General features: G+C 40.0%; 4 protein-coding genes across 4 annotated transcripts; 3 read left to right on the top strand and 1 right to left on the bottom strand.

Annotated features, from left to right (window-relative positions):
• Window positions 1-1628: 1628 nt before the first annotated feature.
• gemin7 (gem (nuclear organelle) associated protein 7) lies at window positions 1629-4171 on the bottom strand. Its single transcript, XM_035155516.2, has 2 exons — window positions 4066-4171; window positions 1629-2805 (listed from the first exon to the last, which is right to left on the bottom strand). The coding sequence occupies exon 2, from the start codon at window positions 2782-2784 to the stop codon at window positions 2392-2394; it is 393 nt and encodes a 130-aa protein (XP_035011407.1). The 5' UTR covers window positions 2785-2805; window positions 4066-4171; the 3' UTR covers window positions 1629-2391.
• Window positions 4172-23487: 19316 nt separating this feature from the next.
• On the top strand, window positions 23488-37375 carry si:ch211-195m9.3. The gene is made up of 17 exons (XM_047339502.1): window positions 23488-23549; window positions 23645-23677; window positions 23890-23935; window positions 24778-24932; window positions 25908-26042; window positions 26536-26724; window positions 27387-27440; window positions 28141-28326; window positions 28481-28494; window positions 28751-28773; window positions 29755-29852; window positions 31949-32040; window positions 32584-32810; window positions 34277-34427; window positions 35536-35698; window positions 35819-35872; window positions 35970-37375. The coding sequence occupies exons 1-17, from the start codon at window positions 23522-23524 to the stop codon at window positions 36224-36226; spliced, it is 1905 nt and encodes a 634-aa protein (XP_047195458.1). The 5' UTR covers window positions 23488-23521; the 3' UTR covers window positions 36227-37375.
• Window positions 37376-38342: 967 nt separating this feature from the next.
• Window positions 38343-49324, top strand: si:ch211-261a10.5 (potassium channel subfamily K member 13). The gene is made up of 2 exons (XM_035154245.2): window positions 38343-38679; window positions 47251-49324. Exons 1-2 carry the CDS (start codon window positions 38343-38345, stop codon window positions 48102-48104), a joined length of 1191 nt encoding a protein of 396 aa, XP_035010136.1. The 3' UTR covers window positions 48105-49324.
• Window positions 49325-51748: 2424 nt separating this feature from the next.
• Window positions 51749-59358, top strand: calm3a (calmodulin 3a (phosphorylase kinase, delta)). The gene is made up of 6 exons (XM_035154246.2): window positions 51749-51974; window positions 55458-55488; window positions 55721-55864; window positions 56587-56693; window positions 56892-57027; window positions 57685-59358. The coding sequence occupies exons 1-6, from the start codon at window positions 51972-51974 to the stop codon at window positions 57711-57713; spliced, it is 450 nt and encodes a 149-aa protein (XP_035010137.1). The 5' UTR covers window positions 51749-51971; the 3' UTR covers window positions 57714-59358.
• Window positions 59359-68846: the final 9488 nt, after the last annotated feature.

Genomic DNA, 68846 nt, shown 5'->3' on the forward strand with positions numbered 1-68846 from the left:
GCAAAATACACCTTTTAGGAAGATTAAATAGTATTGATGCCCCCCCGCCCTCTCTTCCTCTCCTCCTCCATGAGGCCGGTGCTAAACAATGATGAATTCCTCTCTTCTGTATTTTATTTATGACCGAGGATTCAAATAACTAATATCTGTGCCGAGCTCAGTGTTGGCTAGAACATTACTGAACCATTCAGGGAAAATGATCAGACGTGCACCTGATCTATGTGAAACCTCAGTATATTTGAGGACCTATTACTTTAATCCAGGTTTATGTCACACTCTATAAAGGTTTAGGATCTGTGGCCTGATGTAATATTTATTTATTGTTCATCCAGGTGTAAGTGAAGTTCTGTATTCAGAGATAATTTACCAAATAAGCCTAATGGGCAGAGGTTCAGGGGCCAGAGGGGGTCCCAGGGGTCTGAATGTTTGAAGTGTGAACATTCCCTGTTGGAAAGTCAATCAAAAGACTACAAAGTGACGAAACTACTTTTTTCTTCTTCCTTTCTTTCTCTCCTTAATAACATATGGGAATTACTTGAAGCAATTTCTGTATCTATGTATTCATTTATTTTGTATGTTGATGTATTTTCCTTTCTCACCTTATTAAGTTCTTGGGCCTATTGATAGGGTTGTGACAATATAAGCATCGGCCTAATGTGGTGTCATTGTGTGATTTTGGTGCTGTGTTGTTTTTTCAGTTTCTCGTTTTTGTCTGTTCTTTGGTCAGTCCTGCTAATAAAATGTTGTTAAAAAAAGATGCAGCGAGATGCAAAACACAAAAAAACGACGAACACTCAATTTGAGTGTTTTGCCCACTGTGAGATTTTAACTTATAATACTTGAACGTGTACATTTTTTGGACAAAGGTACTTAGATTCATATTTTTGTTACTTTTTAACTACGCAAAAATGCCAATTGATAAAATTCTATCCATTTACAAATTGATTATTATGGTCTCGTAAACAACTGCAGTTCTAATGTGAACCTCTGATGATGTACAAGAACTACAGCGGTAATTTACTTTTGACTACTCAATAACAGTTACTATTTGGGGAGCACGCAAGAAAAGAAAACCGACTTTGCAGTGGTAATAAAATTGTCCTTTTTATATATTTTTTAAAAACATTATAGTTTTGATGGATATTATGATTAAACAGATCAGTTAAAATGGAGCGACATCAGTCTTAAATCAATCATTCATCTTTAATGTAAAGAACCACTCTAGTATATTAGTATACAAAAGTACTTAAAGGTTCAGTTTGTAGAATTTAGTGACATCTAGTGGTGAAGTTGCATGTTGCAGCTGAATAGCCCTCACCTCACCCTCACCTTCAAAACATGATAGAGAACCTGTGGTCACCTTCAGTTGTTACAAAAACTCAAAAGGTGTTTAGTTTGTCCAGTCTGGGCTACTGTAAAAAAACATGGCGGCCTCTGTAGAGAGGACCCACTCCGGATGTAAATATAAAGTATTTAGATATATAGGGCCCATTCTAGGGTAAAGAAAACAATTTTTCCCAAATAACCCTTTTTGTTTTTTACAATTTAGATGACATACTAGAGAAAACATTACTAGGATTATTTTATATTCAATTTCATTCCAATAAATCCCTTTCACCTAAACTGTACACACTGGACATTTAACTTTATTTTGAAAAAAAACCAAAATAAAAAATCTCAAGTGCAACATTTAATTTGTCTCAGTTAAACAATTCAATGTTACAAGATAAACTGGAACAGTAATAAATCATCTCACCTTAGGAAGACAGAGGTGATGATGATCTAGAGGTGTCAGGGGGTAGCGGTAGAAACAGGAGACACTCACTGTTGTGATGCAACCGTCGATATTGTGTGATGTTTGTGCTTTGATTGTTTAATTTCTTGTTTCTCAAGGCAGCATTACCAGTGAGTTCACCATCTTTCTGGCTTAATAGTAGATTGTTTTACAAATAAACAGGATGTCTGGAACTGCTCAAGCATCAGGTGCATTACAGGGATATTTAACTTTCTGAAAGCACATGTAAACCGTAGCAAAATATCATCTCTTTTTAAATCATCCAACATTAACTGTCAAAAACATCACCTAAAGCTAGAGCAAGCTTTCGCTCATGTCAGGTGTTGACATTTACATTGAAACAAAGGGATAGGACTCCCTCTTGTGGTGACAAAGGGGGACTGTTTGTTAGTGTAGGATCTTTGCTACACACACATCATCAGTATGATCTAATGAACAATACAGACAGGACTAAAATAGCAATATTCAACAACTCTGTGCAGCAAGAACAAATATGTGAAGTATCTCACTATGAAAATAGATCCTATTTACAACAACAAATGAGAACCTTTTCATACAAAACATGTTATATTTAAACAGAAAGAATCCTCAGGTGTTCATGCATCAAAACTAAATGAAATCACATCCTGACACCTGATCAGCGCCTCTTTCTGCACCCCGATGGGCGTGTGCAAGCCCGACACCTGGAAGTTCAGCACGTCGATGTCCGATGCTCCAAACGTGGCCTCCACCTTCACCTTCTCATGCATGTGAAACTGAACCTTCTTGTTGGTCATGGAGAGCAGACACCGGAGGAAGCTCTCCCGCAGCACAGACCGTGCGTGCTGCTCTCTCTGCAGCTGCTCGGGGTCTGTCTCTGAAGCAGCTGAGGTGGAGATTGAGGGGCGACACAGAGCAATGAAACGGGGGGAATTGGGGTAAAATCCGCGGCTGTTGGGGTCTGGTCCTTTGGGCAGACGGAGCACAGGCACTGGAATCGCAGTATCCATGTTGAATCTTTTTACCAGCACCTGTTACAAGAAAAGAAAATTCATTAAACACCAACCAGACAATAAACCCCACTGGAAAGAAAAAATACCTTCGGTTGAAAAGATCCTGAGTCAACTGAGTGTACACACTGATGTAGTGCATGGGCTAAACTTTGCATTCACAGGGATTAATAAAGTAAAGTCAGATCTTCTTAATCACATCTTAAATATTACCAGATTAAGTCAAAATGGTGAAATGTCTGTTTCCCAAGTCCCATGATGGTCTCCTCAGAAGTCTTGTTTGGTCCACAAACCAAATATAGTCACTTTAATGTCATTAAAAATACTCACATTTAAAAAGGTGAACTCATAGAGTTTTGACATTTTTATATAAAAAAACACTCAGATTAATCGATTATCATAATAGTTGAAAGAAATTTAGTGGTTGGTTACTAATCGATTAATTGCTGTGGCCCTATGTCACATTATTATTTCTTTTAAGTCTGATTTTTGCTCCTGAGCCAAGATTGTGGTTTTAAACTCTTCTTTATAAGCGGAGAATTATAAACACTTTACAAATCTGAGGTAATCAATTGTGTGTTATACCCCCTCACAGAGTTTACACAATGCACCGGAATTATATCTATATATATTGAAATTTGGTGATATTTATATAAATGAATTATATTGCCATAATTATTGATATTGTTTTATTGCCCAGCCTTATGACTAAGAGTTTAATTTAGATTACATAAGACAAGATGGAGAGAAATTCAATTCAAAATTCAAAATTGATCATTCCACTGATCTTTTCTTATCATTTCTAGATTTTGAACTTAAATTTGAATGTCCACAAATAGCCAAACCGGAGCAGGTGAACAACAACAATCAAAATTCACTCTGCAATGATGGATGAGGTGTTGCAGCAAAGAGCTGTTGCTTCTTGTAATTTGTGATTTATAGAGCTAGATTATGATAATATATAATATTAATGTAATATCCAGTGTTGAACTGTTGACAAAAGAATCTGAAGACATGTATATAAAACTGTAAGTGGCAGAGCTCGCAGATGTAAACACACTCATTAGATAATAAAAGTACAAAAATAAATAAGTTTCACGACAATATTTACGAGCATTACAGAGATGAACACTTTTGAACAGCGTCAGATTGAAAGTGTTCGTGTCACTGATAAAACGTGACACAACCCAACACGGTGCGACGACATTACACGACTTTGTTCACAATACTTTTCTCCTTATAAACAATTCACTGTTGTTTTACTGCGGTTTGATTTCTCACCTCTTCTCTCCTCCTGTTAGCAGCATTAGCATTAGCATGTAGCCTGGCTTCCTTTCCTACGTCTTCTTCTTCGGTCTGGCGGATGAGTAATCAGCGTATGTAAGCTTTATCGCCACCTACCGGAGAAAAGAGTGGGTAGATTCTGATCGTTCAGTTTATTTAGTTAAATTTAAGCTGTAAAAAAGACTCAGTTGCAGTTGTATTTGTTATGTTTATTACATGAAGACAAAGTTATTGTTCAATCATACAAACATACTGAACGAACACAAAACAGGTTTTCATATTACAAAAAAAAGGAAAAAAGAATCATACTGAAACACAACCTTGACAAGACGGAACTACATTTCCTTCCAGGGAACTGCTCTCCCACCCAGACTGCTGGGAACCTGACTCGACTGTCAACTCTCCCTGACTGCCAACATTACTGCAACATAGATTCATGTTGCACATCAGGAGAATACGTCCCCTTCTCACTCAGAAGGCGGCGCAGGTTCTGGTCCAGGCCCTGGTCATCTCACGCCTAGACTATTGTAACTCCCTCCTGGCAGGTCTACCTGCTAGTGCCATCCGACCTCTGCAGCTCATCCAGAATGCAACAGCTCGACTGGTCTTTAACCAACCTAAATTCACTCACACTACTCCCCTCCTCCGCTCCCTTCACTGGTTACCGGTGGCTGCCCGTATCCGTTTCAAAACATTAGTAAACTAAAAACACACCTCTTCAGACTATACCTTGAATACAAGTTTAAACTAACAATTTAGTAGCACTTAAATGGCACTTACTTATAGCACTTTGTAGTTTGGCGTTCTTGAAGAAATTGTACTTTCTTGATTATAGTTGTTCAGGGTTTGTACCCTCATGGTTGAATGCACTTATTGTTTTATTGTATTCTCCAAACATGAAGCAGAGGTGGATTGTGTCAGCTGCAGTTATCAGGCCATCATGTGAAACACCAGGAGTGAGAGAAAACATCTGCATCTGTGAGTCATTGGTAATCTGTGGGATCATGCGGTGGTACATGCTTCACTGGTTACCGGTGGCTGCCCGTATCCGTTACTGTTCTAATGTATAGTTTCTTCAGATGTACTGTGTTCTTTTGTGTACTTATTAAATTAACCACACACAACAAACAAGATTGTGCATGCTGTTAATCCCACCCAGGAGAAAAACCAGTCGCAACATGATACACAGTCTCCCTTTCTCAGCAAATTTACAGCCCATTTAGGTTTATTAATTATTTTGCTTCAGGGTAGGCTAACAGCAAAACAACAACAAAAACAACCTTAAGGCGAACAACCTAAACTTCCCTACTCAAATTAAAGAGACAAAAGGACATGCTACTAACCTAACTCCTCATCCAAAAACAGGAGAAAACATGGGTTAAACAAAATGCTATCCACCCCTCCCAAAACTTTACAAGTTGATTCAGGCTGAGGTCTGGCTGGCAGTGGCAAACACTCAGTCACTCATCCACTCAGTTAGACATCGAGCCAGATACACCTGAAACACACCACACACAAGCATCACAGCAGAGAGAGAGAGAGAGAGAGAGAGGGAGAGATATCCACACCACAGGCACAGTAGATAACAGCACATCACATCAGACATGTCCTTGCTCAAAAAGATGCAGAAAAACTCGTCCACGCCTTTGTTACATCCAGACTTGATTATTGTAATTCCTTATTATCAGGCTCCAGCAGTAAGTCGTTAAAGACTCTGCAGCTTGTCCAAAACGCTGCAGCACGTGTCCTGACAAGAACAAAGAAAAGAGACCACATTTCTCCAGTATTAGCTTCGATACACTGGCTTCCGGTTAAATCTAGAATAGAATTTAAAATTCTCCTCCTCACCTTCAAGGCCCTTAATAATATGGCACCATTATACCTCAAAGAGCTGATAGTACCTTATCAACCCACTAGAGCACTGCGCTCCCAGAATTCAGGCTTACTTGTCATCCCTAAAGTCTCTAAAAGTAGAGTAGGAGCCAGAGCTTTCAGCTATCAAACCCCTCTCCTGTGGAATCATCTCCCACTTTCAGTTCAGGAGGCAGACACCATCTGTACGTTTAAGAGTAGGCTTAAAACCTTCCTTTTTGATAAAGCTTATAGTTAGAGCTGGTACAGGCTTGTCTTAGACCTGCTCTTACTTATGCTGCTATAGGTCTAGAAGGTCGGGGGACACATGACACTCGGAGCTTCTCTTTCCAGCTTCTCCTTCTTCTTCTCAATCGTTATCATATCAAAGAAATTCATATCTCATCAATACATGTCACTGACTTGACTTCTTCCCCGGAGTCCCTTTGCCTTATCGTCCGCAGATCCAGGGCCCCAGCTGTGGCCACATCGTGGATTATGATCTGTGGATCGCGTATCAGAGATTGTAATGGTGGATCCAGTATAGCGGATTCTGTATCGTGCTGGCTGATCGTGATAATAATGGCAGATCCTTTATCGTGTTGGCATCTGATAATGGTGGTGGACCGCGATCGAGGTGGCAGCTGATGATGGATCCTAATGGCGGCAGTGGACAATGACTGTGGACTATAGTGGCATCCGATCTTGATGGTGGATCATGATCTTGCTGGCTGCTGACCATAGACTATGATTGCAGCAGGACTGCCTGATATATAGTATTTCTCCTCAGATACTCGACCATTACTGACAATAGTCCATCAATTCATTGACCTTCAGTTATGCTTAAATGTTTACCCTTATCAATGCTGCTAAAACCTTTATCTTTATGATGTTCTCCTTTACACTTGACATATATTGCACTTCTGTCTGTCCTGGGAGAGGGATCCTCACATGTGGCTCTCTCTGAGGTTTCTACGTTCTTTTTACCCTGTTAAAAGGGTTTTTTAGTAGTTTTTCCTTACTCTTGTTGAGGGTTAAGGGCAGAGGATGTCACACCCTGTTGAAGCCCTATGAGACAAACTGTGATTTGTGAATATGGGCTATACAAATAAAATTTGATTGATTGATTGACTGATCAGCGATATATAGAACATTTCACACGACCTCAGGGTCGTTTCAATGCTTAGTCAGAAACAACAGAGGGAGCTGACACCCAGCTCAGTTAAAGATGCATTCCACAGAATTGCTCAATTCTTGTCACGGTCCAATTAGCTAGGAGGGCAGAAGAGAGCTCCTACAGCTTGAAGAACTTCAGATCCTACCGGATGCATGTGCACATGCTCACTTTACAGTGTAGTTTTAGTTTTCAGCTGTAAAAACTGTTGTTGTAATATAGGAAAGGATTTTGTAGGTTTTATCCTTAGACTTTTATTGAACCATAACTCAGAACAAAACATACAGGAATATGTTAAGGATGTAAACAAACTATTCAGGAAACATATAGTAATCCTGTTTATGTAGAAAAATCTGATTAGGGTTAAATAGGGTTTTGTGTGTATAATATATGTATATAATAGATAAGAGAAGATAATTAAAAAATAAGATAAAAGAGCAAGGGCTTAAAGAGGCATACATTAAAACAGCAAGAAAAATGGTCTATAGATTCAGATTTGATTTTTTTTGTTGACAGTATTCTCAGGTCAATTAAAAAAGTATTTTGATTTACAGTATCCAAACTTTGTGAAACTTTCATTTCTCTCCCTCTGCAATGACATGAATATAATAAAATCCCAATGGTAACAAGACCTGGGGACACCTATTCCTATAACAATGGGAGACCATGAGTAGCACAAATTATTCCTCAAAATGTGTCAAATACAATTAAAGATTTTATGCTAAACATATACAGAAGCTGAACAAAATGAACCCTAACATGCAGCACTTATGTTGGCATGGCTGTGCTAGAAAAGGATCTCTGACACGTTTGTTTCGGGACTGCCCAGGAGTAGGGATATTCTGGGAAGTATAGGTTTAATAATGTTGGCGTTCTGATGAGTGTAAAAAAGAGAAAGAGAAAAAGTGAGAAAAACAAATGTTTATTTTGGAATAACTTGCCAAAGAAATTGATAGAAATGATTATCATAGGGCCCTGCGGGAGCATTACAGACACAATAATTTACTCTTATAAATGAATATATCAGGAAGAAACATTTAGATTCAGGGTCTGTTTAATTTTGTCTATATATTGTATAGGAGAGATACAAACCCTGTGGGCAGAACAAAGAAGCACTGTTATAAAGGGTTGATCATTTTGGCAAGTGACTCACATGAGGCTGTGTGTGTGTTTGTTTTCATTTCTCCAAACCAGAAGCAGAGGTGGATTGTGTCAGCTGCAGTTATCAGGCCATCATGTGAAACACCAGGAGTGAGAGAAAACATCTGCATCTGTGAGTCATTGGTAATCTGTGGGATCATGCGGTGGTACATGCTTCACTGGTTACCGGTGGCTGCCCGTATCCGTTACTGTTCTAATGTATAGTTTCTTCAGATGTACTGTGTTCTTTTGTGTACTTATTAAATTAACCACACACAACAAACAAGATTGTGCATGCTGTTACGACCCCACCCAGGAGAAAAACCAGTCGCAACATGATACATGAGTCTTCCCTTTTCTCAGCAAATTTACAGCCCATTTAGGTTTATTAATTATTTTTGCTTCAGGGTAGGCTAACAGCAAAACAACAACAAAAACAACCTTAAGGCGAACAACCTAAACTTCCCTACTCAAATTAAAGAGACAAAAGGACATGCTACTAACCTAACTCCTCATCCAAAAACAGGAGAAAACATGGGTTAAACAAAAATGCTATCCACCCCTCCCAAAACTTTACAAGGTGATTCAGGCTGGAGGTCTGGCTGGCAGTGGCAAAAGAAGAGACCGGAGGAGTTGGGGGAAGCTGTCCTCTTATCCTGCAAGCTTGGAGGCTGGAACCAATCAGCTCCCTGGAAACAAACCCAAACACTCAGTCACTCATCCACTCAGTTAGACATCGAGCCAGACACACCTGAAACACACCACACACAAGCATCACAGCAGAGAGAGAGAGAGAGAGAGAGAGAGGGAGAGATATCCACACCACAGGCACAGTAGATAACAGCACATCACATCAGACATGTCCTTGCTCAAAAAGATGCAGAAAAACTCGTCCACGCCTTTGTTACATCCAGACTTGATTATTGTAATTCCTTATTATCAGGCTCCAGCAGTAAGTCGTTAAAGACTCTGCAGCTTGTCCAAAACGCTGCAGCACGTGTCCTGACAAGAACAAAGAAAAGAGACCACATTTCTCCAGTATTAGCTTCGATACACTGGCTTCCGGTTAAATCTAGAATAGAATTTAAAATTCTCCTCCTCACCTTCAAGGCCCTTAATAATATGGCACCATTATACCTCAAAGAGCTGATAGTACCTTATCAACCCACTAGAGCACTGCGCTCCCAGAATTCAGGCTTACTTGTCATCCCTAAAGTCTCTAAAAGTAGAGTAGGAGCCAGAGCTTTCAGCTATCAAACCCCTCTCCTGTGGAATCATCTCCCACTTTCAGTTCAGGAGGCAGACACCATCTGTACGTTTAAGAGTAGGCTTAAAACCTTCCTTTTTGATAAAGCTTATAGTTAGAGCTGGTACAGGCTTGTCTTAGACCTGCTCTTACTTATGCTGCTATAGGTCTAGAAGGTCGGGGGACACATGACACTCGGAGCTTCTCTTTCCAGCTTCTCCTTCCTCTTCTCAATCGTTATCATATCAAAGAAATTCATATCTCATCAATACATGTTACTGACTTGACTTCTTCCCCGGAGTCCCTTTGCCTTATCGTCCGCAGATCCAGGGCCCCAGCTGTGGCCACATCGTGGATTATGATCTGTGGATCGCGTATCAGAGATTGTAATGGTGGATCCAGTATAGCGGATTCTGTATCGTGCTGGCTGATCGTGATAATAATGGCAGATCCTTTATCGTGTTGGCATCTGATAATGGTGGTGGACCGCGATCGAGGTGGCAGCTGATGATGGATCCTAATGGCGGCAGTGGACAATGACTGTGGACTATAGTGGCATCCGATCTTGATGGTGGATCATGATCTTGCTGGCTGCTGACCATAGACTATGATTGCAGCAGGACTGCCTGATATATAGTATTTCTCCTCAGATACTCGACCATTACTGACAATAGTCCATCAATTCATTGACCTTCAATTATGCTTCAAAATGTTTACCCTTATTAATGCTGCTAAAACCTTTATCTTGATGATGTTCTCCTTTACACTTGACATATATTGCACTTCTGTCCGTCCTGGGAGAGGGATCCTCACATGTGGCTCTCTCTGAGGTTTCTACCTTCTTTTTACCCTGTTAAAAGGGTTTTTTAGTAGTTTTTCCTTACTCTTGTTGAGGGTCGCAACATGATACATGAGTCTCCCCTTTTCTCAGCAAATTTACAGCCCGTTTAGGTTTATTAATTATTTTTGCTTCAGGGTGGGCTAACAGCAAAACAACAACAAAAACAACCTCAAGGCGAACAACCTAAACTTCCCTACTCAAATTAAAGAGACAAAAGGACATGCTACTAACCTAACTCCTCATCCAAAAACAGGAGAAAACATGGGTTAAACAAAAATGCTATCCACCCCTCCCAAACCGGGCTGGTACACTAACAACAGATTTTAAGACACTTTACAAGGCGATTCAGGCTGGAGGTCAGGCTGGCAGTGGCACAAACACACACACCCTGAGCATCAACAGGTCTCCATGTCTTCACAACTCATCTCCTTCATCCTCGCGCTCCCCCCTCATTTTTTTCCTCAAAATTCTACACACAATACCCCATAATGACAAAGTGAAAGAAGTTTGTTTAAAATGTTTGCAGGAGTGGCTTCCGTCTGGCCACTCTACCATACAGGCCTGATTGGTGGAGTACTGCAGAGATGGTTGTCCTTCTGGAAGGTTCTCCTCTCTTCACAGTGCAACGCTGGAGCTCTGTCAGAGTGACCATCGGGTTCTTGGTCACCTCCCTGGCTAAGGCCCTCGCTCAGTTTGGCCAGGTGGCCAGCTCTAGGAAGAGTCCTGGTGGTTCCAAACGTCTTGCATTGACGGATGATGGAGGCCACTGTGCTCATTGGGACCTTCAATGCTGCAGACATTTTTCTGTACCCTTCCCCAGATCTGTGCCTCGATACGATCCTGTCTCGGAGGTCTACAGACAATTCCTTGGACTTCATGGCTTGGTTTGTGCTCTGACATGCACTGTCAACTGTGGCACCTTATATAGACAGGTGTGTGCCTTTCCTAATCATGTCCATTCAACTGAATTTACCAGAGGTGGAGTCCAATCAAGTTGTAGACACATCTCAAGGATGATCAGTGGATACAGGATGCACCTGAGCTCAATTTTGAGTGTCATGGCAAAGGCTGTGAATACTTATGTACATGTGGTTTTTTCGTTTTTAATTTTTTATAAATTAGCAAAAACTTCCCAAAAACACTTTTCACGTTATCATTATGGGTTATTGTGTGTAGAATTTTGAGGAAAAAAATTAATTTAAACCATTTTGGAATAAGGCTGTAACATAACAAAATGTGGAAAAAGTGAAGCGCTGTGAATACTTTCCGGATGCACTGTATGCAGAGTCCATGGTTTATCCTTGACAGAGAAAAAGGAGGAGCTCAGGAGCTGAGCGAGAGAGAGAGAGAGAGAGAGAGAGAGAGAGAGAGAGAGAGATTTTTGATATTTAAAACCTTTATTTTCAAAATGTATACAAAACTACTGTCAATATTTCCCTGACAATAAGTGGATATGTACAGTACAGTTCAGAGCAATATTAACACCTACCTAGAAAATAATATTAAGTATTAAAACATTGTCAATCACACAACATATTACGTCATTAAAACACCACTGTTTGATGAAACCATCCATGTTCTTCATTTCTTTAAAAAATCTAAAATCTACCCAGACTCTAGCCTTCAGCAACGAGATAAAAACAGCAAGTTTGGCTTCTCCTACTATCCAGTTTAATAATTTCCACTTGCAAGCTTTGGATTTTTTATATCCAACTCCTAGGATGAAGGCACTCTTACTCCATGGCTCATCAAACTGTTTAAAAACATTCTGAAGTGTATTAAAAAGGTAACAGAGTCTTTTACAATCATAAAAAGCATGAAAAACTGACTCAATAATTTACTCTTATAAATGAATGTATCAGGAAGAAACATTTGTTTTCATTTCTCCACAACTGACACATAGGTGGATTGTGTCAGCTGCAGTCTGTCACACACACACACACACACACACACACACACACACACACACACACACACACACACACACACACACACACACACACACACACACACACACACACACACACACACACATTCAGATCTTGACCCCGACAAAGTCTGAGTCATTGGGAATCTGTGGGATCAGTGAATAGCTCGTTGATCACAGTTGAAGTTGATTCACTCTAGAGCTCATGAGACAGCATTTAAACATCATGATCACGATGACTCGTCAACATTTTGTGCTCAGTACAACACCAGACGTGACGCTAACAGTCAGGACTCAGTGTTAAAATGACCGGAGCGACACGCAGACATGGTCCGACACCATCGATTCAGAACCAAACACATGACCGTATTGTCACCTAAATCATCCCAATAAAAAATGGAACAAATTAATGTGAACTAGTTCATTTTAATCTGCATGAACTTAACTCTGAACTAGTTTGTTTTAGGTGTGAACTGGCACAACACTGACTATAACTATATATAAAACTTTATAAGCTGTGTTATCAAATATTCTTTGCGGCTACAGACAAATTGTCATTGGTGGAAGAGGGGGCAAAATGCCTCTTTTGATAGTAAAGGTTACCGACCCCTGATCTAGTCCAAGGAATATCTTTTGAAATACCTTAAATGTTTTGATCAGTTCTTTTGGATAGCTGAGGTGGAGCGCGTACTGTATCTCAGCCCCATTAGCAAGGCACATGCTCTTGGTACATTTAGGTCTTGCAGGACTTGTGTTCCCTCGATCACTCTCCTTGGCTGTGTCAGACATTAGGGCACCTCTGTTGACGACAATCTTCATCACCTCATCGGTAGCCTGCACTTCACCATCCTCGTATCAATAGGTCATAAAATATTCATCATCCTGTGAACAAGAAAAACAATTATTTTCGATTGATCATCCACAGACCCCAGGGACTTTTTGGATTTTAATTAGTAACATCAGTTGGGTGTGTTGCGTATCAGTAATTGATGGCGAAGTGTAATGAACCAGGACAATGACACAAGAGAAACTATAATGCCAGGAAGAGAGAAACCTGCAATTACAGCTGCAAGTCTTTTGTGGTAGGTCTCTACGAGCTTTGCACATCTGGGAATGTTTGTCCATTCTTCTTGGCAAAAAAGCTGAAGCTCAGTCAGATTGGATGGAGACCGTCTGTGAACAGCAATTTTCAAGTCTTGCCATAGATTCCCAATTGGATTTAGGTCTGGGCTTTGACTGGGCCATTTTAAGACATTACCATGCTTTGATCTAAACCAGGGGTCTTCAACGTTTTTCAGGCCAAGGACCAAACTGATGGAGAGATGGAGCAGGGACCCCCTACTATATATATTGTATAAAATTGTGTTTTATATTAAACTGGGCCTAGTGCCATGTATAAACATAGCTACCCTGTTATTGTGCATTCAATACTAAGCTATTCAAATAATACACAGGTTCATATATTCATGTTTTTATTATGTGCAAGGTATCGGAGCTGCAGTGTGTGCATTGCTGACTGAAAGATAACATCTTTTGCCTCCATTTATCCGTTCGCTACAATATGTTGGATTCATGTTAATGTGTATCTAAAGACATTTAAATTTGTGGGGAAAAAAATTAAAAATTAAAAAAATGGAAAAAATTGTCTAATCAACCAAAAATGTCGTGACCCCCCTGTTGAAGACCTCTGATCTAAACCATTCCATTGTAGATCTGGTTGTATGTTTAGGGTCATTATCCTGCTGGAAGATGAACCTCCGCCCCAGTCTCAAGTCTTTTGCAGACTGCATCAGATTTTCTTTAAGGATTGCCCTGTATTTGTCTCCATCCATCTTTCCCTCAATTCTGACCAGTTTCCCTGTACCTGCTGAAGAGAAGCATCCCCACAGCATGATGCTACCACCCCCATGTTTCACTGTTGGGATGGTGTGCTCAGGGTAATGGGCAGTGTTGGGGTTCCGCCACACATAGCGTTTTGCATTGAGGCCAAAAAGTTCAATCTTGGTCTCATCTGACCAGAGCACCTTCTTCCACATGTTTGCTGTGTCTCCCACATGGCTTGTGGCAAACTCCAAACGGGATTTCTTATGGTTCACTTTCAACAACGGCTTTCTTCTTGCCACTCTTCCATAAAGGCCAGATTTGTGCAGTACACGACTAATAGTTGTCCTGTGGACAGATTCTCCCACCTCAGCTGTGGATCTTTGCAGCTCCTCCAGAGTTACCATGGGCCTCTTGGTTGCTCCTCTGATTAATTTTCTCCTTGTCCGGCTTCTCAGTGTTGGTGGAAGGCCTTGTCTTGATAGGTTTGCGGTTGTGCCATATTCTTTCCATTTTCTGATGATGGATTTTATGGTGCTCCGTGAGATGTTCAAAGCTTGGGATATTGCTTTTTAACCTAACCCTGCTTCATACTTCTCCACAACTTTATCCCTGACTTTATCCCTGAGCTCTTTGGTCTTCATGATGCTGTTTGTTCAGTAATGATCTCTAACAAACACTGAGGCCTTCACAAAAACAGATGTATTTACACCAGTGATTGGGAAGGGGGAAATGTGAGGCATAACTAATGTTAGAGCCGAACTAATGTTTTGATGACCTCATCTCTTTAGCGGTGGAACAGTAAAACAAATCGTTCTTTCTCCCAGACAGCGCACTGTCTGGACCCACACAGGTCCCGGGGCTCCGCCCCCACTCACTTGCTCAGAGACACACACAGTGAGATCAGAGCTCGTTCACGTGAAGCAGCCGGTCATGGACAAACAAGATACAGTGATCAAAAACCAAGTTGAAAAGAAAGTACGATGAAGCCTATCTTGCTATTGGGTTCACAGTGAATGAAGGAGGACATGAGGAGAGACCAGTGTGTATTTTAGGTCTGAAAACTCTATGAGACCCAAAAAATTAAGAAGACACTTAGAAACATTACACCCCAGTCACATGCATGTGTTCTTTTTGGTTGAGCTTTATCATCTTTGTAACAAAGTGATTATAATTGAATTTATTTTTTCCCTATTTTTGAAAAAGTACAGACTGATGGAGGAATGTAGTGATAAATGTCACCAAAAGTACTTCAATTAAGTTGAATTTAAGCAAAGTTATTGCACTATTTTTTGAAAAAAGCGACAAATGTCACAAAAAGTTGTTTGAAAAAGGGTTTTTATTTGCACATCAGAAATTCCCTAAAGTAATGTGAATTTAATGTTCATGTGTATGTTATGTAAATACACATGTTAAACTTGGCCCATTTGTCATCATTTTGTTGGGGCAGGGGAGCGGGTGGGGCATGAAAAATATTCTAGCTCCAAAGTGGGGCATGACAGAAAAAGTTTGAGAACCACTGATTTACACTGAGATTAAATTGCAGACATTTTAACCCTATTTACTAATTATGTGACTTGCAAATGTGACTTGTGAAGTCAATTGGTCGCACCAGATCTTTGTTAGGGGTTTCACAGTAAAGGGGGTGAATACATATACACTCAAAACTTTTCAGATTTTTATTTGTAAATAATTTTGAAAACCATGTAATATTTCCCCCAACTTCCAAATGATGGACTATTTTGTGTTGGTACATTACATAAATTCCCAATGAAATAAATTTTAATCTGTGGTTATACCATGACAAAATGTAGAAAAGTCCAAGGGGGGTGAATACTTATGCAAGGCACTGTATGTCTGAGGAGCCGCAGACACTTCCTCCAGACCACCGAAAGAGGAAATCAAGAGGGCTGTCACCGTCATTAATAATCAATTATGCATCGAATGGCAATATTTAAATAGCACACTGACACTTACATGTAGTTTCAACACTACTTTTAGTTTTCTAAGTAAAATTTAGTACTATTTGAAGATAACAACTAGCATTTCAAGGCTTTTTTGGCATCTCTAATCTTCTCTAGTGAATCGATTATAGAGGTGAGGTTGTCAGAATTATCAGGGATCAACGTTACACAAGCATCTTTAGTAAAATTTAGAGTGGCACAAAGGCCACCTGTTTTGGCCAGAATATAATCAAGTGCCATTTCATGCTTCAAGAGTGTTAGACGATGTGATTTGTCATTTGAAGAAAGATACTTGAAACCCCTAATTGTTTCGTTTGCGAACATGGATAAAGAATAAGTCATGTTGTCTATATGGTCAGCTAAAAATGTGACACCATACCATGGTAAAAGGCCGATTCCCCACTTCTCGCCAAGGGAAATTCGCCAATGATATGACTCTATCGTGGTAAATTGTGCCATGTCACGTTTAAATCTAGAATTGGAGGTTTTTGTGGCCATAACAATAATATTGGAGATTGAGATATTCACTAGGGCACAACAACCTGACCAATATTTAGGCAGATAAGGATATAGTGAGCCTTTCCCACATTGCCATGCAAAATTAGTGAGCATGGAGCTACCGTTGTAATTGATTACCCTTCCATTTGAGGAGACACCTTTATCATACAAATAAATGTCACAAGAAGCATTTCCTAGGGATTGGCCTGTAGAAACTTGGCAATAACACATCTTGTAATGTCGTGACCGTAGATCTAATTGGTGTGTCATCGGGTATGCGGATACATTTACTGGCTTATCTTTAAAAAAGGTGGATTTCGCGGAACAAACTAAAGAGACGCAGCTGGCATTCCCCATAAAGCCCATGGAGGCTACAGTAGTCAACCAAAGTGTGAGTGTATAGGTGCAGTGTCGGGAAGCCATACGTGCGAATAGAAGTGTGGCATGTTCATACGAGCAAACACTCTCTGTAGCTGCTAAGGAAAACAAATCATCATATCGCACAGGATGCCTGAAACCCAACAAAACAGACTGGCCTGGGAGATTGGCTTGAACGGTCCAAAGAAGAAATCCGTACCAAGAGTTATCAGTCAGTGGGAGATCACTGTCATCATCAGTCCAGCTCCAAGGTTCCCAGGGGGTCCTTACAAACAATTATCTTTTCTTAACATTAGTGGTGAGCTTGTCATTATCAAGATTACAGAACATGAGCCAAATAATAGGAACAACAAATATTACAGTCATCAATAAAAGAACAGTTCCTCTACTGCCACTCAGGCCCAGCTGACTGAAGGGATGCCACGGAGGTCGGTGTGTCATCGTCGTCTTCTCGGTGGTATGTGTATTATGTGATTCCCCGAAGCAACTCTTACCAACAGCTGTGCTGGTCAACGCTGCACCCTCTTCACTGATCCTATGTTTTAAATATTCAGTGTGGGTGCAGCAGGTGGATGGTCTGGTTCTGGGACTCTCTTGCAGTGACTGGCATGAATCCACGTTGTCCTTTCAGCGACCTTCACTGCCGTGTGGGTTGTTAAAATCATGTACTACACCAAATGCATATCTACTGTCAGTGTAGATATTAACCCTTTTCCCCTTAGCCAATTTGCATGCTTCAATGAGAGCAGTGAGCTCTGCTGCTTGTGCAGACAGAGAAGCAGGGAGAGGTCGTGCAATCAATGTATCATGTGCTGTTACCACAGAGAAACCAACTTGATTTGCTCCCGTGTCTGAATTGCGAGACGATGATCCATCCACAAAGTCTGGATTCTTCAAAGGTGTTTCCTGTAAATCTGGTCTGGGGGAACAAACTTCAGTTATCGTTACTAACAACACAGTTGTGTTGTTCACCATCTCCTTCTGTTGGAAGAAGTGTAGCCGGGTTAAGAACATTACATCTTTTCACAGTGATGTTAGGCATTTCCAACAGAATAGCATGATATCGAAGCCACCGTGCAGCAGACAAATGAGATGTCTTTTGTTCTAACAAAATCATAGACACAGTGTGTGGGACCAGCAGGGTGAGTGGGGAGTATCCTACTAAATCCCTGGATGCCATTACAGCCTTCTCTGCAGCTGCTACAGCTCTGAGACAAGTAGGCAGGCCTGCAGCAACAGGATCAAGTTTTGCTGAGAAGAATGCCACAGGTCTCTGTTTGCCACCATGTTCTTGGAGTAGCACTGATGTCATGTAGCCCCCCTTCTCGTCAACTGCCTGTGTAAAAGGTCGGTCAGGGTTCGGTAGTCCTAAAGTCGGGGTCGTTTGTAGGGTCAGTTTCAAGTCAGTGAAAGCTTTCTCTGCGTCATCAGTCCATGTGACTTTACTATATGCTTGTAAGCCTTGCCTGTGTGCGATTGCGCTGAGGGGCGCCTCGAGGACAGCATAGTTAGGAATAAAAAACCTGCAATAAGAGCACATTCCCAGGAATGACATCAGTTGTTTCTTTGTGACAGGTTTTGGAATATTTTGAATTGCTAATACTCTCTTAGGGGAGAGGGATTTGCCCTCTGCTGTGATCACATGCCCTAAAAATTTTACAAACTGCAATTTTTTCAGGCTTGCTTTGTTGTTGTTTGTATCATGTAAATATGCATGTGCATATTGGGTGTCTGTGTCTGGTACCAGTTGAACAGTTCTGAATGTGTGAACAACAGATGTAAATCGTTTTCTATACACTTTCAAAAATGGATTATACTGAACCACAGGATCTGATGTTTTTTCCCAAACGTCAGCATTGACACATTTTTTGATCCACTGTCCCAAATCTTGCCATTCATCATTTTTGTGCTTTGACAGTGAGACATGTGGATGGGAATCAGGAACGTCAAAAAGGGAAGCAGCCTGTGAACATTTGTGAAGGAACTGAGAGGGTGACTTATTTTCTGGTTTGGGTAAAATTACCGAAACAGCACATCTATGTTCATTCCAGAAAATACAACTTAGTGTTAACTTCTCTCTCACACAATTTTCTCTAAACCATCTTTTCTCAAATCCTGAATCTTTCCCTTCGTGTATGTGTGCAGTGCAGTGTAAATCTTCTGGATGCATATACGTGGTGTCTGTTCCTAGTGTGACTGAATGTGCCTTATCCACTAGATCTGTGTTGATTGATGTGACAACAGACGAACAGAGCTTCCATTCATACACATATAGCAGTGAATCAGCATTATACTTAATGCACGTATAAATCTGTGGTGGATCAAGATCAGCCATTCGGACCACTACGACTTCTGTTGGGGTGGAAATGAGAGAAATGCCCACAAGACACATTACATCTCTTCCCATCAAATTAATTGGACAACATGAGGATAGCAAAAATGAACACTTGAATTTTCCTGTGCCGCTATCACTACATATTAAGGGAGTCGTGAATTTTTACGTCAGGAGGTGGAGTCAACCCACTGTGAGTGTTGTGAGCTTCGGTTAAGCGAGTCAAGTAGTTGTGAACTGACTCATCTTCTTCTCGCTTACACGCTGAAATCTTTGTCATGTCCATTCGCACTGGGAATGCGGCTTCAATGCGTCTACACAGATTATTAATGGAATTCATATACACGGCATTCGCGGCGTCATCCCAGTCTGGATGTACCATCCTAAGGTCTTGTTGTGGATATCCTCCTGCTATTTTTGCCCATCCATTACCCATTTTAGCCATGAGCAATCGTCTCAGTTCAAAGCTTGTGGGGCAGAATTCTCTGCAGAAGACAAGCAGCTCCTCTGCAAACTTCATTCCCCCTGCATTTGATGGGGAAGGGAGGTGACTCATTGCTGCTTGGATATCACTGGTTGTCCACGGCCTGTGAACAAGAATGGCAAGTCCATCCGGTCCTGCCACTTCAACCATCGGGAGGCACAAAACATTGTGGGCCGGATCCTGTCCCGGTCCGTATTGTCTGCCTCGTCTGGTGTGAGGTGGAGAAAGGCGCTGCGGGTCTGGAATGTTATATGGTGGAGGAGGTGGTGGAGCTTGGGCTCCTGCCTGTGGAAGATCCGCGTGTGGTGGGGCTTGGGGTTGGTCTGGTTGTCGTCTTCTTGGCGGGACAGAGTCGAGGTCGGAATCCTGCATTTTGAAACACTGAGACACTTGTGAGGGGTTATCTGTCCTTACATATGTAGTGGTCAAAAGTTTAGTGTGACAGTTGAATGCCAATTGGGTTCACCACATATATCCAGAATAAACGGGACGGGAGGCTGATGATTCCAGAAATAGACAATTTATTCAAGTTGGACAAAGGAGTTAAAAAGACTGATCAAACAGCACAGGATCATGTGCAATGTAGGGAGTACCGGCCTATACTTGATATAAATAACAGATTAAAAAGAGAGAAATTAAAGGCTCCAGACCCAATTTAACAAAGCTAAAATATCACGCATAAAACAAACACAGCACACTTTAAGAATCCCAATACTGGTGTGATTGCACCAGTGGATTATCACTGCAAGCGATATTATACACTGAAATAACAGAAGAGGGCCTCTAGTTTACGGAGCCAATAACTCACCAATATTCAAGCCATTAAACCAGGATTGCACAGTACCCGTCAACCATATTGCACATTACCCATAGAACAAAGAACAAAATAAACAAACAAACCAGAAATCAAACCAATTAATCAGAAAGAAACTAAATCTAAACAAGGCCAAATAATCTAAATGAAATCTAAATGTGGGAAAAAACAGTGACCGTAAATATTCTGCCAGAAGGCAGCCCTATGAAACAAACATGTCATATTAGGTCACACAATTATTAAACAAGTTTATCAAAATGTTTAAAAACATTTACCAATATAAAACACATCGTTATGCCATACCTTCAATTAATTTAAATAAAGCAGAGACCCACGCCGTCCTTATTGTCGTGATGACAAGTACTAAAACAGAAAAAGGACAATTACACTTAATGTCACAGACACAATAGTATAGACTCTGGATAAATGTTGCGGCGCATTACTTACAAGTATCGTTCCCATTAGTTTGTGTGTACACGCTGAGATTATTACAGCGTGCCTGTATGGCGACGCTGATGCCGTCTCTCACACACACGGGCGCGCGCACGCACACACACACACACACACACACACAGCTGTACGCTGGGCTCGCAACAAACAATTGGCGTCCACACCTGCTGCGCCCACGCTACACTTCCTCACAGGACCGGCAGTGCAGAGAGAGAGAGAGAGAGAGAGAGAGCGACTACGGTGTCCCTAAATAAACTTCGCCAACTCCCCTCATCCTATAGGCATCGCCGTCCTGTCAGGTTAATTAGAGCTGTGATTTTATATCTACAATGATATGTAAGCATAACTGGTAAAGTAACACTGCTAAAACTATCCTGTTTTAGCTAAAGCTTTTTATTAAGGATTGACCCCATTACACATATGTTTGTTTTTTGTCCCTACGTTGCGCTTCTTCTAACCACATTCCATATCCCTTCCACTCTGCCTGAAATGTATGTTTTCCTTTTTTGGCCTGACTTACTTTTTCTTTCTCCTCCAGCTTCAGTTTCAGTTGTTTTAGCTGTCTTATACTAAAACTCCCCCCCTCTGGAAACCCACATTCTTTCATCCACACTTGTACCTGGCTTAGTGCTGTGTCACCATAGTTCCTTCGCATGAAGTTCATATTAGGACTACTCAGATCAGTTCCATTATCCAAATCATCAAATTTGTCTTTACTGTTACTTTTACCCATATTTAAAAAAAAATTATGTTAAGTTTGAGTTACCTTAAGTCTTTAATCAATCTCCAAAACGCTTTCGTAAGGAGCAAATAGGAAACTCAGTAATACTAATATCCTCAAAATATTGTAATATCCCCTATATAATATAACCAATAGTAATTTCCTTTTACTAACTTGGTCACTGGTAATTTCTCAATTTGTCTCTTTTTTTTTTTTTTTAACACACTTTCAAAAATCCTGACCAACATGAATCATAGTGCCTTAAAGAAGTTCTCTATTTAGCATGCTTTTGGTGAGTTGCCTGACACAATGCAAATACAACTCAGTATTATGTCCTCTCTGTGGTTGCAGTCGAAACAACTCTATAAAGGTACCTCGTCAGTCTACCTTCCAGGTTTCTTCTAAACCTTGGTTAAAAATTTGCGGGGTCTTTCACCCGACTGGAGGATCCAATCCTCTTAGACCAACTTCTTCGTAACACTATGTCTGCTGGTAAAAAAAATAAATAAATAAAAATACACTTGAAATCTCAGATCCTCACCAGATAAATCGCAGCGCTGAGACGATCCGGGCTCGGGTCTCGGTCCCTCCGTCTCACCCGTCCTAATGGGGAGGTTTAAGGTTGGAAACTATTTTTCCAAGATGATCAGTCAACCGCTGACACCGAGTCCAGATGCGTCCAGTCGTGCGATCCCACTTCTGACACCAAATTGTGATGGAAATCTGGAAATACAAGAGGCTGGAAACACCAAAGTTATCCACGTGTATTTTAATAGGGGCTTTCTGCAGAAAGGATCAACACAGAGAGTCACAAGGATCTCAGAGTGAAGATGCAGGACACTCAAATGCAAGCATCTTATATAGGAGGACTAAGGCTGTCTCTCAGAACCAGTTAAGACTGGTTCTGTAGATGCAGGAGAGAGAGGAATCTAAACACAAACAACTGATTTACATGTGTTTCCTAAGGAAATAAACAGACATACATTCCGTTCTTTGGAGGGTAAATAAGTGGCAAAAGGGTCTGGCAGTTTTCAGGTCATACACAGTTCAGACCATAAAACAGCTCAGGTCATAAAGCATTTGAACAGTTTGTTTATATATGTAGATACAGGTCATAAAAGTCTTTAGACAAGGTTGCAAAAACTTACTTCTAATTCCAAAATAGTTTGTCAACCATACTTAGTTAATTTTTCTACTACAGATTCATGTTGAAACATTACTTCCTTTTCTCGTGTTATAGTGTCACACTATATAAGGAATCATGATTTCTTAGTGTGCCTGTATAATATCATGATTCCTTATTGCTGGAACTATGGGAAGGTGCAGGTGGCCGGAAGCCAGCCAGGAGACACACCTACAGGAACAGGCGTCGAAATGAGGACCCACAGAAAAACACCTACAGGCATGGATCCAAAATGATTAAGAAACAGTCCCTGCAACAGTCAAACTTTCCAAATGAATCCGGTTATACAACTTTAAATCAATCCTATGAAAGTTCATTCTACCAGAAGAACAAAGCATTTAAAGGCAACACCACAGTGCTGTGTGATGAATACCTGTGTGATGATAACTCAGTGGTATTCTGAACTCCCCTCCATTGTATTAACCTGTAGCAAACAATAATAATTAAAAAAAACATATGGACTCTCTGTTTGTGTTTATTTTGGGCTGTAGCATGTGACTGCCCAGGTTTGAAATATATGAGGTGATATCATTTGGGAGGAGTGGCTTAATGATGTTATTTAGTCTCATCTCTGCATCTCACTCAGTGCAGAGGCTGCTGCTAGATGCTTCAAAAGAAAGAGCTCCAACATGGCTCCACCTTGGATTGTTGGATTAGGTATGGTTACAGGCGCATCTTCCCACAAATACCACTACTTTTGGTTTGGTTGATATAAGAAGATCTAATATTTTAAATTTTTTGCATTCTTTCAGTGTGGCTGATTTGCAGCTCCATCACTCAATGTGGTAAGTACAGGGATTATTCATTAACTACTGAACTTTCTTTAATGATTCATGTCATAGGGCCAAGTGACCACTGAAGCATCACTTTGAAAAGTTTGTCTGGGGTGGGGTGGGATCCTGTTTCCCACTGTAAACACATTTAGATCATCAGCAACACGGTCTGGTCAAGCCAAGGGAGCTCCATGACTCCAATGTACTTGTGTGTTTATTGACAGAGTCTGTCAAGGAAGCTAACGCAGTCCCTAATAAGAGCTGTAACCGGTGAGTGTTCACCTTCTTTTCTGTGTGTGTGTGTGTGTGTGTGTGTTTCTGTCAGAGGCTATCTGTGGCGACAAAGTTCAGAAGAGTAACCATGTAATTGAGGACGAAAATCTAGGCTCCGTGGTTAAAGTTAGGTTAATGTTTAAAGGTTATTTATCCTGATTATCTCTATTCATGTGATCTAATATATTTTATTGTTTCTATTGTTCCTTTATCTTACTCTCATGTATTTGCCTTGCATGTTTCTTTTTTTTTTTTTGTAACATTGATAAGAAAAGGTTAATGAATTGGTTTATTATCATTATTTTTGTCTCCATAAATGAATGCAAGCATATCCCCACGGGTGAAATATGCCAGTGTGTGTAGGGACCAAAACTTGTTTCATAGTCACATATCAAATATCACGTTTTCAAGTCCACAGGAAATCAAAATGAGTCAATGTAATGTCCTCTAAGGGCATGGAGACAGGTTATGTATTATGCCAATGAATTTCCTCAAAAAGATAAAAGTACAAGGTTGTGTGTGCCTGCATGTGTATGATTAGTGAACCTATGCCATTTTTGTAGTTCCAACCTCATTAACATTATTTTGGTTTGTGGTTACCCCAAAACTAGTACTGTTACAGTTGGGTCAGGTTTTTTCCTCTGTGATATGTTCACATATACAAATGTGTCGAGCTCTGCAGCGTGAAGTGTATAATGCGGCTTTCCTGTGTAACTGTTCACTTGTCCATCAGAGGGCAGCATTACAAAGCAAGTGAAATGTATATTGACACAATTCAACAGTCAAATAACTTTTTTCACATATTTACAATGATGTGTCAATGATTCCTTGTCCTGCAGTCCATCATGTATGAGAAAAACATATGACATTCGCGAGGCTGTGTGCTGTGAGGATCAACTTCATACAGAGCCAGGACTGTCATGTTGTGGAAAACAGCCTTTCAACCCTGCTCTAGCCACTTGCTGTCAAGTAACACTTGGAAGCACATTATCAGGTAATGGAAATGAAACCGGCAACTAATGTTGATTTTGTTTGTTTAAACCAGGAGGAGAGCTGTGTAACTTGTGAAAAGGGAGAGAATTCAATCAAATAAACTAAAGCACTAAATAGCATGAAGAAGAAAATGCTGACACTTTCGATGAGAAATACTGAACATACCAAGAAGCTTTGTCAGCTGCATATCGATTTTGCCAAATCCCTTTTTCCAATACATTCCAAAGGCTTGTTATGTTAGATGTGGTGACTAGGGAAGCCCCAGGAAAATCCCTAAACTCACTGATGAAACCAGTTTGAGACGCCATTAAAATAAATCATGGTCATGAAGGAACAGGCTTTAGCATTCAAACAATTATTGATTGGCATGAAATATCCAAACGTTTGAAAAAGTTCCTCACATCCATAAAACCAGCAGCAGCAGCAGCCTGGACTGTTATCACAGGGCAGGCTAGGCCCATGTTAAGACGCTAACCAAATTCTGACCTTATCGTCTGTAGCCTCAGTGGAAATCCAGATTCATCAGACCATGCTGCTTTTCTGTTAGCTTCAACCTGTCCAACCCGCTCACATGGGTATTTGATGGGTAACTCTGAGGCTGTTGTGTGAAAATCTCAATCCAGCTCGTCTGAAACCAACAACCAGGCCCCAGTCAAAGTCACTGAGATCACTTTTTTCTGTCATCATGATGTTTGAAGTATCTGATTGATATTATACATTGGCTGATTACATAATCAGATCAATAAGCTGTCTTTTGTTGTGACATGTTGGTATCAATATGTTATTATTCTAACTATTTAGTTCACATGATGTTCTCAGGTTCTGTACTTAGATCATGGGCCTCCTTCTAACGTGGTTAATTTCTTTCTTGAACTCTGCCTCTCTCTGAGTGTGGAATTTTCCCAGTGCTGACGCAGCACTTTCAGCATTTAACAATGCTGGCGTCTGTATCTTGACCTGATCTCTGCTTTCACAGCCAAAGTAACACAGGATTTAAGTGAAACAGTGTCAGCCTGCTGTGGACTGGAGGCTTACAACCCACTCAACCAAATGTGCTGTGATTCAGCCATTGTAGCCAAACCTGTTCCGATGGCTCACTGTTGTGGAAAAAGTGAGTAGAGTTGCACACTCCATCTATGGATGTGAATCATCATATAAACACACTTACAAAACACAAGTGCAATTTATATTATGCCTACTAGAATAATCTTTTCTAATTGACAAGCGTTGTTGCAGGACAGTATGACCAGACACATTTCAGATGTTTGTTTACAGAGTATTGAACTGTGTTACCTCTTTTACAATAAAGTGTAAGTGTTTGATGGTTCAGAGCAGGAGCTGATTAAAACTTGTGTAAGCTGTTTTTTGGAGTTTTTTGTCCAATGGAAAAGGATCATAGAACCTATGGCAGTCATGTTGGATATTCCTTACAGATGCAAGTGATGCAACTGTTTTATCAAGTCTTACACAAACATATGTAACATATTCTGCTCTGTTTCATTCTATCCAAACACTTTAAGGATATGCAGTAACATATAAAATTAGTTATATCTGAAGTAATTTGATAATTTGTAATTACAAAATCATGGCAATCTTGTTCACAGGGGCTTATGATAAGGAAAAGCAGATGTGCTGTGGGGCCGAGCCCAACAGGATGGTCCTGACAAGCACGTCTAATAACCACCGGTGCTGTTCTCACGAGCAGTTTGACACCATGACTCACTGCTGCTGTGAAATGCCTGATGGTCTCAAAATACAACCCATTCTATCATCTTGCTGTGTGAAAGAGTCAGGTGAGACTGGAGGACTCTCAACTCATACAGCTCCTATACACTGCAGGATAAGAGCAATATAACACATCTAACATACATCACACTGTCATATCTATTCAAACATTAATTGCAATTTGTATTAGTCCTGAGGCATTTCAGATTGAGCAATCAATGACTGTTCTCATCTCAATATAAATAGATGTAAAAATCTGCAAGTACAGACAAGTCGATAAACTCCACTTGTGCTGTTTCCATTGTAAGAAAACAACTTTTGCTTTTGTGCTGGCACCTTTCTTCTAACTTAATCAGAGAAACAACATAGATAGCATATGGATGTGGGCCACTTCAGGCTATGATGCGGCACTTCTGGCCTTCTCGTGGCCTGGAAGTGAGCCTAAAGTGGCCCTCTTGTAAAATAGCAAATAGTGAACAGGAGCGGACCGTCCAAGTGCCATCATTTCACGCAGTATGTGGGCCAGATTGTTTGGTGTGGGCTAAATCTGGGTCAAAACAATATTATTAATACAAGCCTGTGTAGCAGGGACAGATACAATAGCAGGGCCTAGGTGAAATATGATTGACCCCTGAAGTGCCCCTGTCCTGTCTGTAGTCTTTAAAAAAACTAGTCACTTACTAGAAATACTAATAATTAATATGTGATAATTTTTCTAAATATTTTCAAGAAATTCTGGCAAGCGTGACGAAAACTGCTCCAAAGGCCCAGTACTGTGATAAAGGTGAGTAGAACTGCAAACAAAATGTCATTATGTAATGACATTTTTAATTAGCCGCTATGTATTAGATACAAATGTTAGCTAAAGCTGTGCACTGGATTCTGGAGATTTTTTGCATTTTCTCCGAAGGAGGTGCATCTGTGAATGCAAATGTCCAAGTGAGACCCTCCGGATTATCTGCAGAGTTTCTCCACCTGGCCCCCTAGTATAAAGTCTGCAGAATCCGATGTGAGCGCACAGCAGACGATCCCCTGCTGCATTCACCGTGAGCGAGTGGGAGGCTTGATAACGCTTCTAGCATGCGAGAGACGCAAAAATGAAAAAAAGAAAACAAATATCTCCCAGAGAAAAAGTGGCTTCATACACGTAGAAGAAACCGACGAAGATGTCAAGAGTGAGTGAATGTTTGTGGTGATAAGTGTCGACACTGGTGTCTGTGTGTTGTCAAGAAAACCACGTGATCTCCGCAGCCGGATCAAAAGTTTCTGCCTGCTGCTCCACGTCTCACCTGAATAATGTGGAGGATTTGTTGCTGTTTTGAACACGTCTATGCAGACAACCTCCTGCTGCGTTGTGCATGTGTGAAAGGCAAACTGTGGATGAAGTCTGGACACAATTTGCTGGATTTTATGTCATGTCTGAGAACAGCACGTTATGGTAGAGGTGACATTGATACAGTATTTCATTCTGATCGTCTCTGCAGACGCTTTTGATCCGGACACACACCTGTGCTGCGGTCCGGATCAGAAAAGGAAGATCCTGCCCTGGAAGTCCAGCCACCACAAGTGCTGTGGTCAAGAGCAGTATGACAGTAAGACTGAGTGCTGTTGTGAGACTGAAGTTCTCCAGATAAAACCCATCAATTCCATCTGCTGTGCACACGAGTTAGGTACGTGACGGAGTGAGCTGAATATGTTGTTTTTGGTTTGTTTTCAAAACAGTTGATGAGTCACTGACAAACAAGTTTTATCTTTCTTGCAAATAATGGTGACGCTTCCTATCTTCCACATTCACTCAAAATGTTTTGTGCTTTGTGCCCACAGGTGTGCGCCCGCAGGTAAGAAATCCCCCAAAACTCCTATCTTCAGTTTACGTAATTTATGTTACAGTCATGAAAGACAACAATTACTCAACTGCCCAAACTTTGCACCGTAACAATAACCTCCCATGTATGTCGAGGCGGTATACTGCAACCCAAGGCGATAGATAAACTCCACACTGATTGATTTTTGTTGATAACAATATTTGAATAATTAGATCAGTCAGTGAAGGACAGTTGGGGACATTAACATTTTTGTGCCTCATTTTTTTAGACACCGATTCCTCAGCCCAAGTGGTAAGTCAACCAAATGTTTTAAGCCAGTGTTTGTGTGATTTGTTTTTACCCAATCTAACACTGGTTATTTTGACCCAGTGTTAAACACATCAAGCTCAGGTTTTACACATAAACTGTTGCAAATTGATCCTAATGTGCATGTGACATTCAAAACTATAAAGTATTCATACATTATTCATAATCAGAAACAAATAGTGACATGTAGGTTTAAGAGGAACTACAGAAGAGTTCACCACCACACTGGTTTGAACCATACAGTGTATATAAAGATGGATGACGCGTCTCCACTTCAGCCCACTATCCAGAAACAAAGCTAAAATATCCTGGACATTAATGCTGCCATTGCACATTTGGGGCCAGAATCTGCACAGTAGTGATCGGGGGATGGAGCCTCTGTAGAAAGGTCCCTTCAATACATGTCCGTGACCAGTCACAAGTCAGTTCCAGCTGATAAGGAAGTCAGCCACCAGGGGGCAATCATGATAGCTTTGCTTCACTTTTGGGGAGTTGTTATGTTGTCCATCTTACTGGGTGAATAAAATGTCTGGTTGAGTTTTCTTGCCAAGAAACAAAAGTTTACAGTGAGTGTTACCCACCAGGATGCATTGTGTGTCCAATAAACACATTGAACATGTTTACTTTCTCATGAAATATTTGCACCGCTGAGTTTGAAGTACTTTACATCCTGAGTTATTTACATCCAAGTTTATGAGCTAGCAGTCTTCTTCTTCTCTGCTGTCGTTGGTGTGTTTCTTCGCACTTTACTGCCAGTGGGATACTATGTAACCATTGACAGGATTGTGTAAATATGCATCTGATATGACTTTTAGTATCTTAAAAAGTGTGTTGAACACTTTGCAGCTCACATAGAATACTGTAAAAAGCATTATGCGATCATGCTTTGTGTTATGTGGTAGTGCTCGTGTGATTTGATATGGACTGGTCCTCTGTTTATTTATGCTTATCTTTGCACATTTACAGCACTGAGCCACACACACGTGTCTGTGGTTCATCATGTTACAACCCCCATGAATTTCAGTGCTGTGAGAGAGAGCATACAACACGTCACTTCAACTCAGGTATGACTCAAGATTTGTGTTTGTTGCGGTCTTATCTGATGCTTCTGATAGAGGAAGAAGAAGAAGTAAGACATCCATGCAAATTATCCTTCAACAAGCATTGCACCTTAGTATGTAGTTACATCTCCCCCTTAAAGGAATAGTTCACCCAAAAATTATAATTCACTCATTATCTACTCACCAATATGCGGATGGAGGGGTGGGTGAAGTGTTTGACTCCACAAAACACTGCTGGAGTTTCAGGGGTAAACAGTGTAGCAGCCAGGAAGCAGCCGAATCCAATACAACTTAAGATGTTAGGGCTTATCTTCAGACGTAAAAAGAAAACAGGAAAAATACATAACATGCCTCCATGCTGTTCCTGTGGTGTTATCCAAGTGTCCACAAGCCATGACATTCATATTCGACTCGAAACAAGGTCATTTCCACTGTGTTTTACGCCTAAAAGTCCACCATAAGTGGCTAAACTAGCTGACGTTAGCATTTCTGACGGTCCCTGAATGCACCTCGTCAGAAGATATCAGCGACATTAATGCTTTAAAACATGGTGTACACCACAGGAGCAGTATGGAGGCATGTTATGTTCTTTTTCTGTGTTTTTTTTACGTCTGAAGATAAGCCCTAATATCTTCAGTTGTATTGGATTCGGCTGCTACCTGGCTGCTACACTGTTTACCCCTGAAACTCCAGTAGTGTTTTGTGGACTCAAACACTTCACCCACCCCTCCATCAGCATAGGGGTGAGTAGATAATGAGTGCATTATCATTTTTGGGTGAACTATTCCTTTAAGGGGACAACCTAATTAGATTTTGTTGCATTTCATTGAAGATATGAACCATAGACTGTAAATAAAGGTGGTCGACATGTTTCCACTTTCTCCCGCTGTACAAAAATGAGGCCAAACAATCTGCTGCCATCTTGTTCAGGGTGTAGAAATTAACAGCATTTAGTGGTGAAGTTGCATGCTGCAGCTGGATAACCCTCAATTCACCTTCCCCTTCCAAACATGAACCTGTGGTAGACTTCAGTTCAAATGGTGTTTAGTTTTTCCAGTTTGGGCTAGTGTTAAAAACATGGCGGCCTCCGTAGAGAGGACCAAATTTCGATGTAATTATAAAGTTCTTAAATATAAAGGGCCCATTCTAGGGTAAAGAAAACCACAATTGGTCAAATTTAGAGGATTTCATACTTGTGAAAACATCACTAGGATAATTTTATAATGAATTTCTTGAATATACACAACCTTTTAAGGCCAAGAGCTAAATGATTGTGGTAAACGGAAGAAGCCACCGCCCCAGCACTGGAAACTACCCATAACAAATCTTGTAATCTTGGATGTCTGCTTTCTGGAAGAAAGAATGGAAACTTCAGGGTTATTAATTCTACGCTGGATGTTTTTTGCAACCATGTTTCAGACAAAGTTTCCATTCACTAGATTTATATCAGGGCAGATTGGCTGTATAAGAAGGGAGGCTCCTTGTAGCAACTATTGCTTAGTTAATGCCCTGGAAAAAGCTCCTTCGCTGTAGGCTACAGATGCTGGCAGCTCCTGATCATTAAGCAATAACCCATGCATCACCTGAGGTGATGTCATCCCAACAGACCCAACAGGTTATTACTTGCTGGTGCCTCTTTCAGGCCAAATTTTCCGGCTCTTTTCTTGTTGCTGTTGAGGTAAAAACCAGTGAAAAAGTGGAAAACCCAAACCCTGATCTTTAGTGTCTCATTTACAGTATATGTACAGCTTAAAGCAACACTGAGGAACAGGAGAGGGATAAGAGTCTCACTAGCTGTCTTCACACATATACTGAAGTATGGACATTTGCCGAAGTGGCTGTATGTGAGAATGCAAATGTCCCAATCAGTTGCTACAGACATTTTATAAAATGTTCCTGCCAGCCCCTGAGAACATTACAGTCAACACTTCAGTCTCACATGAATGCTTACGGAACAGTTTAATCCCCAAGTATGCATGTTCTCGCATTCATACGTATTGTGTCATCCTTCCTCCAACTAATAATTCCCACGTTTTCTGCCTGTTTTACTTTTTTTTATATTCTACAACTGCTCTGCCCTGTATCCACTCTCTATTTAGACAGATGTGATGCCACCCCCACAGTGTATGACCCACACACACAAGTCTGCTGCGATGGATGTTTATCAAAGAAGGAGCCCTGGATACATCAAGTAATTTCCACATCCGATTCAGCTGGGTGGAACATTTAGGAAATAGTTTGGGAAACTTAAACCACAGTTTCCAGTGATGTTTATAGGCTTTGCAATAATCAGTTTTACCTGCAAAAAGAAAGAAAAAACTTGAGGCAGAATCTCTTTTGTGTGGCTGCTTGTGGAAAAATAATACAGCACATCTAGTGAATATAATGAATACAAATAATTCTGTACGAGTCTGAGAACTAGGACAAGTACATCCCAGGTTTTTCTGGAGAAAGCAAAATAAAAAAAAGATTTGGACTTACTGGACTAAAAGCCCTGCTAAAGTTAGCGTCCCTACCGTTTTTGCATTTGCAAAAGGAAGATATAACAACGTCCTGGTAAAACTTTAGGAAATTTATATTTGCAAAGGTCACTGTTTTTCTAACCTGCATTTATCCTTATATTCTTATATGCATATATATGTGCCAGTACAGTGTATATGTGCAGTGCTTGTGTGTGTCTGCGTGTATATACATTGCTGCACACTTATAGATGTATTCTCTCTGATTCTTGAAGTGCTGTGGACAGACGGCGTATGGCTTTGCAGAACGCAGAGTTCTGTGCTGTAACAGCACCTTGTACAAGGACATAGAAGATGGAGAGGAATGTTCAGACGCCAATATTCCTTTTAATCCTACTAAAGGGACTCTATGTTGTTCTCAGTTTCATGGCTCACCTGGACAACACTGCTGTGGGACAGAAACGTACCTGCCTCAACACGAGATCTGCTGCGATGGTCATAGGTGATTATGTCTGCTCGTGTTTTCATGCTAGTCTAAATAATCATGAGAATTCAGTTGGAGAGTCGCATATTTATTTTTATCAGCTTGGTATGCTGCAGCGTCTGGTATGTGTCTGCTCTTTTCCAACTATGACCCCTTAAAAATGTGTTTTCCATAGTTGAGCAGTGACGATGTGTTAGCCCCACAGGCACGCCAGACTGTCTCTGTGAGGATTCAGTCTAGACTCTGAGACAAACAGACATTCCATTGTCTACATTGAAGCAGTGCCATTTTTTCAGATTTCTTTTAAAACACACCCAGATACTATACCGGGAAAGAGCTGTTTCTGCCGTCTTGATTCTTGGATTCTGTTACTACACCCACCCTGTTTTACTGCCACAGTGAGGTCAGGCAGTTTTATTTCAATTTGCATTAAACTTAGCAAGTTACTTGTGTCACGGTCCCGACCTGCACAATTCCTTGGTCTGCATCCTGAGGGGACTGAGATAAATATTTCTGTTGTAAATTAGCAAGATCGGTGTATAAACAAACATCACTAAAGTATCTTTGTAAAGGGTGGGGCTTAGCGTATCTTGATAATTACTCTTAAATCTTGGTGGTTATCTTCAGCTCTTGGTTGGGAATAGGCCTACCAATGATTTCTCAGGCCGACCCATATAGGGGTAGATAGAATATCCGAGCGGGATTCATTTAGTTCATTTGGAGCCAGAGCCTATGCATTAGTATTCATTGTGTGGAGCCACGGTTTCAAGGTCCAGTCGGCACATCATCAAATATCAAATATCTAATTAAAACTTAGCCAAACTTACCGAAAAAATTTGCACACAAACAACATCTGAATGATAAGAAATGGCTAATATGACAGAAATAATATTTGAGAATTTTTTTTTTTACATGTACTTTGACTTTTTGATTTAGCTCGTGTCCCATCCACTAAAATGGAGGAGGCGGGATTTATGAGCTTCTTCTCCGTTCGGTTTATTGGCGGGTGGCAACCAACGTCAACGTGCAGTATAGGTCATGCTGCCGCCAGCCACTGGGTGGCGATCAAGAGGCTTTCACGGAGCGGTCATGTCAAGTCTATGGTTAAGACCAGCGTATTGCCGCTTGTCTGTTAATACTAAAAATCAAACTGACTTTCTGTGCTGTATCTGAATTTGACTCACTGTTGCTATTTTATTGTTCTGATCTGACGATGGGGTCGTAGAAAGAATAAGTAATTTATTAAAAAAGAATTATGCATATTTTAATCTCTTTCGTATTTAAAAGTTTTTCAAATCCTAGAGACAATCAAATATTGAATTGAAATACTTTTATTGAATTCAAACATCTCTGGAACATCTAGAAGTGATTTTACCCTAACTGGATAAAATAAGCATCATAAAGGCCTGAATATAAGATCTATTTATTGTAATTGCTTGAGAAATGTTAATGATATTAAATATAAGCTCTGTTTCTCCATCCAGACATCGTAAAGGTGAACACATTCATTGTTGTGGAATTCACGCATACAACATTAATGACCCGAGGAAGTGCTGTGCAGGGACACTCCATAACCTGACATCATTAGGCAGCTACGGGAAAGACGCCCAGTGCTGCGGATCCATTCTTCAAAAGGTGTGTTCGTAAATAATCATAATAATACTGGCAGTTTACAGTCTGAAAGGTTTATTGCTTATGTCTGTTTAAAATATATCCATGACCTTAAATATTCCTGGAAAGGGAACTCCGTCTCTTCCTCCTCCTTATCACAGGCTAGACGTGATGAGGAGCTGCTGTAGGCAGCCACTGGCCGGGGCCATCATGTTTTTCGGTTGTCAGTCCATCCATCTGTCCCATTTTTGTGAACATGACATCTCAAGAACTCCATGAGCGAATTTCTTCAGATTTGGAACAAACATTCAGTTTGACTCAAGAACGATCTATATCAGAATTTAGAGGTCAAAGGTCAATATCACTATGACTTCTCAAAACCCCCCTTTGCCTTGTGAGACTTAGACTCAAAGATGAACTGATAAGGTTTTGGTGGTTGAAGGTGTAGGTGACCTCATGTTCTTGTGAAGGTGATACATCAGGAACACCTATAGGGGATTTCATTGCATCTGGCACAAACCTTTTCTTGGACTGAGGGTGACCTGAGTAGCAAATTGGAAGTCAAAGGTCACTGTGACCTTACAAAGCACATTTCTTTGCCTTCTTAAGAACGAATTAAGAGAATACCATCACATTTGGCAGATATGTTCACTTTGACTTATGGACTAACTGACTAGATTTGGGTGGTCAAAGGTCAAGCGCATGGTGCCCACACAAGGCATGTTTTTAGCCTCTTGAACATGATATCTCAAATCTGCCTTCAGGAAATTTCTTTAAATTTTGACCAGTTTTCCCTTGGACTCAAAGATGAATTGAAAAATATCTCTAATATGAAACTCAACACAACCATTTAGATTTTTTATATAAAAAGAATTCTGGCTAAAATGATCAGTTATTATTAATATATATCATATTAATGCAGCCATCTGGTTTGGTGCACAAATCACAGCACTTCTGTCCGTAAGTGTGGGGACATCCATCACTGTGTCTTTGACCTGTTTAACATATACATCTTTACTCTATGTCATGGACAAATGCAGTGATGTCAGTCTCACTAATCTCTGAGGGTTTGATGTCAAACAAGCATGTTAATGTGACTTTCATTTTGTTCATAATTCTATGCCGACTTTAGAACCAAGATGTTTGCTGCTCAGGTGTGGACAAGGAGGTGCACTACTCTAAGAAGAGCGGACACAGATGCTGCGGTCACCTCTACTATGACACGTCTCTGTGGTCGTGCTGTGCCGAGAAGCTGAGTCCTTTACACCAACCAGGACAGGCCAAGATGAATGATGGTCAGTTTCTATTTTGTCCCTAACTCACAGAATAGTACTGGATCTTTGTCATTCTATCTTGATGCATATGCCAGTTTCTCCATCTTAGCAGAAATATGTTTTTATAATTCTCTTTTTCAGAATTCAGGTATCTGTCAGTGAACAATCTGAACTCTGAAGATCTTCGCAAAGAAAGTAAGACACCACTTTATAACTTAAAGGTTGTTTTTTTTAATTTGTGAGCAATTGCTGTCTCTGAAAAACATTACACATTTTTCTTTATGTCCTTTAGTGAATATCGGGACCGTGGAAAGTGTATCTCTGCACAGTGTCGTGTTCCGCGATGTGATGAAAATTGACGCAGTGAGCTGCACTGCCAAAGCTTTGGCGTTGCCTTACATCCTGAAAACACCTGATCGTTGCAACAAACCTAAACTGATCCCTGGCAGGACCTACTTCTTTGATGAAGTTCATGTCTTCCCTGGTTCCATCCACAACCCTTTTCAGTGGCTCCATTTAATTAGTTCCAAATGTCTTACCACTTTTTGACATTGCGGTTTTTCTGCTGAAGAACATATTTGAATAATATCATCACTCATCATGTGGTTCTATTCTCAGCAGTCGCACAGCGGATACTCTTAACTAAGTGTGGGTGTAGAACAAATCTAAGTTATTTAACCGCTATTTATCAAGAGGAAGAAGAATGCCTTAAATTGTTGCATCTGACCTCGCAGGTAATCTGACCCGAAAGCAGACATTAAGAATAGTTTATAGAAAAAGGCAATTTTCTCCCTGATTGTCTCATTTAACGTTGTTGGTCATTAAGATGCAGTAATATTAGAACGAGACTGTTTCATAACCAGTTAAAAACTCTTTGGCTTTAACTGCAGCCTCTTGTCAGATAGCATCATCATCACTGTTTCCTTTACGGACCACCCAGCCCCACGTTTTGTGTGACGAACTATTTCTTCTTTTGTTACATAACTAGTAGCGTTAGCACTTTTAATGAGAACACCCATGTGAAACACGATGCATGTCTTTTTTTTTTTTAAACTGTTCTCAAAGACTATGAACCTGCCTTTATTTAACATCTCATGGAGGAATTGTATTATTGTTTACTTCTATTATCTACAGCTACTGAGTTTCACTTAGCAATAACTGACCCTGCTTTTCACTGACGACATCAATCACTACTGTATCGGTGCTTTACATTGTGACGTATTCATAAGACTGCAGTATTGTCTCAGAATATACAGGTAAAACCTCGAGCAGTAAAAGCTGTGTCCTCTGCTGAAAAGTTCAGTCTCCAAACTAATGTTGATTTCATCTAAGCTAAACAGCTATCGGTGAATATTTCTCAGAGTCACTCTTTATTAGTTTAATGCTAATCTAATTCTTATATTACTGTTTGTCTGCATTTATTGTTCCATTTTATCCTCAGTTGCATTCAGATTGCATCATTTTTTCAAGTGAGTGTCTGGGTCATAGCGAGTCATAGGAAACACATCTTTGTGTTTGATGCTTTATTTTTCTTAGTCATAAAACTATTTATACTACGAATCAAAAAATGTGTTATATTTTTAACAAAGGTGCTGTCTAGAGAAAACCTAAATTTAGTGGATTTATACATATTCTATTGCATGTTGATTTTTAATATGTTAAAAAAGCTTTGTGCCTGTTTCTGATAAATAAAACTGTTTTAAATAAAAATCAAACATCTTGTGTTGTATCTCACTTATCTGGGACCATAATGTAGTATCACAGGATACTGAGGTATAAGCTCTACTGACTACAAATTGTAGTTAATGAGACGGTCACTGATTTACAAGTTTATTTACAAGAAACCCTTGGATGCTCCTCATCACCCTGCCCTCAGATTTAATCCTGGAGATCATTATAAAACATCTTTGTGAACTGTATGCCAAACTCTTTGTGAGGTAGGATATACAATTTAGTGGTTTTACCATTAATGTTTGCACTGCGTATGTTTTTGAGGTATGAAGGGGCCTGCACAACCATGTTTGGAGGGTTTGGAAATGGATTGTCTTTAATTCTAATTTGACTCCCTACCAAACCGACTTCAATGGCCTGTATCACTAAACACAGTTTTATGAGCCCTTTCAGGTTTTCATTACCAGGTTCAAGGTTCACATTGCACAGAAAGAGGAGGAAACCAGCAGAGAACGCTCTTAAGACCTGTGTTAAACAAGTTAGACAAGTTTTGGAGTAACTTGAGGGTGTCAGTATCACTGAAGCAAACTAAGGCAATGCACACACAGTGCAGGGTGCTTCATGTTAGGCTACTTGTGTTGTTCGCAAAAGATTAAGACAGAGCAAGCGTGCATATATTTGTGTTGGCTCATCATAAAAGGAGAGTAAAGATGGATTATTGAGCTGGTGATAAGCGATGCACCGATCGTTAAAGCCTCTGTTGAAGCCACCTGCAGAAGCACAGTAACCTGCACAGATTCAGACGAGGAACATTGTGAAGCGCTAGTTTTGTACTGAATAAGATAGAATCGCATTGATTATCTAATTATCAAATGAGGGAAGAACTCATTGGAATTCCAGCTGTTTGTCCTATGGGACCTTTGTATTGATGGTATCAAACAACTTAGCAGATATCATCTACCTTGTTGCTGTTGCTTAACACATGAAAGAGACAATGAAGAAAGAGTCTGTGTGCTGCTGCTTGTCTCTGATCCCCAGCAGGGACACTGTTCGTTTCTACCTGCTCGGCGTGCTCATTGCTCTTTACATGCTGGCTGGAGCTGCCATATTTTCTTCCTTGGAGAGACCGGCGGAGTTACAGGCACACCAGCTCTGGGAAAAGAGGCTGAAGGACTTCATTCGCGAGCATAAAGTCAGTCGTGAAGACCTGAAAAAGCTGCTGCGCCACTATGAAGAAGGCAGGACAGCGGGCATCCGGACAGATGGAGGACGAGCTTTATGGGACATGTCTGGTGCCTTCTACTTTGTGGGAACTGTCGTCTCCACTATTGGTGAGTCACGATGAGTGGGCCACTTAATCTACAACAGATTTGGGCTGAATTGAGTGTTGTTTAGTTTAAACAGCATCGTCATGATTATGTTCAGCTGTCGATTTGTAAATTTTTTTCCAGCTAGGATGTTCAAAGTGACTCAACAACACATGGTTGAAATAATGAAACTTGGCGTGAATATTAGAGAATCTCCAGACTTTTTGGAGCTTTGGGGAACAACAGCCCTGGGGTCTCATTTATCAAACATTGCGTAGGATTCATACTAAAAGTGTACGTACGCCCAAAAGCCGGAAATGGCGTACGCCAAAGGAAATTCCGATGTATACCGTGACTCCGTCAGGACTCATCAAGCGATGAGAAGAGGAAGCGAAACTTTCTGACACTGACATCGAGGTGTTTGTTAGTGAGGTGGGGGTGAAGAGCGATTCATGGGACAGCAGTGATGTCACTAATAAAGAAAATACACTGATACTCTGCTGCTGCTGTGGATAATACGGGGAGTGAGAGTGAAGACGATAGAAAGAACGGAGCCTGAAGTAAAAAAAAGATCACAGATCACAGATCAATAGAATCTATATCAGCTGATCGGACAATCGCTGAACCCTCTATTCTTCCTCATCCTTCCATTCGCGTGCACACATCACGCAGCATCATGCACCAGTGTCACGGCAGTATTTATTTATTTAGAGCATAGGACTGATTCCCTCACTCCTCTCTGGGATATTATTTGGAAAGTGTCTTCATTTCTTGTCAGTGATCTCCAGGTCGCTCTGTGCGCCTGACGGCTCAGTCCCGTTCACTGCAGTGATCTAATGATACACGCACAGTGTTAGAAGATATTATTAAAACCTATTAATGACTCGGCTCCGTAACTCCGCTGTTAAATGGAATCTAAACGTAATTTGCTGTAAACCACCTCACCACCTCACGTCTGTGTCGCCGCGTATGTTCGTACGCATGGGTCAGAGTTTGCGTGGAAATACGCAAATTTTCCCGTCAAGTTTGTTTTTATAAATCCCAACGTTTGCGTGAGAAGTGGCGTACGCACGTTTCAGGCCCCGTTTTGTGCGTACGCAACGGTGATAAATGAGACCCCTGGTGTAGAGAACTGTTTGCTGGTTGCGTGAACGGAAAGCCAGTCTCTACAAAGTTAATGCCGAAACATTCCTGCCTGCTGAAAATGAGAGAGAGAGTGAACGCTGTCCTCCTACTTTCCAATCTCATTGTGGTTGGTATTAACTCTGGGCTTCTGATCTGCCCTCATCTCCTCCTGGTTTTGATTTGGGTCTCACCAACACAAATTTTGTAGGAGAAGGTGGTTTCAACTTTTAAAAATAATTCTGATTCCACGATTTGGGTAGCGCAGTAGCACTCACTATAGGATGCACACACAAATTCTCTGAGGGCCTCCCCCTTATCCTCCTGCAAATCAGTTACTGACGATAAAGTCACCTTGATAACTAAATACATTGCAGTAAAAACAAAACCATGGTTACTGGAAACTCAAACATGTCATCATCTGGAGCAGAGTTTAGTGTTTAGGCTAAATTATTGTTTTACTTCCAATTTTACTAAATGCGTGGATGTGTGTGTCTTTGTATTGTTTATTTGTGCTAAGTAAATGTAGATGTACTTCTTTGTTTGTATATATGTCTTTATGTTATTTGTATGTTTTTACCACCATATCTAAATCTGGCACATTTACATGTTGGACTTAAGTATGCATGTGCAATATTACTTTTAAATAAACATACCCAGTGATTACTGCATCTTTCTGACAGCTGCAGCCTAAATGTTGTGCCATACTTACATGTTTCTATTTTTAATCTGTCTCTTAAGACATGTGTAGGTAAAGAGAGGATCCATTTAGGGCCAATCAACACTGCGTCCAAGTAACATGAGTCTATAACAATCACACATAATTTAACTAATCATGTGAACCTACATGGACATATGGAGCCATATTGATGTGGGGAGGATGACAAGGGAGAAGTGTTTTAAATACTCAGCGAAAATCAATTTTATATCTGAACATATGAAGGACAAACATGCCTCTGAGATAAAAATTAAACGAGCCTCATCCTTGAGAATTAATTTACAGCCTTTCCTATGCTCGACAATATCTGTTGGCACTCTGTCACTGTGGAAACTCAGGGATAGGATCAGTAATAACATTACAGCCCAGATCAATTTCCTTTTTACAACCACTTCCATATTTACAGACGGCAGTCCTTTCACGACGAAACAACACATCTGGGGTTAGTGCACTGCTAAAAATAAAAAGCTGTGTCAACTCAAAATTATAAGGCAACAAACTTCAGTAAAATTTTAAGTTAGGCAATTAAACTTAACATTTTAAGTTTTGTGATTCAGTTTGCTCAACTTTCAATTCTAAGTTGTCATAACTCAACTCCTAGTTGATGTAACTTTTAATTTTACATTATAGCAACATTGAATCCTTACTTCTGTTAACTTGACTCAGAGTTGACAAAACCTATATTTTTAAAATTGTAATAACTTTAAATCCTTACTTCTGTGAACTCAACTTCAAATTGATGTGGCTTATAATTTCACATTGTTGCAACTTTTAATTCTTACTTTTGTTAACTTCACTCAGGGTGGATATAACTTATAATTCTTAATTGTAATAACTTAAAATCCTTACTTCTGTTAAATCCACTTCAAGTTGAAGTAACTTATTATTTTAGACTCTAACAACCTTAATTCAAACTTTTAATGTCGACTTTATTCTAAGATTAATTCAATCCACAAAATTTCAGTCTGATTAGTCGAGTAACGTAAAATTGTACAATCAAAATTTAAGGTAACGAGTTCAATTCATTTCCATTAGATGTGTAATTAATTACAAATGCAATGTTAACATTTGAAACTCTGTTTATTGAGTTCAAACCTTTCCAACAAGGTCAAGTAAATTGGAACTGCTGAGATCCAGAACTGTACCAGTCTTACCACATAACCTGTTTTTATACTATCACGCATCACAAATTGTGGTGATGTATTCACATAGCATGTACACCGTCACTTTAGCTGTGGAACTGACGAATCTGTCAGACAATAACACACAAAGCATCTTAAATTCAGAACTATCAGTCTCAAAATTATCAGAAAATGTAAATTGTTACACTACTTTATCCTAACATGTCATTCTCAACATAACATGGTACAATTGACCTACTGATGGGCAGGTGGGGAGAAAATAAAGAAATAAAGAAATAGAGAAAAGAAGTTAGAGGTAGATAAGTGTTTGTGACAATCCAAGTGAAAGTTAAATCTCTTCTGGGATTTAAAACTGTCCCAGATTCAACATCACCAGCTAACCAGCTACACAAAAGATGTGCATGTACTGCAGGGTCTAAAACATACACTTTGAACATACACTTACCACAAAATTTCACATTAAACACTGGGCAAGACGCTACCCTTCAAGTCCTATTCCACTGCTAAACTTCTGCTTTTTGTCCAGGCTGGTTGCTGCTACAGTGGTTTGTCAACAATCAAGCAATAAAATATTCACTGTTACAGCCTGAGATTGCAGAAGTAGAAATGAATTTACTGAAGCAGTTTGTTTTTAAAGGACCTGACCCTTGCAGGGAGATCCTTTCCAAGTTCCATGAAAATCTTTTGAATGGTTTCAAAAGTGTGCCTCACTTCTTTTGGGTACTGAAGGTGTAGAGAGTAGATCAGCCCAAAGAGGTAAGCAAAAGCGGTTGGCAGGTCAGGAAGATCCTGAAGGACGATGTTTTCCTCGATAATAACAGCGACGTTCACGACAGTGCCATCAACCTCCTCCAACACATTGAGGACACCCGCAACAAGGCCCTTTGTTTGCTCCTCATCTGGGTCAGTTGCCTTGCAATAACAGACAGGAAATGACAAACCCATGTTTAGTAAATCAAACTGAAAAATAATTTGGGATTGAATTAGTTCGGATGATAATAAGCCATTACTTAAAAGAATAAAACAAATGTTTAACTTAGAATAAATTGATATTCTTGACATATTGACATTTTTATCTCACAACCAAAAATTAAGACACCCCTATATACAGTATAAACAATGAAAATCATTGCTCCAGAAAGTACATGGAAATGGATAGTAAAGGTTGAAGTCAAACTTAAGAACAGGATTCTAAAAATCTTGTATATATATAATTTGTTCAAATAAGTACTCACAAGACAAGTCCTGAACAGCTTCTCGGGACGCGGAGATACAAGGGAAGGCCCTTCAAGGCTGCAGTTTGTCTGTGTGTCATCAAGTCAGATGTCTGAAATAAACATAGTTGGGCGAAACATTACACCATTATGTAACTAACATGACAAAAGCTAGGAGCAAGCATTAAAACATGTTCAGTTATGTTATAGGGTTCAATAAAATTCTGTTAAAGCTGCATTAACTCAACAAACAAACATTTAATATATTATGGCCTAGTAAAGTTGATAATTCTCTCATTCAGCAAATACCTGCTGAATGCAAGTAAAATGTACAAATTTTAAGTACGCTTGGTCTTCAAAAACATTATATAAATCAGGGCATTAATAACCAATGGCCCAGTGCCAGCAAAATAATATAAAAATGATAAAAAGTAAAGAACTACTGTAAATATGCTCTAATTTTATAAGACTTATTCCCTGCGTCATCTAATCATGTGTAAGACAGAGAATGTTTGTCTGAGTGTGTTAATAGGGAGTCAATCACTATTCCTACACTGACCATTTGCACTGTGCTTATCTCTGTATATAAACATACTTACTCACATTAAGAATATTTGTGAATGTTGAATGTGAGTAAATAGTTTTAATTTGCAAGTAGTACTGGGACTCTAATATTCCTTCCTACCTTTGGTACATTTGGTAAAACTGGCCAAGCAGGCCATTTGGGAAAAATTGTTACACTGAAAACTGTAAATATATTAATTTTTTTAGCAGCTAGCTGTTTCACTTTCTTTACCACTACATCACATCTTTGTCTGTTTCTTAGGTAGTGAACAGTGGGTTCGTTCTGAGGATTTGTCACTACAAGCAACACCTTACGTTTGACCCATTGTTTATACAAAAATACTGATTAGTGCAACTTCATTACAGGAAAAAAAATATATATCACACTTACTCCGAATTACTTGTTACTTGAATTACATGCATGTCCATAATGTCAAGAATTATGAAATTTTTCTAAAATGTACCTCTTCATCCAGTCTGTTAAGTAGGATGTCCATTTCTGGCGGAAAAGCTGTCCTTCTTGCCCGATAGAGTGTTAGGAGCCTCGGGGTGTGTTGATGAATGGCTGCTCTGAAGCTGTCTATCAGGTTCTTGTTGGTGATCCGATAAAACTCTTCCTTTATCTGTTGAAAAAAAAAAATAAGAAAACAATAATGGAAGTTAACAACTGTATAATTTTTTTGTAAAGACTATATCAGAAACACATAATATATTGTTTACTCAGCTGCTTACCTCTGCTTCGCAGAACAGAGCAGGCCACCTCTCCTGAACCTCTGACACCATGGGCTGTGATGAAGGCGGTAGTGTTTAGTGTGTCATTGGCGTGAATGAAGTTGCAGAATTTGCACTGCATTCATTTCAATCTGAAAGACAACATTTGTTGGAAATTAGCAAAGCAGACAGAAGAAGAATAATCTAAATGTAAATTTTTCTGAGACAATTAATTATTTAAATTATTATTTTTTAAAGTCACCACTCAACACACTATAGTGTATTCTGACCCATCCACTCATGCATTCAGTTGTACCAAAGCTCATCTGGAGAAGGAATTGGGGAGGTTAATTTTAAATCGTAACTTGTACAGCCACAAGCCACAAGCCACTCTTCTTTGTTGGAAGTAAACAACAATAATGGTATTTTATCCCTTGGTTTCTCGAGGGGTTAGGTGATGTGGTTGAGATGGGGGTGTTCACTTGGTCAAGATGTCGTCCTCCAAGAAAATGTGATTATTATTTGACAAAAACTCTGCATTACCACAATATTTCGAACAATTATCATTACAAACACATACCACACAGGTTGTAGCTTTTAATAAAAAATTCAAAAGCAATATAAATATACTCACTGAATAATGTCCTTTAGTTAAGTTGTGAGTGATCCCAAATTATGACAAAATAACAATGGTAAAACAAGGCTTATAGGTGGATTTCAGCTGTAAATCTCTCACCCATTTTATCTTAAATAATAATTTAAGTAATTAATTACTACTAATTTAAAAAATCCTCAAAATTATGCTTAATCAACTTTTTTTAAATTGACGGTTGTAGTCTGACCAAACGACGATTTATGTGTATATAAATATCGGTGACCCTACACTCCACACGGGCGGTAATTCATTATTAACAAGAATTCCTCAAAATTATGCCTGGACATATTTTCTCAATGAGGGTTGTAGTCTGACCAGGAGGAGACCATTTGTGTATGAACTGAGATGTGTGCAACACATCAAAACTTAAAATACTTCTTTAGGCCAAAAAATTAAAGTTGGATTTTTAACAGTAATGAAATATACAGCACATGCTTTGAACTTCTTTTTTTGTTACGGGAATCATGATGTCTCCTACTTGTGTTCTTCCTGATTCCCTGCCTTTCCTTCCTGTTACAATAATGACTGCACTTATTATAAGACAAGAAAAAGAGTCTTCATGCTGAGGCTTTACTTGGGTACAGCAGTGTGTTCACAATGAAAATGTCAACATTTCACACCTTAACATCTTAATTTAGTGTACTAACCTGCTAACATTTAAAGCTTGACAAAAGGTACAGCTGAGGGAATGGTTTTAATTTGGTCACAAACCAAAGTATTGTACAGATCATATTTTATGGTTTTTGAAAGTTAAGGGATCAATATAGCTTTTAATGTCCCCCCTGGCCAGGGTCTGTCTGAGTGGATATGGCAGATCCTGACCCTGTTCTCCCTGTATCTGTGTGGGTTTGCTCCAGACACTCCAGGAAGGAACTGCCAACCGATAACAATGACATAAAAGTGACGTTATGACCAAGGGGACCGATTTGCCTCTTCCGCATGTTAACTTTTTAACAAAAAGAAGACGACAGAGGATGTGTGATTCATACACATGAAAAGGGAAAGATGCACAAAGGAAATGAGACATTGTTTTCATGATTCTTTCTCATTATGTGAAGAACCATCAATTTAGATAATTGTGAAGAACTGTTGGCATTGAGATGACAGCTCTCCCAACAAAATCCAACATCTTAAATGTTACTAGGGGAAGGTCACAAATTCACCTACATTCATAGATTTCCTTTTTCCATGAAGATGCTTGCCAAACTTCAGTCTGGTCACTACCGCGTGAAAACAAACAAAGGGAAGGAAGGAGGGAAAGAGGTACGGAAGTACATTCCCTGTAGCTTGAGTGAGGTAGTTAATTAGGCTTTTAGTTGACAGATAAGCAAGTCACAGTAAGTTCCGGACAACTTGGAGGATGTGATTCATAGCTTGTGAAAGACATAGACTGGACTTTTACAATCATGATTATAAGAAATACAGCTTTGCCCATTTACCAGTTATGATATGGAATATCAAAGGTAGATTTTTATTATTTAGTCAAATTTTTATAAAGATTTTACCTTTCTATGCCTCCGTGACGGCAACAACCAGTGGACGGGGTGTCTATCTATCTATCTGTCCATTTATTCATTAGTCCCATTTTTGTGAAAACGATATCTCAAGACCTAAGACCACTTGAGGAAACTTCAATTGAACTCATGGATGAATTGATTGGATTTGGGTGGTTAAAGGTTAAGGACACGGTGACCTCACAAAACACATGTTTTTATCTTGTGATCGCAATATCTCAGGAACACCTCCTGGCAATAATCTAAAATTAGTTACAAACATGAAATTGTTAGATTTCAGTGGTCAAAGGTCACAGTGACCTCATATGATTCGGGAGAAATGTATGTAGACTAAAGCTGCATTGGTTGGTGGAGGCATACAACTGTTTTGAATTCAAGTTTTGAGTGAAATGTTAACAGGTTAACATAGGTTCGGTGGCAGGACCAAATCTATAATCACCTGTCAAGTTAAATAATACCCGGTCAGCCCATCATTTTCTGTTTGATTCAGATTTCTCACCCCACCCTTTCCCTTCCCTCCATCCGTCCATCTGTCATTCCTCCCTCTGAAGCTATAGTTGGTAGCCAGTTAGCTTAGCATAAAGACCACAAGCATGGAAACAGCTAACCTTGTGCAAACTGAAGGGCATTAAATCCACCTGCCTACACATCTAAAGCTTAAACAAGTATCAACATAAACGCTTATTTCGTTAGTTCTGTTCAAAAAAACTAAAGACAATCCAGCTTGGATACTAATTTTTCATAAACATTGAAATACATTATTTCATCTGTTTTCCTTATCTTGTGACAACACCAAAATGTAAACCAATGTTACATGTGTCATGCATCTTCACATAAGAAATATGTTCACCTCTCTTGTGCAACATTAAAACACTTTGCACAGAGGTTGACATTATCTGTGCAGTGAGAGTAATATTATGACAGTAGTGACCTTTGATCTACATGTTTCTCACAGGATTTGGAGTGACTGCCCCATCCACTGTAACAGGGAAGGTCTTGCTTGTTTTCTATGGGTTGCTGGGCTGCTCAGCGACACTGCTCTTCTTCAATCTCTTCCTGGAGAGAGTCATAACGTTTCTGAGCCTCCAGATATTCTGGTGCCACCGAAGGAGAAGCAGAGACAGCGGTGCAGCGGAGGGCAGAGCCAGGGAAGGTAAAAGGAATGAAGAATGGAAACCGTCTGTGTACCATGTCACACTCGTTCTTCTTGTTGTGGTCTTGCTGGTTGCTTGTGGGGCTGCCTCCATCTATGCAGCCATGGAGGGTTGGAATTACTTTGAGTCGCTCTATTTCTGCTTTGTGGCGTTCAGCACCGTGGGCTTTGGCGACTTTGTTAGCGGCCAGAGGGAGCACCATGAGGACACCTGGGCGTACCAGGTTGCTAACTGTCTCCTGATGCTCCTGGGAGTGTGCTGCACTTACTCCCTTTTCAACGTCATCTCTGTGATCCTTAAACAGGGACTCGACCGGATGCTGAGGACACTGGCCCGGATGTACAGGGGAATCTGTCACTTTCGACTTCAGCTCAGACTTCTATTCAAACTCACTTATTCCGACTCTGAGACAACTCTATGTTATTCTGAGGATGACACTCTGCACAGAAAGCAGCTGCAAACAGTTCCCAGTTCAGCCCACAGCATGCCGTGGCGCTCCCGTGCCCCAAGTGCCATTGGTAAATGTCTTTGTGATGAAGCCGAAGTGGAAACAGTGTGCCACTTTGACTATGACAGGACAGAAAAAGGGCAAGATATTAACTCATATGAAAATAATGTTGTCTATATTAGACCACTACCCACCTGTGTAGATTAAAATATTTGTGAAACGAAGTGACAAAATTTTATCTGAATAACTTTTTCTTTAATTTCAGGCTCTTTTGTTGTTCGGAGGACATTTATCATAATGATAACTTTATCTTGAACTGTAAGGGTTAAGAATCGCCAATTAAAACAGGTGGGAAGGACACATTCTTCACAATGAAGAGCAGTGTTAAACATAGGGCTGGGAAATAAGACAATCATCTCAATATAATTTTCTTTAATAGCCAAATAAAAGCAAACAAATATATATCAATATGATGCTTATACATTAGCCAATTGAGGAGATGTAACATAAATTGAGGAGATGTAACAGATGTAACAAGTTATTATTTAATATTAATAATAAAATATTACTATTTAATATTTTATTTTGATAACCAAATTTATTGAATGCCGAAAGGCACACCATTTTATGGTATTACGTTTAATGCATTATGGCACAACACTGGATAGACATGTTGCATATCAATTATCATGCCTGTGGTTTTTCAGGCCGACTAATTTCATTGAGTCATCAGCAAGTTTGAACACATGGCTGCTACATCATACGTGAGCAGTCAATTGTATATAAGATAAAAAGATTAGAAATGTTAAGACTCCAGTGAGATCACAGATGCTATTTGGAGGACAAAGCACCACGGGGACTCAAAAAATCCCCTGTCCAGTCTGTGAGATTTTGATATCTTTCAAAATCATATAGGGATATGGCTGGTTATTGTACAGAGCAGAGGCAACACTGGAACACTCATTGCACATCTTCCAGTTTTTTGTCATTTGTTTCATGTCCATCTTTGATCAATGTATTGTCGACATCAACGATAGGCTGTGAATAAACTTAGAGAAATGACAGCTCCACAAAAGTGAAGCCAAAGTGTCTCAATCGACACCTGGTGGCTGTCTGCAGTATAGGTCATAAATCTATGTTAGTGGATGAGACGTGGAGTATACTAAACTGTTTAAGTTTTTCTCAAAGATGTTTTCTCTAAGTTTGCCTCTGCCTGCTGCACCACCCCTCACTTGAACAATCCCCCGAATTCTATGTTACGTGTCTGAGTGCATTTTTCCGCTTCATTGTAGATGTGAGACATAACCCTCTGATGAAGTCGCCGATCATATCTACCAAGCTCATTCCACACCTTGACTAGGTGGTTTGTCTTTCCAACAAGACATGTTGACACATGTTCACTTCAAGTGGTTCACCTTAATCTGTTATCTGACCAAGCAGCACTTTGATGACAGACAATCTTCAGCTAAAAGACCACTCTGTCTTATGTTTTATAAAAAACAAAACATTTTAAAGTGTGAAGCCTTGTGTATTGACCTGTGTCTGACACCGTTGACCACAGAGTTTCCATTAAACTGTTTACATGTTGACCCTGTGTGAGTGTTATTCTTTCTCTTATATCCTGTGTCACCTGGAGATGAATCTGGACTGGGGTTGTGGACCAAAGCTGACTGTTATTTTGATCCATCATGAGGGGGAATAGGGATCTTAGTAATGTCTGAGAGCATGCCGCAGATACCTGAAGGGTTAGGGCTCACTCTTTCTCATGTCTGACGCAACGAATGCATCACTACACGTGATGTCACTGTCAGCATAGCTCTCTCAAAACTAGAGCAATGTGCCCCTCTGCTGGAGAGCTTTGTAACTCACATGAAACTATGACTCACCTCTTGAAAAAGCAAAGGCCTCATCATTTCATGAGGTTGTTGTCAAGGTTTTGACCTTGTATGTGGTGAAAGCCTTGAAAAGTTGTCATTGGTGAAATGATAATAATAAATAATCACGATAATAATAAAAGATCACGTAGGTTGGGGGGGGGGGAGGATGTACAACATTCAATACAATGACGTTTAGATGAATCAGTGGTCAACAAAGTTAAAGAAAATTCTTGTAAAACCATTAGAAGGCATTACAATTTAATTTAATTTAAAACTGGAACATTGTAGTTGAGTTTTACATGAGAATGTTTGGGCTTTTAAACAAGAGGCCAGCAGCAACATTAAGGTGAGTAGATGGAATATCTAGGTATGGCAAGATCCCTTATCATGAAGGGAAGATGGCCAAGAAACCTCCAAAGAGGTAAAGGTCAGAAGAACAAAAACTGACATGAGAGTGTAGAGCTATGTTTACAATGGTGCGTACACACAGTACTGTATGAGTTCTATCTGTGAACTATGGTGTTAAATATGTTAAATACCATGTTGTGTTTTTATTAACTGGTATTGCTAACAATAGCAAACCTTGCTGGAGTAAACCCCACTTCCCCCAACCCATAAAATAAAAAAGTGGAACATGATTTGACTTCTGAATTCAGAGGTCAAGTGAGTGCAGGATTACTACTTCAACTTTACGTTTGGTTACATATGTTTTCTTCTTTCCTTATTTTTCTTCCTGAATACTTTCTGTAAAATCGTCCTTCTGGGCTAAACTAATTAAAGATTTTTTTTACCAGTGCTATCCAACACTGTTGATAGAATGTATAGAGTGCTTCATGTCCTACATTGAACACCTCAGTCATACTACAGCAACTGATGACACATTCAACAAATGCTCCATGCAGAATTTAATAATACTTGACCCATCAAACATGTTTTACATATTGGTGAGATGCACCACACACATTTCAAGTGGATGCAGTTAAATCATTTGGAGAATAGTGGTCATAATCAGGATTTTCTAAATCTCAGGAGGTTAAAAGCAAATCTTTAAACTAAATACATTGATAATCCAAATCAGTGATATGATGTTATTTAGACGACCACGTGCAGTTATTCCTTTATGCAACAAGTAGGAAAGGCAATAACCAAATGTAGGCTATTTACACATTGGTGGAGGAGGCATGCAAAGGTTTTAAAAGTACCAATATACTTAAAGTGTTAGTAAGAGTAAGAGTACTTGGCGAGTGTAACCAATGATCCACTACATCACTATGGCTGAGTCTTGGTGTTGGCCTCTTCTAAATCTTCACCAGTGATGGTGCAGGTGTGCCTTGCTCTCATTGAAGGAGGGCGGGGTCTAATGGGCGGGTCTACTCCCCACTCTGATTGGATCAATGGACCAATTCCATTTATTGATTACTTTTTAAAAAAAGAAAGAAATCTTGAACCTAATATATAAAACATTTAATACAAATGTAGTGAAGTAGAAAGTACAGATATTGGCTGCTATATTTAGTGGAGTAATAGAAAGTACCTGGAAATAAATCTACTTAAGTAAAGTACAGATATATAAAACATTATCTTAAGTACATAAAAAAGATTAGATTTACCTAATCGCATCCAACCACAGTATTTACAGTATTTTCACATCATGAGATTTCCTTCTAAATGAATTAACATGATATTTTATACATTGTTAATAGGACACTGTTAATCTTCCATACTTTCTCCCTTCTCGAGACTTGAGTGATGGGGCGGTATCTCTGCGCGCTTCATTTATATAGAGCGACAGGAATTGTGGTTTTAATTGGTGTTATATCAAATAGATGAGTATTAATAAATCATGAATGTGAACTGTAATTAAAAAAGTTTCCATGAGTGCACTGCGGTGTTGAGTATTCAGGCGAACGCACCTACTAGTGAGACGACCACAGGGATACATGCGGAGGGATACGGTGCTTAAACCGAGGTTTAGCTGCACGCCGGCGTCGGATTGAGGTCTCCGGGCAACTCTGCTGCTGCGCTGACACACACACACACACACTCTCTCTCTGGTTTACCGAAGCGTATTTGTTTTAACCGAGACAGGAATCCTTCAAATACGTAATTAAGGGACGTATCTCGTTTGTTAGTTAAATAAAAAACCGTACGTCGGACGTCTCGTCATCTCCACGGAGCTAGAAAAGTCACCGGGACAATGGTGAGTACAGCTAACGTGCACTAGCGAACGTTAGCATTGTAGCGTTAGCTTCCACTGCATCTGGTTTCGAAATGAAACAGCCTCCGAAGCGGGCAGACGTCTCACCGCCGTCTTCTGTTGCTCATCGGCGAACACGATGTTTAACTCCGGACGAGCTAACTGTAGCGCACACGAGTATGAGTTAGCTAGAAGGTGATAGGAAATGCTGCGGTGCAATTATCGGACGCTAAACTCTTCACACATTAACCCGAAGCTAACTAATCACAGTTGTGCTCGGGGCTTTTCTGTGTAATGTTGACCAGCAGATGAAGATGACAAAAAGCCATTTATCTTGAGTAATAAAGCAGCATGTGTCAACTGCGCAGCGGAGGGAACGGGCGATGCGTTTCCTGCTGTGTTATAACGTGTCATGTAGCTCAGTTAGCTCGGGTTAAATGGTGGATTCTTTTCACATCGAGGTTTGCAGCAGTCTTTTTTTTGTATCGTCTGCTTTAAGTGGAGGGTGGGCGTGGTGCTGCTGCTGCTGCTGCTGCTGCTGCTGGTGGTGAAAGGGGTGCTGTGTAAAAATAGACCGTCCGGTGTTAACGTGATCTTGAAACCCATCTCGCTAATCTTGCAAGGCGGACACCAGGACCGTGGCTCGACCTGCTTTTGGCTAACCATCCTCCCGCATGACGAGTTGCTGCAGCGCGGGTCGCAGCTCTGGCAGGCTCCTCGGCACGGGGGCATCGGATGAAGTGTGACATGCGCAACAAGCGAATGAGAAAAAAATAGGGTTGTAATCGCCACAGTTTGCGATTACGTAAGAATACAGCTCACAGGTTGTGGTGTGATGCTTCACCATGAGCAATACATTGGTGGTTTTTGCACGGATTCCAGGGGGTGTGCTGCTTCTGCTGCTGCTGCATCATTTCACCGTGTTTTTCGCAGCACCACCATGACAGCATCTCTTCTTTTACGATTGCGCCATAACGTTCAACCGCATTCTGCTCCCGTTGAATGATCCTGTTTGCCACCCCTCCTTCCTGCCTTTCTTCCTTCCACCCCCCCACCCCCCGCATTGAACCAAACCATGCCATTGGTGCAGTAGGCTGTCAGGACCCGCAGTGCACCCTCCAAAGGGGGGGGGGAGGGACGGACTAACCATATCCCCAAAAAAAAGCACCACAGGTGAATCATATCCACTGTGCCTCTTTATCCTTTATCTTTCACCTTTCCCTGTTCTCTGTCATGTACAAAGAACAGACACGTGGTTTTCTGATAAATATTGGCGTCTGCCACATCAGGAAACTTGGATCATGCTACCGTGGCACGCTGCCCCCACAGCTTTTTGGAGTTTACTGTTCTCCTAGTTGAGATTATGCGATGAGCTGAAATCCTCCAATATTGTTCTGCTGAGCCATTTCTCCACGGGCGACTGAACGCTCAACTGTGCTTTTGCCCTGATCCAGACACTGCTTGCTTCAGCACCACAGGACAGAGTGGATACTCTGCAGTCTGTCTTGTTCCCTTCTTTTTACCCCCTCCCTCCCTCCCTCCACCTGAAAAACCAACATGGTGACTCATTGAAAATGACTCGAAGAACACATGCCGTTACCACCACCCCGAGCTACAGGAACCTTAGCTTTCATCTCTTTTGCTTTTGAAAAGGGAAATATAATGTTAGAAACTCATTTATCTTGAATTTGTGATGCAACAGCAAGATTGTTTGTTTGATGCATCAGCTCTGGAGTACAGATTGCTACTTTTGATTCAAGTTGAATATATGAGCCATGGCAATCCATCACTATCAGCTTATTTTCATTACCTAGCTTAACACCATTTCTGTGCTGTTGTAGACCGGTAGAATTCAATTGTCCAATGGTGCCAGTTGTTTCCCTTGTCATCCAAGAACCGTACCCTGACATTATGAAGGAATACACACAGACACAAAGCAACAAGCTCTGTGAGGCAACAGTTGGCACAGATGTTAGATTATGATAATGAACTCAGCCATACTTTTGTTCAGCTAAAAAAAAAAAAGAGAGATAAAGAGGTGGTGAGTTACTGTGATATTCAGTGTGCTACATCGGCGACCCTGTTCGTGTCTCACTAATTATAGCAGGCGTGTGTATTTCGGGCTGTGGAATATTTATACACGTCCCTCATCACATTTTCTCAGCCTGAAGTGGGCATGTTGCCTGACTTAGACAGGCCTGGTAAGACCACACGAGGATGACAGAATGAAGTTGAAAAATTCCCGGGCTGTGTGAATGCAAATGTGTTCCTGTTTTGTGACGAGGTAAAGTGGTAAAACCTTTCTAAGAGCAGAAGGTACGGACATTAGTGAGTTTCTTTTTTTCTTTGGATAAGAAACATGCACCTTCTACAAGTGTATCTCTTTCGCCTTACTCCAATAATGCAACAAGTCTGACATTTTACATTAAATGGAATACAAGAGGTTAAATCCTATATTGTGTAAATTACCAACTTTGATAGAATATAAGGCCCAGTTATGAATTTTGCCTTTGTTAAACACCTAATAAAGGAGAGTGAGGTTAATCAATAGTTTGATAGTCTTATTTTTATTGCATCTGTAATGATACTCTTTAACTAGGTCGTAGGAAGTATCTGAGTCCAGCTGTCAGTTCATGTCAGTCTGTTTTGAATCGGTTTGTTTTGGAAATTTGCATTGGCAGATTTGTTTATATTGTTACCTCAGCCATTGGGGTTGTGTGTTCATTGCAAAAACTACAGAACAGATTTCCTATGGACTCTCCAGCCTCTTATATAGTTTACACAGTTGACTTTGCTTGAAGGTCCTCCTCACTGGGCTGATTGTAAATGTAATTGTTTGATTTATTATGTTGAGTCATATTTACCAAAACTTTTGAGCATTAAAGGTCTTTTTAATACCTGGTATTAACATGCGTCTCGGGTGATTCTGTCACAAGTGGACAGCTCTAAATACATCCGTCCACACCTGGCATTAGCATGTGTCTACACGCGTGTCTTGAGGGACCACCTGTGATTGATCTCACACCCTGCTGTATGTGCAAATAAACAGACACATCATGTCTTAGGTGTGCTCACGACTGTACAGTTATCATCTTGTGATCAAATATTCAGAGATTGGACCCAAGTCGACCTCTGTGAGATGTCCATTGAGTTGATGCCACAAAGACAATTTTTTTAGTTTAACATATGATGAAAAGTGAGTTGTGAATTTTTCGTCTTTCTGTCAGTTGATGCAGTTGTTCACAGTTTGATATCAGTTAGTTAGTGTTTCACATTGAATTTATTCTGTCTATGGTGGCAGCTGCAGGCAGGTGATTTGTTTCACAAGGTCAAAGGTTGATTATTCTGAACCAACTTTTTCATAAATACTGAATGATTTTTAAAAAAAAATCTTTTTTTAAACGGCAACGTTTACAGGTCTGCCAAAAGATCATTTTCATTTTGACTTATCAATGCTTTATCAAAGTCTTCTTCTTTTCTTAACAGGCTGATCAGCTGACTGAGGAGCAGATTGCTGGTGAGTGCATACTGGTTTAATCCACCTTTAGCTTAACCCACAGCCAAACCATAGAAACGTGTAAGGCCGGAGATAAACTTGCTTTTACTAACACGTACACACATCATTGCTGCCTCACGTATCCTGTGTACGTTTAATGTGGCACTTTTGCACATCTCAGAAATGAACATTGTGTTAGCAAGATGTAGTATTATTAAGCATACTCATGTGTGTTATATCTGTGAATGTACAGAGTTCAAGGAGGCGTTCTCGCTGTTTGACAAGGATGGAGACGGCACAATCACAACCAAGGAGCTCGGGACTGTGATGCGTTCTCTGGGACAGAACCCCACTGAGGCTGAGCTGCAGGATATGATCAATGAGGTGGATGCTGATGGTGAGGAGGAAAAGTTTCAAATCCCTAAAGTCATTTTCTTGTCAACTGTCCAGGGAAGATTCACCAGTACATGTCGTATGAAGGTTTTTTGAGTTAAATCATGTTCTTCAAGAAGAGTTGATTTTCTCTGTTGGTTGCCATTGTCTACGAAATCACCCCTCCTGCTGCAGATGTAAACAACCCTTAAATTTAGTGCTCCTAAATGTTACACTAGAAACTCAACTTAAATGCTTCAAAATGGTTGTTAAAAAAGACACAGTGGCATCAGTTAGCCCTGTAACATCCCAATGACATTTCAACAAAACATCTTCTTCATAAATGATATTTAGATTTGAAGTTGTGCATTAAAATCCTCTTGTAATTCACTTGAATGTCACTTAAATGTCAAGCAAAGATATCTAATTAAATTTTGATGAAGTTATGTTGATTTTAATTAGATAACCAAGGCCAAAATGAGGACACTTTGGATTAGAGTCCAGGCAAATTTGATTTTGATACTTGAGAGCAAAAATAAGATTCTTCTCATTCGGTTATTATTAGCCAAATGTCAATTTAGGTTGTTATTAATTATGATCCAGATTCATACTGCTCAGCACACTTCAGAGTTGGCAGATACACTGGAAACGTCTCCGTACTCTGGTGGCCGAGCTATGTAATGTTACAAATCTGTTTTTGGTCATGAATAAATCAATAAACCTTTTTGTGTTTGTATGGCTGTGTAGGTAATGGCACAATTGACTTTCCTGAGTTCCTGACCATGATGGCCAGGAAGATGAAAGATACAGACAGTGAGGAGGAGATCAGAGAAGCCTTCAGAGTCTTCGACAAGGTTCGTTAGGACTGAGCAGAATGAGAATATAGCAACAAAAAGAGGAGCTCTGTGTTCGCCATAGATTAGTTGTATCCTTGTGATAAGTTCACTCTGGTCCATTAACAGTAGGTGTCTTCATTTGGTGTTAGCTCTCATGTCGAAATGTAAAATAAAGTCAGTAACACAAGCTCCTCTGTTGGATTGTAACGTCTGCAGGATGGTAACGGCTACATCAGCGCAGCAGAGCTACGGCACGTCATGACCAACCTCGGGGAGAAGCTCACAGACGAGGAGGTGGACGAAATGATCCGTGAGGCCGACATCGATGGCGACGGGCAGGTCAACTATGAGGGTGAGATATTCTTTTCTTTCTCGTTTTTCTTTTTTTTTAATTTGCAGGTGTTAAAATTAACAGTTACGCACTAATTAAAAACCTGCACCTGCTACTTGTTTTTATCACACCTAAGTGTGCTTATGATGAAAGTTTATTTGAAAAAGTAGCACATCTATTGTTTTATAAGTAAGACAGAGACTTGTAGAAATGTAAATCAATCAATCAAATTTTATTTGTATAGCCCATATTCACAATTTGACTTATGGCTTAACAAGGTGCAACATTCTCTGCCCTTAATCCTCAGCAAGAGTAAGGAAAAACTACCCTAAAACACCTTTAACAGGAGAAATTAAAAAAAACTTAAGAACCAGAGAGCCTCACGTGAGGGTTCCCTCTTCCAAAGACGGTCTATCTGTGTATCAATGTTTAAAGTATTTCTACAAAAGAACAGTTGCACAGAGATTAAGGGAGCAGTAATGACAGTTGTAATGATAGCGGTATTACCTATTGCATATTTAAGGCGTTTATTTAAACAATGTAGTTGTAATCATAATCTACGTTCAGCTGCCACCACAATCACGATCCTAAGTTTAATTTCGTGCAACAAAAGTAAACGTATTCCAGAGTTTGACCTTTGAATCTGTCATTTACAAACCGTTTTGTGCTGTTTTGCAGAGTTTGTCCAGATGATGACTGCCAAGTGAAGAGAACACTGACATCTCTCTCAACATCGCTTGTCCTCCTAAGATCACTGTCTTCAAGAACCAAAAAAAGGAACAATTATCAAATGAGAAACTAACTTCCCTCCTCAGAATCACTTACCTGTAGAATTTTGCAATTTGTGCTTCAGTACATCCAACTACTTCAAAAGGTATCTGTTTAGCAAACACCAACAGAGCAATCCTTTAGAGAAGTTAATGGACCAAGCTTTAAGGGGACCAGGGCCCCCGTCCTTCCGACCAAGATTCTGCTGAGTTACCCAGCTCCTGATTAATTTAGAGGAAAGAGGAAACACTGAGAAGGCTGAGGTGTATGAACCCACGCCACAGTTGTTAAAGTGAAGTTAAATTCTTTCCAAATAATTTCCTACCAAGACTATTTGACTTTTCTCGCACCAGTGGCGACTCTCCAAACAATGAATTGAGTACTATTCTTGCATGCAGCCTTTCTGTGGCGCTCTCTAGTCACAACGAGGAGGCTCTGATTCCATCAGAGGTAGCAGTCAGATCGTGTACACACTGGAGGTATATACATAAATATATAGCTATATATATGTACAAATTTGTGTCACTATTGATTATTGCAAGGGCCAAAAGTTGCATTGTAGGGTGGTCGGTTTTCGGATGAGATTTCTAATACCTTGAAGAGTTCGGACAAGAATGAGAGACAGGAAAGAGCTGAGGGGGGGTTTTCTCTCTTGAAGATGTTAAATTGTCATGTGTTGAGTCGCGGGCTCTGCCTGCAGCACTGACTGGAGACAGTTGTACGTTGTATTGCTTCAGGATGACTGTCGTGAAAACACAACTTGAGGACTGCAGTAAATACATTTGTTCTGCAAACAGATATCCTGTTGATACAATATTGATGTAATGCTTTATAAATGTGTTCTCGATTATTAATATATTGATGACAAACTTTGGTCACCAAATATAGCTCTCTCTATATATTAGTGTATCGTAAAGTTTGCATTGCCTATTGTTGTAGTAAATGACCTGTGACATGTTTTCTCTTTGGTTTTGAAATGTGCCATAATACTCTTTTAAAAACGCCTCAACCTTCTTGCAAGACTCGTAGTTCATAAGAATATAATCAATCTATTTAATAAAACCACATAATACATGCAGTTGAACATATATAAACTTAAACCATGTGGATGTTCCAAAGGTTTTGTTCAAAAAGAAGAAAAAGAAACCAGACGTCACTGTTGCTGCTATAACGACTCATACGTTTCACTCCCATCTCGTCCTTGTTGGTGTCTGATCTTCAACTTGTAGTTCGGTGAATCTTCAATCTGCTTGCTGTTTTAATGAACATGAATACATACTCTATGTTCACACATAACTAGTTGTGGTGCGGCGTCAGAAGGGACGTTCGGGAGTTGTAGCAAATATATCAGCTTTAGGTGTGAGATCAGATTCAGAAATTGCAAAGCATGTCAGCTGAGGTGTCTTTGATTCCTGGATGTTTGAAACGTAGACCCTGCTCTGTTTGAGGCGTTAAAATCGGTCACCTTCGAGTCAGAGGTTTGGAAGGAAACTGAATGGACTGTTAACTCCTGAAGGTATCTCAAACAATGTAAAGATGTGATATATTTTCCATAAATCAATAAATTGACTGAGCTTTACTTCACCTACTCTTCACTGTCATGTTTAATCCAACGCTTGGAGTTGATTGTAAATAAACCACTGACTTAAATAGAAATGCACAAACGCTGCTCTGTGTTACTGCTCTATTTCCTTTCTCTGCCAGTGTCCCTGTGCCAGTACGAGAGCTCTAATCTCATCCAGACAGCTCCAGACTGGGTCAGGGCAGGTCACACTGGAGCCTCCGCTGGAGAAACTGTCCCAGGCACAGGCTATGTTTAGCAGCTCATGAGATTGCCACAGGAGCCGGCGGTAATCCAGGTCAGCGAGGGTCACGGCCTCTCGCCCACACATACTAAATGCAAACAAGGTGTGCTGGCACCCCTGCTGACAGGCAATAACGGGAGCCAATGGGTTTCAACTGGAGCAGGCAGATGTGATTGGAAGAGGGTTCACATGACAATCGTGTGGTTAAGTAGATAAAGTAATTTATGAAACCGGAGCACACTCAGTGGGACAATAAGAGTGGCAGGCACAGGCAGGTGTGATTATCCCTCTGTGGTTGTGTAATGATTCTCACAGAGGCCAGTGATGGATTCACTGTCTTCATCAGCTTCACTTTGAATATGAATCAAACATGTCATGATGTTCACTGTTAATGATTTTGAGATGAAATGAACATGTTTAATCTTTTTTTAGTTTCATCTCCAGTGGTGGAAAGAGTTCAAGTTCATTTACTCAAGTACTTTACTGGAATACACGATTTCAATGTACTTTGCATATTCTCTTCTACTTGATTTCATGTCACAGGAGAATGTTTTACCCACTGCATTTAGTTCACAGCTGCATTTAAGTACTTTGCACATTACAATTTTACAAACAAAATATATGATGACTTTTGAAAATAGAATTTAATATCTTAGATTAAAATAACAAAGTTTACTGTATAAACTGAGCTTCACCTTAACCAATTAATATACTTGTTTATGTAAAATATTCAATTAATGATAATTATGAGTTTCATAATGTTAATTATTATACATTATATTGATATTAATACTAATTTTATATAGTACATTTCAAACAGCCTTTACAATGTGCTTTACAAAGAAGACAAAGAAAAGAATACAAAATGTCTTAGACAATAGGTAAAATAATACAATAGCATTTAAAATTAAAGACAGTTAATGATATGATACAAAATCTGATTTATAAGACAATACATTAAATAATACAACAGCATATAAAGTAATAGCAAAAAAAAAGTAAATTACCATTACAAATATGATAAATAAACACAGTATCAGAGCCTTAACGGACTGATTTAGAGGTTCAGTACTGATGCAATCATGTGAACCAGAAGTTGTAGTAAGTCAGTAATCTAAAATAACACTAGTAACTATAAATGGAATAAATAGTACAACATTTCCCTATCTAATATAGTGAAATAAAAGCAGTTGCTGAGTTTGAATATTCACGTACATCAAAACTGTATTGAAATATTATATAAATATATAAGCTCCTAGTCCACACTGTTTCCTCTGTACCTTTGACGTGTTACGTCCAGTTGGCCTAAAAACACAGACATGATGCTAATAAGGGATTTTACCATGACTTCAACACTGGGTGGTGATGTTTCATCAAATTCTACCTGAGCTGTCTGTGTGTGATGAGGGTCAAGAGCAGCACAGACAGAACAGAGCGTCTGTCTCAGGAAGGAGATAAGACACCAAAATTGAAAACAGGCAAAAAGATTAAGTGGATTTGATACAAAACAGCTTGTGCATGATTTTCTCAATGTGTGTGTGTGGTAGTGTTTGCTTGGGTGCACCACGCCCACCACTCATAACCGTGTCTACGTTGCAGTTATCCTGGTGCCTGGGGCTGGACGGTGGTGTAAACTCTGCAGTAGAATCTATAAATATTGTTTTAGCATTAATAAGTTCGTATTGTGGATTCACTCAAGATGCAAAGTCCCTCCACTTTCAGAAAATGTCAGAATCTCTCTTTGTGTCGTCGTCTTTTATCTCCATCACATGCTTCCTTCCACTCTTACCCACTTCCCACGTGACCAAACTATCGCTGCGATCACTTTTGCTCTTCCCTGCACACGTCCCTCTTGTCTCTTCAGAAGTTAGTGGTTGGGACATGAACCAAACTAAAGTGTCAAAGTACACATCAAATCAGTTTTTCTCAAATAATGTTTCTGTATTTTTAGCATGTTCTTATCACACTGATGTATGTTCAAGTGTTACTTTTTTAATAGTTACTTGGTGCTTTGAAAACAGGGTGAAATGTCTTGATTGATGGCTGAGACTGGCCCGTGATTGGCTGAGTGCATGTATCGACTGGACATCGGCTTCATCTCCTGATCGCTGCTGTGTAGACTCTGGCTCCATCTTTGCAAGATGGCAAGACGGGAGAGATCAAATCCCAAATTTGGACGATTGTAACTTAAATACATGTTTAAAAAAGAAAAGAACGGTACTTTCGAGCGCACACCTCCACAAAGTTCCAACAGTCGCCTTAAATCCGATCAAGCTGCACCGAATTTCACACACTCATAGAAATCAGTTCCCTTAATATGCCTGATCTTGATTTTTTTTCTCATCAAGATCCATCAATTAAAAAAAAATATATCCCAAAAAAAGGCCCTATCTTGTTAGAGATATAGTTAAAGAATGGGATAAAAAACAATCCTGGATCAGCCCCTTTGTCCAGATCCATGCCAAAGTTTAATGGGTTCTCTCTTGGCCCACGTCCCGTCCTTCCTTAAGAAAACAACACACATGCGACACATGTGCTGCAAAAAGTCACAACTCATGCGAATTCAGAAACACACCATAAATTGTGAGAAAAAGTGACGAACTTGGCTGTAGTTCAATGTTCGTGACGTTATTGAAGTCTGTGACTCGTCAGTGGTGATGGAGCTTCACAAATCATTGAACTACAGCATGGCTCATTTCTGTTTTAGCATGTGTTGTGACTTTTGGCAGCTCATGTGTGTTGTGTCGTTCATTTGCACATGTTTTTTCTATTTGCACGTGTTTTCTTCGTTTGCAGTGCGTCGATTGCTCTCCGCCACCGTACAGAAGAGTTGGTGAATGAAAGAACACAGACATGGATGACGTGAGCAGAAACGTCGTCTTTGTACAGAAGTCTTGATCAGAAATATTCATCACTTGCTTGTAATAATCTTCACATTCTTGTGAGGTGTCATACCAAGAGTCAAGATAAAGTAGGACACGGCTGCACGCGTGTGTGCTCACATAATGAGTCAAATTTCTCCTGCATGAAAATGTTCAATCATGGTTGTGTGCTATCCTGGTCTGATTTTGTTATATGTGGTGACAGAACGTCATGCCAATAAAACATTGTGTGACTGGAGAACGACGATGGTGTTGAAAGTGAGATTAGGAATGAGTCGGCCCCAGACGACGATACGCTTGAATCGATACAAATAAATTCATGTGGGAAACTCAAAGAAACCATTAGTTCTGAGGAAATCCTCTCTTGGCCTTAAATGGTTGGTTCTCAGTACTTTATTATGATCACTTAGCAATACTTAGTGGTTTTAGCACTGAAATCAATTTCTAATTTCAGACCACAATGATGCTGTGGTGTCTGTCCAGGAAGAACCCAGACATATTTTAGGAGAAAAAAGTGGATACTGAAAACTGTAGAGGTTGTATGGTGTTCGTTCTAAATTCACTTGTCCTGAATATAATAATAATCATTCTATCCAGCCTCCTCCATGTTAGTGGAAGGGACGTGGACCACACCAAAAAGTCAATGTGCGTATGAAATACATTTTCCTCAAATATGAATTCTGTCATTTTAGGTGGTTCTCATCACATTGATGTTTGTTCAAGTGTTAATTGTTGCCAATAAGTTTTGTTGTAATTCTTTATTCAATGTCATAAATATGTACCTTTCTGCTGTGGCTCCACCCCCGGATCACTACTGCACAGACTCTGGCTCCAAATGTGCAACATGGCAGCGTTACTATCCAGGATATTGTTTCTGGATAGTGGGACAAGTAGAGACGCGTCGTCCATTATCATTAAGAGTCTATGCTCCATCATCAGAAGGCTGAAAACACATACTTAGCATGACTGAGCCAAGTGAAACCATCAGAAAGCAACGGTTAGGACAGAGCCTTTCGCTAAGTTAATGCAACTTCAGTAACCTTTACTCGTAAGATAGAGTGAAAGAGAACAGACAGAGAATTGAAACCGTCTTGCTTCCCCTAGACTCGAAAGGGGAACAACAGCACACACAACCTTTCTTTTTCCGGCCTTGGAGAGTGAGTAGGGCTGAAGAGATATTTCACTTCAGTCTGCGTGCTGACACTTTCACTGTGTGGTTCCTAATGTAATTCCCATTCGGAGCACATGTGCCTACAGAGGTGGTCTCCCCTCTCGTCCGTGTCATCTCTGGTGTTTCATTTTTCATTGCTTGGTCTTAATCTCACTACGCCTCAAAGAAACTAAATAGGTTTATTTGCCGCATTAAAAAGGCTCCAGTGTTGATGCTCTAAGTGCTCTAAATGTGCACACCCGCTCATCACTATTATCTGTTTCTGAGTATCAGGTGTCTTCTGTGTGTCCAGGCACATCTCGCTGCTGTGTTTGTCGTATTTTTGTTTCATGCTGTTATTTAAACTGTCAGACGCAGCACCTCGAATTCCAACCTGGAATATGAAAGTCAACGAAAGTACACACCTAAGACTCGGAACTGAAAAATGCCTTTGTATACTTCTGTTTCCCTGTTTTAGTTTTTTGCTGTGTCATATATGATACAATGACGTGATTTTGTTTAAACATCTGTAATGTTGTGTTTGGCAATGCACTGTAAAGAGAGATCTCAAAGTTTTTCCATTACTGTTTACGTGAGCTGTGATCGACTTCTTGATTTCCCCTCGATGTGTGAGATCCTCGGCCCGACATGAAGCCAAAACCAGCTGAGGCCTGTTTGGACACAGAATACAGCAGGTGAAGCATCTCCTGAGAAAACAAGCTCTGGTAGCAAGGTACATTTTCAAATTCCATTATGGTTTGAATAACATCAAACCAGATGAGCCAACACAGACCAGGTTCATTATTTATGTCTAATAGGTGCCTGCTTATTGTCTGCAGGACTGGGAAAAGCCAGGTCTGCGTTCCACTCTTCCATAACTAAATGTGTGGGTGTGTTCCTGCCTGTCACATGTTTGTCATTGCTCCACAGTTAAGCATTCTGAACTCAGTAGTTCATTTTGAAGCAATGAACTGGGACGAACTTAAATGAAGCTATTGTATTTATTTAAATATTTATACATGGATTGTTTTTTAACATAACGACATTTGTCACATTTGCATGATTTAGTTAAGTGTACGTGTTAAGTTTGAGGAGTAAAAGTTCACAAATAAGCATGCATTAGAATATGTGTGTTGTGGCTTTTAAGCATTTTCGTGGAGAAGTCACATTTCTATTGTAAACTATAATAAATCAATAAATTGGTGTCATGTCACTGGATGTTACGCTCAAATCAGGAGCTGTAAGTTTAAGCTTACACAGTAGTTGATTTTAAGTCATTTGTGTTGACACGTGACACAATGTATCCATTTAATTTCAATTTCCATTGATGGCAAACATAGAAGTATTGTGCCACGTTGCATAAGAGTGATACTTGAATCTGGACTCAAGATCTCACTTTCTGTTGATCTCATTAATGGCACTTTATAGGTTTGACTCAGTTGAAGCCTTTTTTCAAGTGACCAAGCTGTTGAATGTTACAAATAAATACAGTACATTAAAACGTAAAGTGAACGTGAACAATACAAACTCATACTCCGATATCATAAGTTGCTAATCGTCCGATAAACACACTTAGGACGAGGTCACAGCTGTTATTGGACTGTCACCAAGTCTTAACAGTCCCCTCAGCTCTGTGCTCCCTGGACTGTGTTTACCATTGCGGATGTTAAAACCAGTTTCGCGTCGCTGCTCATCTCAGTGTAAAAACAAACACGAAAGAGGGATTTATAAACCTGAGCCTTCCACGGCCTCATGACACGCACGGCTGAAAACGTGCCGGCTAGTTACATAAGTTGATTATTAACATTTCCATGACTTAGACATTTGATACTTAGCAGTCAATGAAAACACACACGGTGCTAATTACACAGACCAGGCTGGACAAATAATGTACAGGCCATCGCATTAATTAAAAATAGAAGGGAAAAAAATGCAAAGACGTGGAAACCTCTACTCTCTCTCTCTCTCTCTCTCTCACAGACACACACACACATGCTGCTGTCCTTCTCCTTGGGGACAGGTTTCATTGTGGGGTTGGACCTATTGTGAAATACGATAACATACGCACACAATGTAAGTCACGACATACACACACACATATATATACGTCAAATGTGACCTTTTCCCTAACTTAGTCCGAGCATTGTGAGAGCTTTGTTCAAATTCCCACAGATTTCAATTAAACCTCGACTTTATATTCAGCTCTCTCACCAAGATCAAAATTCCCTGAGCTTCTTTTCTGGTTTTTCTGGTCTAATGTTAAATTCCAGTGAGTTATGAGTTATGATTAATGCTATTTTTACAGAACGTGGGTCCTTTCCTGAAATGACCCCTTTAGGTCATTTACTTCCATTTTTGCTACTGTCCTCGCGAGATCGTCATCATCCATGTTCATGTTGGACATCAGCGAGCAAAGACTGAAGCCAGAGGTGGACATGTGACACCTCACTCATGTTCCAGTGACCTGGTCAGTCTTCTTTGCAATTCAACGGAAAGAGGGACTTAGGAAAGTGTTGACATCTTATGGTGAAGCAGCTTCTATTCATGTGCATTCAGATCTTCAATGTGCCCTAAAGTAGCTCTGTCATGTCTAGCAACCGCCCATTCTAACTAAGCATTACATATCTGTCTGTAAACAACATGCATCTGGAGTTTAGTTTAAGTTTTGAAATCTGTCCTCCAGAAAAGAGTTCAGACAAAACATCCATCCGTCAGGACAGTGTGCAGACAGACAGACCATCCATCCATCCATCCATCCATCCATCCATTTATCCATCCATCCATTTATCCATTTATCCATCCCTCTACATGCAGGAAATTACAGAAACAGACTGAGAACTATTAAGAGGAAGAAGACTCTGTGGCCAAGAAAGAAATTCATTCTAAGTTGATCTTTTTTTAAAAATTCTGTTGAGTTTGAGGAACCCTTTTTTTGTTTTTTGATTAAGAAAATTACCAGAGTTGCCTGTTCATCGTAGAATAAAACTTCACCTTCTTTTTGAACATTTGATTTTTGCACTACCCCACCCTAGCTTGCCCTAGTGACCTCTCATGGCATAAAACACACACACACATCAACAGCTCAATCATCCCTTGTAATAAAGACTTTATTTACAGAGTGAACAATGTCGAAGTTGGTATTTCCACAGACTATTCTTGTATTTGTTTAGAGTCTGCTGTTTATTTAAAGGTACCAGCCTGGTTTGTTTTATGGGCAGTGCAACTGTAAACAGCGTGAATGTCTCAAAGTTCTTCAGGGTGGTTGAAAGTAAATTAGAGCATTGTTTGTCAGTGAGGAAGTGATGACTGCAGAGGTGGAGAGAGACTGAGGAGGTTGAAAAACAAACACCTGCATGTCTCTGTTTAACAATATCACTGCGGTCCATGTCAGCACAGTGGCTGGTAGCCATGCACTACCAGCGGTGTACCTGCCGACATGCACATCAACACCTTCACTGACATTGTGTAAAACATTACTCCACCTAGAATTCAACAGTGGTGATTAACTGTTGCCGAAAGGTCATTTACAGGAACAGCAAGAGGAAGTAGGTAAGTAGAATTACTCAGAGCATCATATAGATGAGATGTATTTTCTGCAGCAGGTTGTATTCATGGCTATTTTCTTGGTTGTGAGGGTTTTATTAGTGTTGCATCTTACTGCCATAGAAATCTCTCCAATGGTACGACAGAGTTTTTTGGGGGAAAAAACGCTATTTCGAGAATTGAGACGTAATTGCTTGCACACATGGGTTCTACACATTCTCTGTGGTTGCTTGAGCCTAGCAACGTTTATGGGCTGTGCTGTTGAAAATAACACAATGTTACACAGGCAGATTTTGCAAACACATTGGAGAAAAGAGGCCAAATTAGAAACTCTAAGTGAAAACCTCTGTGACTGTGGTATTTAAAGGGGTAGTTCACTCAAAAAGTCCACAAAACAGTTTTGGAGTTTCAGGGGAAAACGGCACTGCAGCCAAATCCAATACAATTGAAATAAATGGTGAACACTTCTTCAAACGTAAAAAAACAAAAAACAAAAAAACAACATAAAATACCTACCGCAGTAGATAATGAGTGAATTTTCATTTTGGGGTGAACTATCCCTTTAACATGCACAACACTGACTCAAGATATCAGATATAATCGACACAAACCTCGGTCCATAACTGCAGCGTCTTTACTGTATCAATCAGATCCATTAAAACAACCAGTAACAACATCATCAGTGGTGTTGTAGAAGTCACATCCCGCATGGACGGACAAATGAAGGATGGCCCCTTGAGGCCAAACGACTCGATTTGGAACCCAGGAAAGCCCCAGGTCGTTCTGGCCTTGCGATGATGGAAACCACATTTTATCACGCAAAGTACTTTTAGAGTGAAAATTACAGATGGCCAGGGATGATTGATCGCTTCGTTACGTAAGAGTCACGCATAGCACGTTTATTTTCAACATTTATTTTCACCTCCTACATTGACACAGGTCGTAATGCAGCTGCCGTGGAGCATACGGATCTCTTCTTTGTGGAAGTCGGATCTTATCAGTGGTGTCCTCTGTGGTGACGGGGTCATCCTCCAGGATCTCTCCGGCTCGTTTGAATTCTGCAGCTCGTTTCTTCACCGTGCCGTAAGAAGGGGCCCCATGTCCTCGAGGACCTCACAGCAAATGACTGCATGAGGGCTGCTGTTGTTCATTGTCTCGGAATGTGCTGTTTCGCTATTATTACCCTGAAGAGAAATACCTCAAAAGTACAAGACATGCATGTCCAGTATCTCCTACCTTGGGCCACAAACTTATCAATCACTGCTCAAATTTTCATCTGACTTTACTTTAGGTGCATGTCTTTCCTGCTACTTCTCCCCCTTTCATGCTTCATCCCTGTCATATTTGTTAAGGTTTGATGCTAAAAAAAGACAACAACAAAAACCAGTAAAATGCCAAACGCCAATGTTCACTTTGAATTACTTCTCTACTTTTGATCAGGCAAAGTCACATTTTGATTCCAAGGAATTGTATTTGTAAAGGATTTAGTAAATAAAATGTTTTGTTGAGTTATGTTTCTACATATGAGGGAATATTGTATGAGCCCTTTCTTGAACAGGTTTTCTCTGCTTCCACTTTTGTCAAATGTCTGTTAAACTGTTCAAATATTTGACAGCATTTTCAGTTTTCTTCTGAACCCTGAGGGATAATTCAAAGCAATCTCACACACACACACACACACACACACACACA

This window comes from Hippoglossus stenolepis, chromosome 4 (genome assembly GCF_022539355.2).
Source record: "Hippoglossus stenolepis isolate QCI-W04-F060 chromosome 4, HSTE1.2, whole genome shotgun sequence".
NCBI classification, from domain to species: Eukaryota; Metazoa; Chordata; class Actinopteri; order Pleuronectiformes; family Pleuronectidae; genus Hippoglossus; species Hippoglossus stenolepis.

What these genes read in the sequence shown, in the direction of transcription:
- gemin7 (XM_035155516.2), bottom strand. Translation starts at nt 2,784, where the DNA reads ATGGATACTGCGATTCCAGTGCCTGTGCTCCGTCTGCCCAAAGGACCA.
- si:ch211-195m9.3 (XM_047339502.1), top strand. Translation starts at nt 23,522, where the DNA reads ATGGCTCCACCTTGGATTGTTGGATTAG. An exon ending in CCGATTCCTCAGCCCAAGTG is followed by an intron (nt 28,774 to 29,754) that starts GTAAGTCAACCA and finishes GCACATTTACAG; the next exon opens with CACTGAGCCACACACACGTG. An exon ending in TGAAGATCTTCGCAAAGAAA is followed by an intron (nt 35,873 to 35,969) that starts GTAAGACACCAC and finishes TATGTCCTTTAG; the next exon opens with TGAATATCGGGACCGTGGAA.
- si:ch211-261a10.5 (XM_035154245.2), top strand. Translation starts at nt 38,343, where the DNA reads ATGAAGAAAGAGTCTGTGTGCTGCTGCTTGTCTCTGATCCCCAGCAGG. An exon ending in AACTGTCGTCTCCACTATTG is followed by an intron (nt 38,680 to 47,250) that starts GTGAGTCACGAT and finishes TGTTTCTCACAG; the next exon opens with GATTTGGAGTGACTGCCCCA.
- calm3a (XM_035154246.2), top strand. An exon ending in CCTTCAGAGTCTTCGACAAG is followed by an intron (nt 56,694 to 56,891) that starts GTTCGTTAGGAC and finishes TAACGTCTGCAG; the next exon opens with GATGGTAACGGCTACATCAG. An exon ending in CGGGCAGGTCAACTATGAGG is followed by an intron (nt 57,028 to 57,684) that starts GTGAGATATTCT and finishes GCTGTTTTGCAG; the next exon opens with AGTTTGTCCAGATGATGACT.